The 63638-nt window shown below is 46.3% G+C and overlaps 1 protein-coding gene across 4 annotated transcripts; it reads left to right on the forward strand.

Annotated features, from left to right (window-relative positions):
- AK7 (adenylate kinase 7) lies at nucleotides 1159-58615 on the forward strand. Of its 4 annotated transcripts, none has more exons than XM_021099676.1 (18): nucleotides 1162-1340; nucleotides 7549-7737; nucleotides 11111-11219; nucleotides 16704-16798; nucleotides 20941-21051; nucleotides 24697-24777; nucleotides 27370-27458; nucleotides 29152-29242; nucleotides 30452-30529; nucleotides 32034-32183; nucleotides 34758-34886; nucleotides 37184-37316; nucleotides 41650-41778; nucleotides 42029-42094; nucleotides 48936-49133; nucleotides 52577-52797; nucleotides 56662-56820; nucleotides 58141-58615. In XM_021099676.1, exons 1-18 carry the CDS (start codon nucleotides 1236-1238, stop codon nucleotides 58177-58179), a joined length of 2172 nt encoding a protein of 723 aa, XP_020955335.1. In that variant the 5' UTR covers nucleotides 1162-1235; the 3' UTR covers nucleotides 58180-58615. The 4 variants fall into 4 exon arrangements, with proteins under 4 accessions (XP_020955336.1, XP_020955337.1, XP_020955335.1 ...); XM_021099675.1 differs by having other exon boundaries at nucleotides 1163-1340; nucleotides 42026-42094; XM_021099677.1 differs by lacking the exons at nucleotides 56662-56820; nucleotides 58141-58615 and adding an exon at nucleotides 53137-53340 and having other exon boundaries at nucleotides 1159-1340; nucleotides 42026-42094.

Below are 63638 nucleotides of genomic sequence, written 5' to 3' on the forward strand. Positions count from 1 at the left end.
CATGGCTGTGGCAAAGGCCAGCAGCTGTGGTTCTGATCTGACCCCTAGCCCAGGAACTTTGATATGCCATAGGTGGGGCCGTAAAAGAAAAAAAAAAAAAAGTTTAAAGCACAAAAATATTGGGAGTTCCCGTTGTGGTGCAGAGGAAGTGAATCCTACTAGTAACCATGAGGATGCTGGTTCAATCGCTGGCCTCGCTCAGTGGGTCAGGGATCCATCGTTGCGGTGAGATGTGGTGTAGGTCACAGACATGGCTCAGATCCTGAGTTGCTGTGGCTGTGGTGTAGGCCGGCAGCTGTAGCTCAGATTAGACCCGTAGCCTGGGAACTCCATGTGCCTCGGGTGTGGCCCTAAAAAGCCAAAAAAAAAAAAAAAAAAAAAAAAAAAAAAATTACAGTCCACCATGACCTTTGTGGTTTTTTGATAGGACTAATGGAATGGTGTCTCTTAATTTGTCCTTTTATTGCCGGCAACTGCACTTCTACCCTAATTTGCAAAGGGCAAGGTCTAAATTCTAGCCCTTTGTGGCTGTGGGTGATTCATCAGTTCAAATGCTAAACCAGTGGAGCCCAGTGGATCCAGCGGCAGCTGGCAGCACGGTGGGGACCACATCGAAAGCTCCACAGCTACAATTCTTCGCAGTAGAGGATTTTGCCCTGCCCTCCGGGTCAGACCATCCCCCACGGGCACGTTCATTCACTTCATTTTAGGGAAGGTCTAGACTCTGGACCTAGACTTTCATCAGATTGTTTGTTTTGTTTTGTTTTCAGCCAAACCACGGCATGAGGAAGTCCGGGAAGGCCGGGGCCAGGGATCGAAACCACGGCACAGTAGCGACCCGAACCCCTGCAGTGACAACTCCCGTATCCACGACCCATGGCACCACCACGGAAACTCCGGGTTCATCAATATTTTTAGTCTTCCCTGTCAAGTGGCCACTGGGACGTGTTTCCAGGGTTTTCGAATAAAAGAAAGGCAAGGGAATAGAGGGCGCGCCCTGCCAGAAGGCACCCGGCCAGCAGCTGGGCAGAGTGGGGCTGGCCCTGCAGGCGGGCGCTGAAAGCCCTCGGGCGCTGGAACCCTTCGGCCCCGCCCCCGGCCCGGGACTGTCTCGCCCAGAGCCCCAGGCCCCGCCCCCGCAGAGCCTGCTGGGCCCCGCGATATTAGGGCCCCGGCCCCACCTCCCTGGCAACCAAAGGGACTCTTTCTCCTTAGCAACCAGCGAGGCTCCCACCATGGCTGAAGAGGAGGCAGCTTCTGCCACGACGGAGAAAGCTATCCGGATCCAGAGGGTGTTTATAAACCTGCTGGACTCGTACAGCAGCAGAAACATCGGGAAGGTGAGCAGCAGCGGGTAGAACAGAAACTCAGCCCCCAGCTCCCAGGCTCCCAGCCTCAGGCCCTTGAACCCAGCGAGGGCTTGAGCCACTGGGCACTATCAGGGCCTCCGCTAAGGGTGGTCCTTCGTGCTGGGCTGAGCCAGTGCCCCTTGCTCATCAGTCTGCATCCAGGTTAAACAAGCGCCCCACCTGGAAACCCAGGCGTTTGGCAGTTGCGGGTCCAGCCCTGGCTCCCCCCTGTCAGTGAAGGGAAACCGAGGCTTGGAGGGAGAAAGGGGCTTGTCCAGAATCACCTAGTGAGTTAGGGGCAGGACCTGGACACGGGGCCCAGGTCTCCGACCTCCTAGCCTGCTTCTCTTTGCGCTCCGCCAACTTGTCTAAAGCAGGCAACTGACCGAGAAAGAAATCCAATGGCGAGTTCCCGCTAGGCACATGGGAATGGGCGGCGGCTCTGCAGCGCCAGGACGCAGATTCCATGCCTGGCATGGCACAGTGGGTTAAAGGACCCCACGTAGGTCGCAGCTGAGGCTGGGATCGGATCTGATCCCTGGCCTGGGCCACGGGTGGCCAAAAAAAAAAAAGTTCAATGATTATACCAGCCACGGGGCATTTTCCTTCACTCATCCCTTCAACATACGGTTTTAGCATTATGTGGCAAGAGACTATTTAGGACCCCAAGTCCCATTAAGCTTCCTCACCTTTCACTATTTTTTAAAAATATATATTTATTTATTTATTTTTGCTTTTCAGAGCCTCACCCAGGGCATATGGAGGTTCCCAGGCTAGGAGTCCAATCGGAGCTATAGCCACCCGCCTGCACCACAGCCACAGCAACGCCAGATCTGAGCCACATCTTCGACCTACACCAGATCCTTAACGCCAGATCTTTAACCCACTGAGTGAGGCCAGGGAGCAAACTGGATGTTCTCCTGGATGCTGGTCGGGTTTGTTAACCGCTGAGCCACGACGGGAACGCCACCTTTCACCATCTTTAGCCCTGGAAAATGAAGTTCAAAAACAAGTCCCTGGGGGCCCTTCATCTTTAAAGGTTCAGTAGCCAAAAGAAAGCCCTGATTCATGATTTTGTCATTTTCCTGAGTAGGACGCATTGACCTTACTTCTACCCACTGGATACAGAGAAGACGAAACTCACCTTGGGCAGACTTCTGTGAGGTTAACGTTCACACTTTCAGATGACAAATAAGATGAGGCCACCACGCATGTCATCTGTATTGTTTTCCTAGGGCTGTGGTAACAAATCACCGCAAACTGAGCAGCTGAAAGCCACAGAGTCTCCCCCAGTTAAGGAGGCCAAGAGTCTAAAATCAAGGTGTCGGTAGGATCGGTTCCTCCTGGAGGCTCTAGGAGAGAGTCTGGCCCAGGCTTCTCTCCTAGCTTCTGCTGGTTGCCGACAGCTCTAGGCATCCCTTGGCTGTAGACTCGTTACTCAGTCTCTGCCTCTATCATTACATGGTGTTCTCGCTCGGGGTCTCTCTGGCCAGATTTCCCTCTTCTAATAAGGACACGAGTCACTAGATTCAAGGCTACTTTAATCCAGTATGACCTCACTTTAACCAGATTACACTGCAGATACAGTCCCATTCCCAAGCTCACTATTCCACTCAGCACGCCGTTTAAAGTTGGTCAAGCCAAAAAAAATAGATTTAAATATATAACTTACATGTAAAAAGAGTATATCTATATGTAACATGTAATTACTTATGATAAACAATATATTGATAGTATAATATATTATATATACCTACTAGAAGGGACTAAAAATAAAGGATATATCGTCCACATTCCCAGGAAAGTGGGGAAAGAAGGGACAAGGACAGAACTCAATGGAGATCCCTGGTGGCCCAGCGGTTAAGGACCCAGCGTTTGTCACTGCTGTGGTGCAGATTCAATCCCCAGTCTGGGAACTTCTGGATGCTTCAAAATAAAACTTAATGCTGGAATTCTGTGCATTAACTGTGGTGCAACAGGCTTGGTGGGGCAGGTTTGATCCCCTGCCACGACAGTGAGTTAAAAGGATCTGGACTGGCGTAGGTCAAAACCGTGGCTCCTATCTGATCCCTGCCCAGGGACTCTGTGTGCTTCAGGGCAGCCAAAAAAGGAAAGGGGAAAAAAAAAAAAAAACAACCAACTATCAGCAATAACAAAAAGACAGGAAGGAGTAGCATGACTTTGTATCTTTCAACAAGATAGATACAAATATAATAAAGTTCCCCTTCTGGCGCAGTGGAAATGAATCTGACTAGTATCCATGAGGATGGATCCAGGGGTTTGATCCCTGGCCCCCCTCAGTATATTAAGAATCCGATGTTGCTGAGGCTGTGGTGTAGGCCAGCAGCTACAGCTTGGTTTAGCCCCTAGCCTGGGAACTTCCATATGCCGAGGGTGCAGCCCTAAAAACAAAAAAGTAAATAAAATTTTAAAAATTAAAATTAAAAAAATCTAATGAAGATAGATAGATAGATAGATAGATAGATAGATAGATAGATACAGAAAATGTCTCCAGGGAGTTCCCGTGGTGGCTTAGCATAACATCCCGACTAGTATCTAGGAGGACACAAGTTTGATCCCTGGCCTGGCTCAGTGGGTTAAGGATCCGATGTTGCCTGAGCTGTGGTGTAGGTCGCAGACATGACTCAGATCCCGCTTTGCTGTGGCTGTGGTGTAGGCTGGCAGCTGCAGCTCTCAGATTTGACCCCTAGCCTGGGAACCTCCATATGGTGCAGGTGTAGCCCTTAAAAAAAAGAAAGATGGGAAGGGGTAGTGAGAACTTATTTGTCTTTCAACAAGATACAAATATGTGAAGCTAGGTAGCTGGATAAATGATAGGTAATATATTAAAAATGTCTCTAAGAATACACAAGTCACTTAACTATTATCACCTCGGGGCACAGGATGCAGCTTATTTATTCATGAGCTTCCACTAAATGGCAGGCACTGTAAATAAGACCAAAAAGATTTTTGCCCTTGAGGAATCCTCCCTCTCTAGAAGAGGACAAACAATAAATAATTTTTAGAATAAACCAGATATAATTCAACACGTGGGAAGTACTCTGAAGGAAAGAGGATAAAAGATGCTGGCTGGTGGGTGCAAACAGTTGCTTTCACTAGAGTGGCTTGAAAGGGCTCCCTGGAAAGGGACATTTAATCTGAAATACACAGGGTGAGGGTCCAGCCCCAGGAGCTAGTTCCTAGAGGCACGGCAAACACAGATGTTCTGAGCTGGGAGTCTGGTTGCAGAGGAGAGAGTGGTCAGGGTGCAATGAACGTGGGGATGAAGAGTAAAGTCAGAAGGAAGTCAATTAATTAAACTGTGTGTTGGAGTTCCTGCTGTGGCACCCCAGGAATAGCGGCCTCTTGGGAGTGCTAGGACGCAGGTTTGATCCCCGGCCCGGCACAGTGGGTTAAGGATCTGGTATTGCTACAGCTGTGGCTTAGGTTGCAGCTATGGCTTGGCTGGGATCTGATCCCTGGCCCGAGGAACTCCATAGGCCTCGGGGCAGCCAAAAAAGAAAGAGGAAAAAAATCCGTGTGTCTTTAGAGACACACAGTCACAAAGGATCATTTTGATTTTATGGGAGAAAGGAACCATGAGAGTTAGAATGCAGCCCTACGCAGCAACTGAACAGTGCCTCATGCTTAGTCAGCATTCTACCATGTCTGTGACATAAATTAACAAAGCAGAGGCAAGCACAAAGGCCCACGTCTTTTTTTTTTTTTTTTTTTAAGAAGTATTTTTTTGGCAGTTCTCAGACTAGGGGACAAATCAGAGCTGCAACGGCCGGCCTACACCACAGCCACAGCAACACCAGATCCAAGCTGCATCTGTGACCTACACCACAGCTCATAGCAATGCCAGATCCTTAACCTACTGAGCAAGACCAAGGATCGAACCCAAATCCTCATGGACACTAGTCAGGTTCTTGACCCACTGGGCCACAACAGGAACTCCTGGTTTATGTTCTAAACCCAGTGATAACAACTGGAATACTTAAAGGAAGGGGGCATGATTGAGATTAGGAGGGAGGGAGGGAAGGGAATTTAATACCCCCTTTTGATCTTTATTTTTTTTTTGCAACATTATATTTTGAAAATACACCCTTTTTTTAGTTTGCAGAGGTGGTTTTTTTTGGGGGGGGGGAGTTGTTTGTTTGTTTAATTTTCAGCCCTACCTATGGCATTCAAAAGTTCTCGGGCCAGGGATCAAACCACACCACAGCAGCAACCTGAGCTGCTGCAGTGACAATGCCAGATCCTTAACCGCTGCACCACAAGGGAACTCCAGTCTGCAGATTTTTTTCAAAAGCTTATCAATAAGAGACATTTCTCATTATTCTTTAACAAACCAGGACCTCACTTTTCTCACATTCCAAGTAATTGCTGTTGTCTGCACTAAGCAACCTGGGAGTAGGAATAGAAAGCATATGAAAAATATGGAAACCATGTCTCTTGTCCTCAGGTCCAGCTGGGCAAGGCCACCCCAGTCCCATCTCCCCCAGGTCTCTGGGACAGAGTAGTGTGTCAAGGTGTGTCCCCAATGCAGCCTTGGGGATCATTTCAAAAGGTCCAACTTCACCCCTCCCTCCCCATACATCTTGGGCAAATTACTTACTGCTTCGCATCAATCGCCTCACCTGTGAAATGGGACGGTAAAACTGAATATGTACTTTGAGAGATAAATGAAAATATATATGGCATACTTGGGGAAAATAAATTCCAATAAGAGGTTGAACTGATACCTTGCCTACAAATTTGGATTGCTTTTTTTATTTTTATGTTTATTTTTAATTTTTTGTCAGTTTAGGGCGGCCCCTGTGGCATATGGAGGTTCCCAGGCTAGGGGTTGAATTGGAGCTGTAGCTGCCAGCCTACACCACAGCCACAGCAACACTGGATCCGAGCCTCGTCTTCGACCTACACTACAGCTCATGGCAATGCTGGATCCTTAACCCACTGATCAAGGCCAGAGATTGAACCCATGTCCTCATGGAAACTTGTTGGATTCATTTCTGCTGAGCCACGACGGGAACGCCTAACTTGGATTGTTTTTTATCAAAATTAATAAAGTGGGACTTTTTGTTTGGTTTTGTTATGTGTTAACTCCCAAGCTGTGATATCACCATGATTATTTCATACGTTTAATCTACAAATTACACGTTTAATATACAATTAAAATTATTTCCACTTATATATGCATATATTTACATATGTATGATATATATGAAGCTTATGAACATGCCATAAACCACTCACAAAGATAGCTTTTGTAAAATAAGGGAAGAAATGTAGCCTGCCTCATTCTATGTCATTATTCATAGCCACTGGCCACTACTGTGTGTGGCTATTGAACTTTTTTTTTTTTTTTGTCTTTTTAGAGCATCACATGCGGCTGGTGGATGTTCCCAGGCTAGAGGTTAAATCTGAGCTGCAGCTGCCGGCCTATACCACAGCCACAGCAATGCTGGATCTGAGCTGCATCTGTGACCTACACCACAGCTCAGGGCAACACTGGATCCTTCACCCACTGAGAGAGGCCAGGGATCGAACCCACTTCTTCATAGACACTAGTTGGGTTCGTTACTACTGAGCCAACGGGAACTCCTTCTTGAACATTTCAATGTAGCTCTTAGTCCCAGTGGAGATGTGCTGTAAATTTAAAACGCACGTCGACTTTCAAACACTTACTATATGGGAAAAAGAATATATAATATCAAAATAATGTTTATAACAATAACATGTTAAGCTGATAGTATTTTGGATATATTAAGTAAAACATTACCTAAAGTTCATGTATTTCTTCCTACTCTTGTTACTGTGGCCACTGACAAATTGAAGTTCCCTAAGTGGATCTTGTTCCATTTCTACGTTGCTGTTGGACAAAAGGCCGGTCATGAATTTTGCCCAGCTCTGCCTGTTGCCAGGGCAGGATAATACCCTTCACAAGCCTCTACCCTCTCTGAGCCCATATTCCTTGCCCATAAAATGGGAGATCATAAGAGTACCCACCTCCCTGTGCTGTTATGGGAATTAAACCCATTTCAACGAGATACGGGGTGTTAGCACTAGCTGTGATGAGTGGCACGGCTGGCAAGCCCTCGGTAAAGCTTAGGCTTTAGAATCATCTTGCGTTGATTGGCCTCATCCTCAGGGGTTCTGAGTAGTTGGGAAATTTCCGTTTGCTTTTTTGCAGTTTCTTTCTAACTGTGTCCTTGGAGCTTCCCTTGAAGACATCACCGAAGAGGAGGAAGAGGAAGACGAATATAAATCCACCATGCTGGACGCCTCCTTGGCCAAACTGAAGGAAGGCACGTTCCAGATCGTGGGCACGCTTTCCAAGCCGGAAAGCCCCCGGCCCGACTTCGCCATGGAGACCTACTGTGTGAGTGCCGGGCGTGCTGCCAAGAGGGACAGAGGCTAGAGCCACCTTTTGCTCTGATGCCCTGACCGTGTGTCATTACTCTTTGCTTCTCATCTACTCTCTCCTGCCCTGTGAGCAGGTGGGGGAGGTGAGAGGAGAAGGTTGGGACAGGTCTTCCTCTAGGATGGAGATGAATGCTCACTGTCTCCAAGTTAAAGGCTTGCCTGCAGCAAATAAATTAGAAATTCTTAGAGAGTTTGGATCTAATTTGCTAGGAATGAGAAGATGCCGGAAATTGGGCATTCTCCTGGGAGTTCCCATTGTGGCTCAGCGGAAACGAACCCTACCAGGATCCATGAGGATGCGGGTTCAATCCCTGGCCTCGCTCAGCAGGTTAGGGATCCAGTGTGGCCATGAACTGTGGCGGTGGTGTAGGCTGGCAGCTGCAACTCCAATTCGACCCCTAGCCTGGGAACTTCCCTATGCTGCAGGTGCAGCCTTAAAAAGAAAAAAAAAAAATTCTCTTGGAAATACTTAACCTGTGTGAAGGCCTGTACTGTCGTGTTTCTCCAGCACACAGAGTGCCTCCTTCCTGAGCGCCACCCTGAGCTCCTGTCAGGAGGTGCTGGAGGTCAGCCCCTAACCCTTGCAGGGCTGCCGCGTGGGGAGACATTCTTTATATTGGCTCCCCCGCCTCCCACAGCCCTTGGTCAGGGAATCCTCAAGTCGCCGCCCTCATCACTCTAGAGACGTGGCTCCTGTCCACTCTCCCCGCTCTTTGTGTGAGTTGAGATCTCCCTCCCCACTCACTGTTTATACCTGAATTTGGTGCAGTGAATGTGTATTGGACACTTTTTTTTTTTTTAGGGCCACACCGCGGCACGTAGAGTCTCCCAGGCTAGGGGTTGACTCAGAGCTGCAGCTGCAGGCCTACGCCACAGCCACAGCAACGCAGGATCCTTAGCCCACTGAGCAAGGCCAGGGATGGAACCACAATCTAGTTGTGGTTGGATGCTAGTTGGATTCATTTCTGCTGCACCACAAAGGGAACTCCTGTATTGGCCACTTTAAAGACCCACAGATAGGAGTTCCCATCATGGCTCAGTGGTTAACGAATCCAACAAGGAACCATGAGGTTTCAGGTTCCATCCCTGGCCTTGCTCAGTGGGTTTAGGATCCGGCATTGCCGTGAGCTGTGGTGTAGGTCACAGATGTGGGTCAGATCCCGCGTTGCTGTGGCTGTGGTGTAGGCCATTAGCTACAGCTCTAATTTGACTCCTGGCCTGGGAACTTCCATATGCTGCACGTGTGGACAGAAGAGTCAAAATAATAACAAGAATAAGAATAACAATCAAATAAAATATTCCCAACTGTCAACTCTGATCAAGTGCCTTACACCTCAAATGAGAACAGATTAATCACATCTTGAGGATTCTGAAGTAACCCACGTGAATCACTCATCAGCCCTTCCGAGTGATTCATGATCCATGGTTACTCAAATAAACTTGCCTCGAGATCGAGTTAGTTTTAAATGCCTCACGTTTTCTTCCAGTGCGTTCTGAGTCTTCTCCCCTGCTTTTTTTTTTTTCTTCGGTCTTTTAGGGCCACACCCATGGCACATGGAAGTTCCCAGGGTAGGGGTCCAATTGGAGCTGTAGCCGCCAGCCTGTGCCAGAGCCACAGCAATGCGGGGTCTGTGCTGTGTCTGCAACCTACACCACAGCTCCCGGCAATGCTGGATCCTTAACCCACTGAGGGAGGCCAGAGATCGAACCCACATCCTCATGGATGCTAGTTGGGTTCGTTAACCAGTGAGCCACAACGGGAACTCCTGAGTCTTCCCTCCTGAATGGGAGTTTAAACAGCATGCAGAAATAGTACCTAAGAACATGTTGCAACTGCTGTCATCACCTCTTCCCAGCTATTTTCATAGACTTCTTTGTTACTTGAAAACTACACACAGAAGAGAGCCAACATTTTCCTTTAAATAGAAACCCTCTGCAAATGTTTCCTGTGGAAACTTCCAGGCAGCTTACTAATTTGGGAATTGTTCCCATCTAAACATTAAGGTTACTTTGTTTGCTTCTTGCAGCAAGTGGCTGTCAACTTTCTTTTGGTCATTGCTATTGTAGTTTTGGAGTATAGCTGCTTTACCACGTTGTGTTAGTTTCAGGTGTATGGCAAAGTGATTCAGTTATACAAATACATATATTAATTTTTTTTCTTTTTTTTTCTTTTTTTTTTTTTTTTTGTCTTTTGCCTTTTCTAGGGCCACTCCTGCGGCATATGGAGGTTCCCAGGCTAGGGGTGTAATTGGAGCTGTAGATGCCGGCCTACGCCAGAGCCACAGCAACGTGGGATCCGAGCCAGGATCCGAGCCACATCTGCGACCTGCACCACAGCTCACGGCAATGCCGGATGCTTAACCCACTGAGCAAGGCCAGGGATCGAACCTGCAACCTCATGGTTCCTAGTAAGATTCGTTAATCACTGAGCCATGAGGGGAACTCCTATTAATTTTTTTTTCAGATTCTTTCCCTGTATAGGTAGAATATTTAGCAGTTTTCCCTGTGCTATGCACTAGAGCCTTGTTGGTTATCTGTTTTATACGTGGTATAATGTGAGAAGAAGAATGTATATCTGTATATGTATGACCGTGTCACTTTGCTATACAGCAGAAATTGACAGAGCATCTAGTAATCAACTATAATAAAAAATATTTTAGGAGTTCCCGTCGTGGCTCAGTGGTTAACAAACGCTACTAGCAACCATGAGGGTTCGGGTTTGATCCCTGGCTCACTCAGTGGGTTAAGGATCTGCCGTTGCTGTGAGCTGTGGTGTAGGTGACAGACATGGCTCAGATCCCAAGTTGCTGTGGCTGTGGTGTAGGCCGGCAGCTACAGCTCTGATTCGACCCCTAGCCTCGGAACCTCCATATGCCACAGGTGTGACCCTAAAAAGACAAAAGACAAAACAAAACAAAAAAAAAGTGACTCTGTTTCTGGGTTTGGGTTTCCTTTTTTTCTTTCTTTCTTTCCTTCTTTTTTTAATGGCTGTACCTATGGCATATGGAAGTTCCCGGACCAGTGACTGAATCCGAGCTGCGTCAGTGGCTTAGGTCACAGCTGCGGCAATGCTGGATCTTTAACCCACTGCACCAGGCCAGGGATTGAAACCGCACCTCTGTAGCAACTGGAGCCACTGCAGTCAGATTCTTAACTCATTGTGCCACAGTGGGAACTCCTGTTTCTGTTTTGTAAATAAGGTCATTTGTTTCATTTCAAAATTAGATTCCACATGTAAGTGAGATGTTATGATATTTGTCTTTCTCTGACTCTCTCCACTTAGTCCGATGGTCTCTAGGTCCATCCATGTGGTTGTCTTTCTCTTTCAGGCCATCTCTCGAGAAGACCTTCTCATGCACCTGCTGGAGTGTGATGTTATCATTTATAACATCACCGAGCACCCCCAGCAAGTGGAGGAAGCCGTCTGGGCTGTCTCTGGTCAGTGAGATGCACCCTCTGATCTCCAGGGACATGACTTTGTGCAGTTTACTGAAGAATCAGCTAAGGAACACGAGGCAAATGAGGACCAACTGATCTGATACTCACTTAAAACAAGAAGTGAAATCAGACCCATGGCTGTGCCTGTGGATCGTGTTAAATGATAAACTGAGGCATATTCAATTTTTGTTAAGAGTTTATGTGAGCAAAAACGGATTCGTATTAGAATGCAGCACGCAGAAATGGTACCTAAGATCACGAGCTTAGGTACGTGGCTGTGATGTAGGTCGACATCTCGGCTTGGATCCCAGATTTCCGTGGCGGTGGCGAAGGCTGGCAGCTGCAGCTCTGATTCGACCCCTAGCCTGGGAACTTCCATATACTGCATGTGTGGCCCTAAAAAGACAAAAAAAACCACCCCTGCACCACAGCAGTGACAACAGTGGATCCTTAAGCCACTAGGCCACCAGGGAACTCCCTTCATTTTTAAAATGCTTTGAAAAAGGTAATGAGGAGTTCCCTCTGTGGCACAATGGGTTAAGAATCTGACTGCAGCAGCTGGCTGCAGAGGAGACTCGGGCTCAATCTCGTTACTAGGTTGGAGCAAATCAGCTTCTTTGAATTGTCATTGTAGACTAGGAGGACATCCAAAAAGACACAGAACGCCTTACTTTTCAGTATTTTTTACACCTCAGCATCTTTGTTTCCAGCAGATTTGTTCAGGGGTCAGCAAGCTTTTTCTGTAAAAGGCCAGAGAGTAAATATTTTTGGCTTTTCAAGCCAACTCCTCTGCCTTTGTAGCAAGAATGTAGCCATAGACAATATGTAAATGAATGGGCTGGATTCCAATAAAACTTTATTTACAAAAACAGGGAAAATACATCGCCAGCCCCTGAATAAGACCAAGAGCAAAGCTCTATTTTGGCTGAAGTTCAAAGAAATGGAGAGAAGCCTGAGGAATGTCTGAGAAGTCACGATGGGCAAGTGCTCTCTGCGGGTGTGTGGGAGTCCTCCAGAGCTTAGAATGTTTGATTTCTCATTTATAACTCTGGGCCCAAGTTTCCTTCAGCAAGATAACAAATCAAAAACACGAGCCATGCGTCCTCTTTGGGAACAGAGATTTTTAAAGCCTAATTTCTGAATTTTGTCCCTTTGCAAGTATTTATAGATGATATATAATTGCACTCTCTAAGATAATTGCACCACCTAAAATAATCATCAGACCTAATGCTTATTGAATTCTCATTTTGTGTCAGGCTTGGGAAACTGATATTTTCTTTATAAGGTATACTCACAATCTTCTTTATATTTTTTATTTTTTTTAGTTTTCTGTTTTTTAGGACCACACCCACGGCATATGGAGGTTCCCAGGCTAGGGGTCTAATTGGAGCTACAGCTGCCGGCCTACACGACAGCTAATATTAGCATTTTGAATATTAGAAAGATAGACATAAAGTTTTTTAAAAGCAGTATTGTTTTTTTTTCGTTTTAAAAAGTTTTATTGAAGTACAGTTATTTACAATGGATAATTTCTGCTCACAGTGTGATATTTTGTTTATTTAGTTATTAATTGCTTTTTAGGGCCACACCCTTGGCATATGGAAGTTCCCAGGCTAGGGGTCAAATCAGAGCTACAGCTGCTGGCCTACACCACAGCCACAGCAAGGCCAGGTCCTAGCCACATCTGTGACCTACACCATAGCTCACGGCAACACTGGATCCTTAGCCTAGTGATGGAGGTCAGGGATCGAACCCATGTCCTCATGGATACTAGTGGAGTTCGTTACTGCTGAGCCGAAATGGAAACTCCCATTTTTGTCATAAATGTTTAACTTCTCAAGTATTTTAATACAAAAGAATTCTTCTACCTGCCTTTCACAGATATTGTCGAAGGTAGGCAACTGAAGAAATAAAGCAGTAGAAATGCAAGAAAACATTCACATAAATGGATAAAATGTTTTCTTTGTTTGCAGGTAATTTTGGGAGTTTTTTGGGGGTTTTTTTTTTGTTTGTTTTTTGGCTGCACCACTGGCATGCGGGAGTTCCTGAGCCAGAGATCAAAACTGAGCCATAGCAGTAACCAGAGCCACAGCAGTGACAATGCTGGCTCCTTAACCTGCTGAGCCACCAGGGAACTCCTAAGTAGATAATTTTAGACCCATTAAAATGATCATAAATAGAAAAGGATAACTCAGAAGACCTCTAAGTGTGCCAGGCATTCACAAAATAGGCCAGTCTGAAGCATAGCAGAGCAGGAAGGGTAAAAGAGCAAAGTTAAAGAGGTGACTCCTGTTAATAGAATAAAAATAGAAACTGAAGTTAACCTTTGAGGAGTTCCCATTGTGGCGAGGCGGAAACGAATCCAACTAGGAACTGTGAGGTTGCAGGTTCGAACCCTGGCCTCACTCAGTGGGTTAAGGATCTGGCATTGCCCTGAGTTGTGGTGCAGGTTGCAGACGCGGCTCGGCTCTGGCATTGCTGTAGCTCTGGCGTAGGCTGGCAGCAACAGCTCCAGTTCGACCCCACGCCTGGGAACTTCCATGTGCTGCGCAGGTGCAGCCCCAAAAAGACAAAAATAAATAAATAAAGTTAACCTTGGAATTGGGATTAATATGTGGACATAGTGTTCTTAGACTTAATTCAATAATACTTCATCATCTTAAGGCTGGAATCCATGAGTTTATTAGATTCAAGATGTCAGTATTTTATTGTTCTCCTTATTTAAGTAATCGGCTTATGAGACTAAAAATGCACCATGGTAACTGTGTCACTTATATCCTCTGACAATTTAATTAGATCTTATTAGTTTGTGTATTTTTCTGGAAAATTATAAAACAATGAGATCCTGCTGTATAGCACCAGGAGATAATTACCTGTGATGGAACATGATGGAGGATAATGTGAAAAAAGAATGTGTGTGTGTGTGTGTGTGTGTGTGTGTAACTGGGTCACTTTGCTGTACAGCAGAAATTGACAGAACATTGTAAATCAACTAGAATAAAAAATTTTTTAAATAAAAATATTTTGGTAGAATCACATGCCATAAAATATTCAAAGAGACTCAATGCTTAAATATGTCCAGAGGCTTCCTCGGAAACAATTAACCCTTTAGACACCAAACACTCACAGGTCCAGGCCACCAGTTTTTTTTTTTTTTTTTTTCTTTTTAGGACTGCACTTGTGGCATATGGAGGTTTCCAGACTAGGGGTCGAATTGGAGCTGTAGCTGCCAGCCTACACCACAGCCACAGCCACACAGGATCTGAGCCACGTTTGCAACCTCCGCCACAGCTCAGGGCAACGCCGGATCCTTAACCCACTGAGTGAGGCCAGGGATCGAACCTGCGTCCTCATGGATGCTAGTTGGGTTCATTAACCACTGAGCCACAACAGGAACTCCCACCACTCTTTTTAATTTGAGTCTCTACAGATTGTTCATGATCAAGTACCCACACCTTTTCAAAGCCCCCACATTCGGCCCACAGTCCCACAGCCTGGGCTGCGCTCCCCGAGATGGGGAGAGGGGGTGGATCGGCCTATTACTTCCTTTCATGAGGGCTTAAGCTGAATAGGACTGCTTTATGTGATCTCATAAGAGGCCCATGCCTGTAAAAAAGAATGAAATAATGCCAACTGCAGTGAAATGGAAGGACCTAGAGCTTATCATACTAAGTGACGTAAGCCAGACAGAGACAAATAACATAGGATATCACTTAAATGTGGAATGTGAAAAAATGATATGAATGAACCTATTTACAAAACAGAAATAAACCCACAGACACAGCAAAGAAACTTATGGTTACTGACGGCAGGGTGTGTGTGTTTCGGGGGGTATAAATTAGGAGGTTGGGATTAGCATGTACACACACTATGTATAAAATAGGTAAACAACACGACCTACTGCATAGCACAGAGAACTATATCCAATGTCTTATTATAACCTATAAAGGAAAAGAATCTGAGAAAGAATAGATTATATATGTGTGTGTGTGTGTATATATATATATATATATAATTGAATCACTTTGTTGTACACCTGAAGCTAGCACAACATCGTAAATTAAATATACTCCAATTTTTGGAGTTCCTGTTGTGGCTCAGTGGATTAAGAATCTAACTGGCATCCATTAGGACGCAGGTTTGATCCCTGGCCTCGCTCAGTGGGTTAAGGATCTGGCCTTACTGTGAGCTGTGGTGTAGGTCGCAGATTCGGCTTGGATCCTGCATTGCAGTAGCTGTGGTGTAGGCCGGCAGCTATTGCTCCCATTAGACCCCTGGCCTGGGAACTTCCATTGCCACAAGTGCAGCCCTAAAGGCCAAAACAGACAAATAAACCAAAACCAAAAAAAAAAAAAAAACCCAGAAACTATACTCTTTTTTTTTAATGGCAAAAAAAACAAAAAAGGATGGCCTTGCCCTCTGATTTGGGGCCTCCTGCTCCGCTCTCCCTACGGCTGGACATGGGCCACCGTGGGAGAGCACAGGCTGGGCAACGAGGCTGCTGGCTTAGACTCGGCCTCATCGCTTCTGTCCATGATTCTGGCCAAACTGGGCCTCCCTTCCCTTCCATGTAAAAGCAGAGATAGCAGTGGTAACTATCTACTGAGGCCAAGAATTCAATAAAGCCCGTGAGTTTTTCCCGTGCATGTCCGCTGTGGTCATCAGTATCATGAGCCTTCCAAAAAGCGAAGGCACAATGGTACAAGTCAGGTAACAGGAGGGGGATGAAGTTTTAGGCTGGGCTCCCAGGAGGTCTGGCAGCTGGCAGGAGAGATGGCCAGGCACGAAGATGGGGACAGGCAGCGAAGCATCACGATGCTAAGTTGCTCCTTGAGGGAGGAGTCACTTCAAGTCATTGCTAGTTAGATAGCGCTCCCATTGTGGCTCAGCAGGTTAAGAACCTGACTAGTATCCATGAGGATGCAGGTTGGATCCCTGGCTCACCCACTGGGTGAAGCGTTCGGCGTTGCCACAAGCTGCAGGTGTAGGTCACAAATGCGGCTCGAATCTGGTGTGGCTGTGGCTGTGGTCAAGGCCGTCAGCTGCAGTTCTGATTTGACTCGTAGCTCAGGAACTTCCACAGGCCGCAGGTCCAGCCCTGAAAGAAAAAAAAGTACACATGATTTTTTTTTTTTTTTTTTAGGTTTCTAAATTTTTTTTTAATTTATTTATTTTTGTGTTTTCTAGAGCTGCACCCACAGCATACGGAGGTTCCCAGATTAGGGGTCTAATTGGAGCTGTAGCCACCGGCCTACACCACAGCCACAGCAACGCAGGATCTGAGCCTCATCTGTGACCTACACCACAGCTCACTGCAACACCAGATCCTTAACCCACTGAACGAGGCCAGGGTTTGAACCCAAAACCTCATCATTCCTAGTTGGATTCGTTAACCACTGTACCACGTTGGGAATTCCGTACATGTGATTTTGAAACACATTTTGCGTAGATCCATGTAACTGCTCTCTTTTTTTGGCCTGACAGCCCTGAATGAAGAAACCAGCCATTTCGCAAAGCGGAAGCTGTTTATTTTAGTCTCCACAGTGATGACCTGGGCACGGTCCAAAGCCCTGGACCCGGTAAGTAGGGCGCTAGCTTTTATTTTCTGCCACATTTCACCCTTGAGTCCTTGGTTTTGGCTTTTGTCAACACCTGCAGCATGAGGACGTTCTTGGGCCAGGGATGGAAACTGGGCCACAGCAGTGACAACACCAAGTCCTTGACCTCTAAGCTGCCAGGGAACTCTTACCCTCAATTCCTTGTACTCTGCATGGGGAGAGAACTTTCTACAGGGGATGGCGTATTCTTACATTCCTGAACCCTACCCCGTAAAAAGCACTCAGCAGCAGCTCCAAGGCCACTCAATTCTCAGGGGCTGCATTGTTTTACATGCCGTTTAGAAAGAAAAAGAAAATGCTCTCTAATCAACTGTAACATGCTTATCACGGTCCATTTTAAATGTGTTGAAAGAATTCTCTTTCGAGCTTATTTAGACCTATATTTTTGTCATGTACATTCCTGGGCACACATGAAAAGGAAAATCACTGGTCATAATAGTCCCCAAATTTCTCCATACTCAAAGTCCAGTCTCTCTGATTCACACCGGCATTCTGTCTGTTTCCACACGATAACTCAGTATAAAAGCAGTCAAGTCATTTACCTCTGGGTCCTTTCCTTTCCTAAAACGCAAATGGTTACTATTTTGAAAGAAAATATGTTCTCAGCGTCGCCCTAGCATTGCTTATTTTCTCTCCTGTTGTCAGATTTACATTTGCGGCTCTGCCCCAGTGCCTCTGTGTCTGTGAACTACCTTTCATGTCAGTGCTGAATCACAGTACAATTTGTTTTTAATTGGAGTATAGTCGATTCGCAATGTTGCGTTAGTTTTGGCTGTACGGCTTACATATAACTTTGTCACACATATGCACAATGGAATACTACTCGGCCATAAAAAAGGGCAAACTAATGCCATTTGCAGCAACATGGATGCAATGAGAGATTCTCATACTAAGTGAAGTAAGTCAGAAAGAGACAAATACCATATGATATCACTTATATGTGAAATCTAAAATATGGCACAAAGGAACCTATCTACAGAACAGAAACAGATTCACAGACTTGAAGAACAGACTTGTGGCTGCCAAGGGTGAGTGGGAGGGAGTGGGATGGACGGGGAGTTTGGAGTTAGTAGATGCAAACTACTACATTTAGAATGGATAAGCAATGAGGTCCTACTGTACAGCACAGGCAACTACATCCAATCACTTGTGATAGAACATGACAGGCAATGATATGAGAAAAAGAATATATATATATATATATATGACTGAGCCACTTTGCTATACAGTAGAAATTGGCACAGTACTGTAAATCAACTATACTTTAATTAAAAAAAAAACTTTGTCACATCAGTCAAACGCAATAATCAATTGAAAAGAGGGTCCCAGGGTTCCCTGGTGGCCTATCGGTTAAGGATCTGGCATTGTCACTGGATTGGCTCAGGTTCAATCTGTGGTCCAGGGACATCCACATGCCATGAAGGCTGCCCCCCCCACGCCCCCCAAAAAGAAGGCCAACAGACTTTGCCAATGTCCTTAAAGAAAGGGAGGATCACCCTGCAGGGGCAGCTCTCCACCTCCTAAGAGGATGCGGCCTCTGGCAAAGCTCATTCACTGTAATGAGATGTTAATGAGGCAGGCGGTTTCCAGGAATGTCGACAGACATCAATACACAGCAGTGAAAGACCTGAGTGTGGAGTTCCCATTGGCTCACTGGGTTAAGAACCCGACCAGTATCCATGAGGACGCGGGTTCAATCCCTGGCCTCGCTCAGCGGAGGGTCTGGTGATGCTGCAAGCTGCAGCGTGGGTTGTGGATGCAGCTCAGATCTGGCGTTGCTGTGGCTGTGATGTAGGCAGGCAGGCGCAGCTTGGATTTGACCCCTAGCCTGGGAATCTCCATATGCCACAGGTGCGGCCCTAAAAAGACCAAAAAAAAAAAGATGAGCAACAAGGTCTTACTGTACAGCAGAGGGAACCAATCCCCTATAAATAGACCATTATGGAAAAGAAGAGTAAAAAAAAAGGGACATATATATATATATATATATATATATATGTATGAGACATATATACATGAGTCACTTGCTGTATAGCAGAAATTGGCAGAACATTGCAAATCAACTACAATAAAAAAATTAATACAGTGGGAGTTCCCACTGTTCCCTCAGCCTTTCTCCCGTGTCATCACCACCTTGTCGATCGCTCGCCCCCACTCCCGCCCATCAATCAGGTCATCAGTCAATTCTGCTAATTCCTCCCCAAATGTCTCCTAAATCCATCGTACTCTCTTTGTGTCTGTGGACTTCCAGGATGGCTTTGTAACGGGCAGCTCCTCCTCCCAATCCAAATCCAACCAACAGCTTAAGTCATCCTATTAAAATATAATGCAGGTTGTGCTCTAGTCCTGCTTAAAATGCTTAAAACCCCTCCACGCCCAATCTTCTAGAATGAAGTGGGTGTGCAATGGACATGGTGGTGGTACCCCGGCGAGGAACACTGAGGGAGAGCTCTTTTTTGGAGGGGAAGCTCGAGTTAGCTCACCTCCCCCCTCTGTCCATAGTAGACACTCAGTGAATACATGGCATATAGTTAGCTGAGCTCTGAACTATGCCCGCCGGCTCCCGTGTAGGTCGGGTTGCCAGGTGGCACAGAGGACACCCAGCTGCATTTGAATATCAGATAAACACAAGATTGTTTTTCTTTTTCCTTTTTTCGTGTTTTACTGTTTTTTGTTTTTTGGTTTTTTTTTTTTGTCTCTTTGCCATTTTCTTGGGCCACTCTCGTGGCATATGGAGGTTCCCAGGCCAGGGGTCGAATCGGAGCTGTAGCCACCGGCCTACACCACAACTCACGGCAACGCCGGATCCTTAACCCACTGAGCAAGGGCAGGGATCGAACCTGCAACCTCATGGTTCCTAGTCGGATTCATTAACCACTGCGCCACGACCGGAACTCCCCTGTATTTACTTTTTAAATTACTAACGTATAGTTAATTTACAGCATTGCGCCACCAACCCCAGTAACCTGGCCTTGCCTACTCGTCCTGTCTCAACCCTCAGCTCCAGTCATCCTTGTGTTTCGACTGCCTCTCTGATTCATCTCATGTAAGCCCCAGACTCAGATGTTTTGGACTGGTTATTTCAATCAGACTAGTGTGAAGTTCCCGTTGTGGCTCAGCAGGTTCAGAAACAGACTAGTATCCATGAGGACGTGGATTTGATTCCTGGCCTCACTCAGTAGATCAAGGATCCAGTGTTGTCTCGAGCTGTGGTGTAGGTCAAGGACACGATGTCGCTGTGGCTGTGGTGTAGACCTGCAGCCGCAGCTCTGATTTGGCCCCTAGCCTGGGAACCTCCGTATGCCATAGGGGTGGCCCTAAAATAAAATAAAATAAAATAAATAAAATAAATAAAATAAAATAAGATAAAATAAAATAAAATAAAATAAAATTGGACCGGGTGCTGTGATTGAAAGGCTCCTGATTGAACTATGTTTTAGAAATTCTCTCCAAGTAGGCCCTCTACCTCTGGGTGGACTTGGGGGACGCTCTATATCATGGATGAACAACTCAGTGGATGGTGGAGAAATACCTTTCATTCCTGACTCTTAGGGCCAACTGATATCATCTGATGGAGCCGTTAAAAGCCCAAGACAGAAACTTGCACACGGTGTGTTCTCATTAAAGTGGGACTGATGGGAGGGAAAGGGGCAGCGTGGAAAAGAGAAGAACTCACTCACACGCACAATTCCAATTAAAACATGAAGCACATTAAGAGATGGTTTGTTTTTTGGTTTTTTGTTGTTTGTTTGTTTTTTAGGGCTGCATCCGCAGCATATGGAGGTTCCCAGGCTAGGGGTCGCATTAGAGCTACAGCAGTCAGCCTACAGCACAGCCACAGCAACGCCAGATCCGAGCATCTGCAACCTACACCACAGCTCACGGCAACGCCGGATCCTTAATCCATGGAGTGAGGCCAGGGATCGAACTCGAATCCTCATGGATACTAGGCAGGTTCGTCACCACTGAGCCACCATGGGAACACCTAAACTGTAGTTTTTAGAATGCTTTACTTGAGCTTAAAGCAACAGTCGCCCCAGCATCTTTAGGCTTAGAGGTTTACGTGGCTCTAACACATGGAGTCTGGCTTTTTTCTCTCCTAGGATGATACTGAGATTCCATTTACTGAAGAGGATTATCGAAGAAGAAAGCACCACCCTAATTTTCTGGACCACATAAATGCTGAAAAAATGGTTCTCAAACTTGGGAAAAATGTAAGTCTCAGTAGTGGAGCGTTTAGGTCAGACAGCTCTTTTTGAGGCAGCTCGTGATGGAACGGTCAGGACTGTTTCACACACTTGCTGTGCATCTCAGCTTGCTCCCCATCTCTGCATTATTTTTTCTTTTTCTTTCTTTCTTTTTTTTTTTTTTTTTTTTTTTTTTTTTTTTTTTGTCTTTTGCCTTTTCTAGGGCCGCATGTGGAGGTTCCCAGGCTGGGGGCTAATCGGAGCTGTAGCCACTGGCCAACACCACAGCCACAGCAACACGGGATCCGAGCCTCATCTGCAACCTACACCACAGCTCACAGCAATGCCGGATCCTTAACCCACTGAGGGAGGTCAGGGATCAAACCCACAACCTCATGGTTCCTAGTCAGATTCGTTAACCACTGAGCCATGACGGGAACTCCGAGCATTATTTTTTCAATAAATGAAACCATTGGGGAGTTCCTTTTATGGTTCAGCGGCTAATGAACCCGACTAGGATCCATGAGATGTGAGTTCAATCCCTGGCCTCGCTCAGTGGGTGGTGTAGTCAGCTGTGGTGTAGGTCGCAGGTGTGGCTCAGATCCTGCATTGCTGTGGCTGTGGTGTAGGCTGGCAGCTACAGCTTCAATTCAACACCTAGCCTGGGAATCTCCATAGGCTGCAGGTGTGGCCTTAAAAAGAAAAAAAAAAAAAAAGGCCAAACAAACAAACAAAAAAGAAAACCATTGGATTTTTATTTCAGATCCAAGCAATGACAATTTCCCTTCACACCACTGATTCAGTAAACTACGTTACACCCACCTCTGCGTTTAGTTTCCATGGCCTCATACCCACCAACCTCCAAGCTTCAGGTTCACCCCAATAGGCACCCGCCCAGGTCCTGGCCCACGTTCTGGCCCAGCCGCCCTCAGAAGAAAGCCTTGGGTGGGGTCCCCGAAGGAGTCCGCAGGTCCAAAGCGTCCCTTGGTCCAGAAGAGGCAAGTAGCTTAGAGTGGGAATCCGGAAAAGGGAGCTGCCTTTTCCCTGCGTCTAGACTCTAAATTGTCATTTGTTTGTACAACTCTGAAAAGGGTGTGTTAACCACGTCATATAAATAAAGAGATAGTGGCTTCCAGAGGCCCAGTAGCTTGCGGAAGGTCGCACAGGTAGGGTTTACCGAGCACTTCTTGGCCCTGTCTGATCTTCTCCTACAACAACAGTCTCATGTACGCACACAGTTAGTCCCATTTCACAGATGCGGATGCTGTGGGAAAGAGGTGTCAGATGATGGAGCTAATTCAAACGTAGATCCATAGCAAACCAAAGCCTGTGGGTTTTTTCCTCCTGACCCACATGTCCATCCTTCAGTAGAGTGGATGTGGACACATCCGTGTCACCGATTAGTAAGACACACCTGAGGCTGAGGGTTAGAAGGGGCGGGGAAGAAGGAGCCGGAGGCTGGAGTAGTGAGATTGAAAGCAGGGTTTATTGACCAACAGAGCGGTCAGGAGCTCCGAGCAAGCGAGACTCAGGCTCCCCACGCAGGGGAATGCTAGGTTTTTTATAAACAGGGGTCATTTTGTTGAGCCATGTAATCTGCGGCCTTGGGGTGTCTTTGTTCTGGAGAACGCAGTCTGTTACACAGGCTGTTGGATAAGAAGGAGCCTGCAGGCTAGGTGATGCTGATTTTTGTGTCCTTTTAGGCCTGTTTCATTTCCCACCTAAGACTGAGTGGTTCGCGTTAACAAAAACAATAGTTTATTAGTCTTCTGTTGCAGCAAAATTTATCATTTTGATACCCAATATTATAAAATTGCAGAGTTCCCATCGTGGCTTAGTGGTTAATGAATCCGACTAGGAACCATGAAGTTGCAGGTTCTATCCCTGGCCTCACTCAGTGAGTTAAGGATCCGGCGTTGCCTGAGCTGTGGGGTAGGTTGCAAACATGGCTTGGATCCTGCGTTGCTGCGACTGTAGCATAGACTATCAGCGGCTACAGCTCCGATTGGACCCCTGGCCTGGGAACCTCCATATGGTGCGGGTGCAGCCCTAGAAAAGGCAAAAAATAAATAAATAAATAAAAATAAAATAAAATCGCTTTATTTCTCTTGTCTTTGGTTAAAATAGATGACAGGAATGTAGTAACAGATGAAAATTATTGAGGGCTTGCTTACCATGTGCCAGGCACTGTGCCAGATGTTTTACTTACACAACTTCATGTAATCCTCATAAATCTTATATATAATCCGCGCAATTCTGTGAATTAAGCGCTCTTATCATCCTCATTTAACTCATGTAGGGCTTATACTGAACCCCAAACCTTGTCTCTAGGTTCCTTCTATCCACTGCCTGGCCCCCAAAGCTGTGGTGATATGTAATCCTAGTTCTAGGACGACACCTAGTGGTCTCAGGGGATATTACAGGAGGAATCTTGCCCCCAATTCTGTCCAACCCACAAATTTTTTTACTTTGGCAATGCAAATACTGTGAGTATAAAATATTTGAAGGAAAAAACGTGGGATTAGGAATTCTAGTCTCTTTTCCACCCATTAACTTATGACCTTAGCCAAGTTATTTAGCATTTGGAGGTAGATAAGTGAAATAAACGGCTGGACCAGACAATCTAAATTTCTTGCAATTCCAAATCCTATCATATATTATTTTTTCTTAATTTTTATGTTTTTATTTGATAACTGTATTATTTTGTTAAACTTTGAACATTGCCCCAAATGTGAAATTCATGATTTATTGATCATTTATGTCCAATTCAGTGGTTGAGAAGGCATGATCGCACACACAAAAACAATTGATGTGAATGATAGTCTAAAATGGAGAATTGATATCATCTTTTTTATTTTATTATAGTTGATTTACAATGTTGTGTCAATGATGTGTATTTTCCTAACATCTTTTTATTATAAACACATTAACTATGTCCCATGCTTTAAATGACACAACCAACATTTTAAATCTTCTTCTTTTTTTTTGGCCATGCCAGTGGCATATGGAAGTTTCCAAGCCAGGATCGAACCCACACCAAAGCAGTGACCTGAGCCACTACAGCAACAATGCCAGATCCTTAACCTGCGGTGCCACAAGGGAACTCCTATCTCAAGCTTTTTCAATCACTTTTTTCTAAGCAATTAATAAGATAAAATTGATCTGGTTAACTTGGCCATCTCAATGACAATTTTTTTTTTTTTTTTGGTTTTTTTGTTTGTTTTTGTAGGGCCATACCCAAAGCATATGGACGTTCCCAGGCTAGTTCAACCCCTAGCTTATGCCACAGCTGCAGCAACTCGGGATCGGAGCTGCATCTGCAACCTACACCACAGCCCACAGCAATGCCAGATCCCCGATCCACTGAGCGAGGCCAGGAATCGAAGCCGCATCCTCATGGATACTAGTTGGATTCGTTTACACTGAGCCACAGCAGGAACTCCAGGAGATAGTCTTTCTGTCCTAAACAATACATTAGGAGCTCAAAAAAGGTGATGAGACTTACTAAAGTGCTCATTTAAAATAATCACTAAATATCTGATTCAATACGATACATAATAACAACACATTTTGGACTGGCCTGGGAACTTCCGCACGCCACAGGTGCATCCCCCAAAATAAAATAAAATGTTAGAAAATATATTTAGCATTTTCTTGTATTTTATCTAATAGGTCAAAAAATTTGCCACTTACGTAGTTGCTGCTGGACTTCAGTATGGAATGGAAGGAGGCATCTTACATGCTTTTTTTAAGGTAGGACTTTTTCGTGACTGTAAGGGTTTATTTTAAGAGTTTTACAGTAAGGTTATACAATTCAAAGTTTATATACTGGTGAGGCCCCTGTAATAGCAGAAAGTTAAGGAAAATATGGATGTCAAGCATAACGACCTATTTTTCTTGCCTCCTCTCAGAATAATAAAAGATAGATCTCTCTTTTTTTTTTTTTTTTTTTTTTTTGTCTTTTTTTGCCATTTCTTGGGCCGCTCCCACGGCATATGGAGGTTCCAGGCTAGGGGTCTAATCAGAGCTGTAGCCTCCAGCCTACGCCAGAGCCACAGCAACGCGGGATCTGAGTCACGTCTGCAACCTACACCTCAGCTCACAGCCATGACAGATCCTTAACCCACTGAGTGAGGCCAGGAATCGAACCCGCAACCTCATGGTTCCTAGTCGGATTCGCTAACCACTGAGCCATGACGGGAACTCCCAGACCTCTCTTTTTATCAGCCATGCCCTTGGCCTGCAAAAGTTCCTGGGCCAGGGATGGAACCCACACCACAGCAGTGACCAGAGCCACAGCAGTGACAGCACTGGATCCTTAACCTGCTGCACCAAGAGGGAACTTCCAGATCTCTCTTCATTCATGAGATAATCATTGAGTGAGACCTCTGTGCGACAGATACCATTGTAGATTCTGGGAACACAACATAATGAAGTCCCTGCCCTTGTGAAACTTTCCTTCTAGTGGGTGGAGAAGAAGAGTGATGGGTAATAAACAAGTAGCCACTTCCAACACTGAAATATAAGCCAAAACACAACAGAGCAGAGCAAAGTAGGAAGTGAGTCCCCGGGGAGGGTTGGGAGGTCAAGTCTTTAAAAATGGTTGAGGAAGGCCTTTCTGACGATGTGACATTTGAGCAGAAAGTGGAAGGCTGGGTAAGCTGCTTCTGGGGGGGAAGGCAGTGGGCACGGGCTGCAAAGAACTGAGGCAGCAGCAAGAAGACCAGTGTGGCTAAAGTACTGAGGATGGTGGGGGATGCCAAGGAGGTGATGGAGGAGCCAGGTGGGGCCCTGCCTCCTAGGCCAGGGTGAGAATTTGGGCTTATATTCTGAGGGGGTTGGGAGACCATTAGACTGTTTTGAGCATAGAAGTGGCCTAATTCGGGCGTTCCCGTCGTGGCTCAGTGGTTAGCAAATCCAACTAGGAACCATGAGGTTGCGGTTCCGTCCCTGGCCTTGCTCATTGGGTTAGGGATCCGGTGTTGCGGTGAGCTGTGGTGTGGGTTGCAGATGCAGCTCGGATCCCGAGTTGCTGGGGCTGTGCGTAGGCCGGCGGCTACAGCTCCGATTAGACCCCTAGCCTGGGAACCTCCATATGCCATGGGAGCGGCCCTAGAAAAGGCAAAGAGAAAAAAAAAAAGAAAAGAAAAGGAAAGAAAAGAAGTGGCCTAATTCGTCTTAAGTTTTTGTTGTTGTTCTTGGTCTTTTTAGGGCTGCACCCGCAGCATATGGAGGTTCCCAGGCTAGGGGTCTAATCGGAGCTGGAGCCACCGGCCTACACCACACTCACAGCCACACCAGATCCCAGCCACATCTGTGACCTACAGCACAGCTCACGGCAACGCCAGATCCTTAACCCACTGAGCGAGGACAGGGAACGCACCCAAGTCTTCATGGATGTTAGTCGGGTTTGTTAACTACTGAGCCACGATGGGAGTTCTGGGGTAATTTTAAATTTTAATACTCAGAGTTCCCCTTGTTGCTCAGCAGTAGGGAACTGGACTATTATCTTTGTAGACATGGGTTTAATCCCTGGACCTGCTCAGGGAGTCAGGAATCTGGCATTGCCGTGAGCTGTGGTGTAGGTCGCAGGTGCCCGCTTGGATCTGGCGTTGCTGCGGCTGTGGTGTAGGCCAGCAGTTGCAGCTCAGATTCAACCCCTAGCCTGGGAATTTCCATATGCCACAGGTGGTAGAAAAAGAAAAAAAAAAAAGCTTTTTTTCTTAAAACTTCTCCTAAAAAGAAAAAAATTTTTAATTTTCTTTTTATAAGAATTAAGGACATTACGCATATTAAAGTATTTTCTTTCTATGTAGATAATATGCAGGTGACGGCTAAAGATGGCTGATGAGATTACAGATCTTTGAAAAGTATTTCAGCCCTGAGGTTGCACTTTATTTCTCTTAAAGGATTTAATCAGCAATTAAATCTCATGGCAAGGAGTTCCCCGTCGTGGCGCAGTGGTTCACGAATCCGACTAGGAACCATGAGGTTGGGTTCGGTCCCTGCCCTTGCTCAGTGGGTTAACGATCTGGCGTTGCCGTGAGCTGTGGTGTAGGTCACAGATGCGGCTCGGATCCCGCGTTGCTGTGGCTCTGGTGTAGGCTGGTGGCTGCAGCTCCGATTCAACCCCTAGCCTGGGAACCTCCATATGCCACGGGAGCGGCCCACGAAATAGCAAAAAAAGACCAAAAAAAAAAAAATCTCATGGAATAATTTACAAAACATCTTGAGGTGATTACATCATCAGGCCGATCTGGCGGACGCCTCTGACTGTGGCTCTGTGGGCTGTAACAGTCCCGGACACATAACTGGGGAGATAAGCTTGTGCCTTCTTTCTTCTAGCTGGCTTGGCTGGGTGAGGTCCCCGCATTACCCGTGTTTGGAGACGGAACAAATATAATTCCAGCAATTCATGTTCTTGATCTAGCAGGGTACGTATTCTCCTGGAGATACGACTTCCCTAGAATTGACTGACTAATGTGTTTGTGCTAATTTATTGACGAACGTGACCAAGTGCTAAAACCTTCTCGTGTATTATTGTGGAAGTTTGGAGGTTCCCAGGCAAGGGGTCGAATCGGAGCTGTAGCTGCCGGCCTACACCACAGTCACAGCAATGCGGGTTCCAAGCCACATCTGTGACCTACACCACAGCTCACGGCAACATCAGATCCCCAACCCACTGAGCAAGTCCAGGGATCAATCCCGCAACCTCATGGTTCCTAGTCGGATTCGTTTCCACTGCGCCACGACGGGAACTCTGAGAATCTTACATTATTACCTTAATTAAATTGTTAATTATTAAGTTATTCCCATTACAGAAGAACTCAGGGGCCCTTTTAGTAACAATTTTTTTCCTGCAAATTTCTTGAAGACTGTCAAATATCCAACAAAGACAGAAGCTAAAAGAGGAAGTGTTTGAGAAATATAAAGCGAAGGGGAAATGATATTTAGACAGGTGCGTTTGTTTTCATTTGACGGAACAGAAATCTACAATGGAGGTAGAATCCACATCCTGTGATAATCTTCTGTTCACTATTGTTTCTCAGTTTTGTTTTTTTTTTTCTTTTTTGGCTGCCCTGTGCAATTGGGGTTCCCAGGCAAGGGATCAGATCCAGGCCACAGCTGCCACCTACACTGCAGCTATGGTAACACGGGATCCTTTAACCCACTGTGCCAGGAGAGGATCGAACCTTCATCCTGGCACTGCAGAGAGGCCAGCCGTCCCATTGCACCACAGCGGGACCTCCTCTGCCGTTTTTTTTGTCTGTACTCAAGTCCCTTCTCTGTCTCTCACTGGCTGTGTGAATTTGTAAAAGTTGCTTAACCACTCTGGGTCTGATTTCCTCATTTATAAGATGGGGATGAGGAGTTCTCACTGTGGTGCCAAGGGATTGACGGCATCTTGGGAGCGCTGGGACGCAGGTTCGATCCTTGGCCTCTCTCAGTGGGTTAAGGAGCTGGCATTGCTGTGGCTGTGTAGGATGATGGCTACAGCTCTGATTCGACCCCTAGCCTGGGAACTTCCTATGCCGAGGTTGCAGCCCCAAATAAATAAATATTTAATTAAATAATTTAAAAGATGGGGTTGGTACTTGCACTACCTGATAGGACCGTTGTGAGAATTCAACGGCGAACACCTGGAAAGCCCACGGCCCAGGTCTGATGGAGTTAAGCACTCGGAGCCCTTATTAATCCAGGGTAGGACATCTAAGTGGCTCCATCTATGTGACTTAAGGAGCCACGGCTTCTGTGAATCTGTGCCTCGCTTTGTGAAACACCCTCTCCAAAGCATTGTCGTGAGACTGAAATGAGCTGCTGGCTGCACTGACTTCAGCAATGCAGGTCCTGGGGAGGCTCAGCCAATCTTGGACTCTGGGCGAATCTGGAGCCAGATGGACCTGGCTTCCGATCCTGGCCCTGTGACCTTCCCAGCAGCTCTTCCGCCCAAGAAATGTCACTTAGCTTCCTCCTCTGTAGAGCGGGGATCGTCTCCCCTTCCCAGACCCTGTGGAAAGTGGAGCTGGATAAGTGTACATCACCAAAGCTCGTGCCCGGCCCTTGGGGGTGGCAGTCCGAGAATTCCCCTTGACCGCCTCTCCTTTGTTTACGCCCTCGGGTCTGCAGCGTGATACAGAACATAATCGACCATGTGCCGAAGCTGCATTACCTGGTTGCTGTGGACGATTCTGTTCATACCCTGGAGGACTTTGTCAAGGTATAGCCATGAAATCTTAGACCAGGTGGCATCTCTTAAAGCCTTTCACCCCTCCCTAGAGGATGCCTATGGAATCAGGAATATAGCAAGTCTGGGGACTCCTGAAATAGAATATCTTTAAAACCAAGCTCATAGCCTGCACCTGCCATGTGCGTGCTGGGAAATTCCAGCCCCTACAACGGTCTTGCTCCAGTATATGCTGGGAGGGGAGCAGCAAAGGCCACCAGAGGACTCGGACACACACAGACCACACACCAGGATACTGAACCCTGTGTGTGATCTGTGCCCCAAACTACTGTCCCTGTCAGGTCCACCCAACTTACTGATGGCTCCCAGGCGCTCTGGGTCTCTGAGGGCCCTCTCTCCAATCCAGGCTGCCCTGGCTAAAGCCACCTGTCACCCTGGGGCCCAGCTAGCCCAGCCCATGTGGCCTTCTCTGCCTTTCTCCTGGCCACTCACCTACTCATCTTTTTTATTAAAAAATTTTTTCTGGAGTTCCCTTGTGGTGCAGCGGGTTAAGGATCTGATATTGTCACTGTAGTGGCTGGGGTCACTGCTTTTGGCTCAGGTTCAATCCCTGGCCTGGGAACTTCCACATGCCTAGGGCATAGCCAAAAATAAATGTATAAATAAATATATAAATAATACATAAAGACATTAAAAAAGTAAGAATAAATTAAAAAAAAAAAAAACTTTTTTGGCTGCACCTGCGGCATACAGGTGTTCCCAGGCCAGGACTAGAACCTGCACCACAGCAGTGACCAGGCGGCTCCCCACTGAGCCACCAGGGAAGGCCACCCCCCTCCTCTTCTTTAAGATCCAGCTCCGCGATCTTCCCCTGTGCCCTCTCTGTCTCCATCCCACCTCCCGTGCAGGCCAGTCAAGTCGCCCCTTTCCTGCACTCCCAGCATCAAATGTTAGGCACAGTCACCTGCGTTCCCGTCTGACTCCCTTTTCAGGCTGGGAGCTCCTGGAGGAGGGATGGGGCTTGACTCCTCTGTGTCTCCAGGCCCGCCAAGCAGTGGGAAGCAGTGGGGACCGCTAAATACTTAGAACAAATAAACGAGGGAACACCCTCGTGCATGCCCCCTTTGCTTTGCAAATTGTGGGGCTGGGGGTGGGGGTAGGGCAAGGTGGTTGGGTATCTGAGAAAATGTATATTAAAATCATTCGGGTAAACCAAATAGCTTTTCTGTGTTCCTCTGACAGTGCATCAGTAGAAGTACTGGCCCTGGGAAAATCCAGAAAGTACCCAAAGAAAATGCTTTCCTAACCAAGGACTTAACAGTGAGTATACAAGCGATTCTGTTTTTCTCCTCTTTTCCTAACGCTGTTGGTTCTTGAGGAACTTGGAGGCAGAAGACCTGGCTTCCAAGTTCCTTCTGGCTCCTCCTGCACAACCCGATAGAATGGATATCATTTAGCACCTGGCTCTTCACTTCTATGGGCGTGTTTGCTTGGTTTTGTTTTCTTTCTTTTTTTTTCTGAAAACTCTCAGAGTTATGGTCAGAAATGGTATTTGAAAGCTGTCTAATGTGTAACAGGCAATACCAACACTGGGTGCCATTCTCTTTGGCCACTTTCTTTTCCTAAATTTAATTTTATTTTTAGTTTTTTGTCTTTTTAGGCCCGCACCTGCGGCCATGGAGGTTCTCAGGCTAGGGGTCCAATCGGAGCTGTAACTGCCAGCCTACGCCACAGCCACAGCCACTGGGGATCCTTAACCCACCCAAGGACTGATGGCCTCACGGATGCTGTCAGATTCGTTTCCACTGAGCCACTCCCTCTGGCCTCTTTCTAAAATTCAAGCAGGAGGCTGTACAGTTTCCATCACAACAACAGAAGCACAGTTTTAGATATTCAGTACATCATAATCTTTTTAGGAATAAATTGTAGCAAAACAGCACATTTGGGCCTGTTTCCGAAGACTTATATTGGTTGCCTCTAAAAGCAGAACTGGGGGTAGGGGTGGTCACAGAGAGCACTTCCCCTGCACTTTTTTTTTTTTTTTAATTGAAGAACAATTGGTTTACAATATTGTGTTTGTTTCAGGTGCACAGCAAAGTGATTCAGTTATACAGACATATATATCTATTTCTTTTCAGATTTTCCCCTTAGAGATTATTGCAAAATATTGAGTACAGTTCCCTGCACTCTCCAGTAGGTCCTTGTTGGTTTGCTATTTTTTTTTTTTTTTTCTTTTCACAGCCACACCTGAAACACATGGAAGTACCCAGGCTAGGGGCTGATTCGGAGTGGTGCTGCCTGCCTGTGCCACAGCCATGGCAATGCCAGATCCAAGCCGCACCTGCGACCTACCCTTAGCTTTTGACAATCCTTAACCCCAGTCCTCATGGAGACCATGCCATGTTCTTAACCTGTTGAGCCACAGTGGGAACTCCTTTTTTTTATTTCATGTATGGTAGTGTGTATATGTTTCCCCTAGATTTTTGTGCTCTTTTGGAGTTTGAACCATGTGATTGCACTCCTAAAAATTAGGTAGAATTAAAATTTGTTAAAAAAAAAAAAAAGAGGCCTTCACTTGGGCTTCCCCTGTCTCCCTCGTCTTTGAGCTGTTTGCATAACTGTAGGAACTGGGGTGCCGCCCGTCACGAGAGAACAGGTGTAGGCGGTTTGGGGTCACCTGGCCTCCCAGCAAGTGCTCTGGCAAAACCTTGACGTTCATGTTCGGTGAATGTGCACACATTTTTTTCTTTAATAACTTCAGGGATTTGGGTTTGTTATAACTGTCCAATGGGGGGAAAGTCTCTAATGTTCCTTTACCTCTTAGCAAGAGAATATCGACCACTTACTGCTCAATTTGAGAATGGAAGCACTCTTTGTGAAGGAGAATTTCAACATTCGCTGGTCCGCGCAAGCAGGCTTTGTGGAAAATATCAACAGTATCCTCAAAGAGTACAAGCAAAGCAGGCGATTGTTGGTAAGTATAACCACGTCCTCATGGAACTTCTGATTTAAGCAAAGTCAGTGAAACTGGGTGTATAATTATACCAATTGTAAGCACTCTCTTTGCCAAATGTCCAAATTTCTAAATTCAACTTCTTTCTCAAATTTGGCCAGGTTTAACAGTGTCTTTTTTTTTTTTTTTTTTTTTTTGTCTTTTTTAAGGCCACACCCAAGGCATGTGGAAGTTCCCAGGCTAGGGGTCCAATCAGAGCTACAGCTGCCAGCCTACACCACCGCCCCTGCAATGTGGGATCCAAACCTCATCTGCGACCTACATCACAGGTCACAGCAACACCGGATCCTTAACCCACCGATTGAGGCCAGGGATCGAACCCTCAGTCTCATGGATACTGGCCAGGTTCCTAACTGCTGAGCCATGATGGGAACTCCAACAATGTACTTCTATATTCGATGGAATATACTTTTTATCTCTTTTTTTTTTTTTTTGTCTTTGAAGGGCCGCACCCATGGCATATGGAGGTTCCCAGGCTAGGGGTCCACTTGGAGCTGCAGCTGCCAGCCTACACCACAGCTACAGCAACATGGGATCCGAACCTTGTCTGTGACCTACACCACAGCTCACAGCAACACCAGATCCTTAAGCCACTGAGGGAGGCCGAGGATCGAACCCGAGTCCTCATGGATGCTAGTCGGGTTCATTAACTGCTGAGCCATCACAGGAACTCCAACAGTTCTATATTCTGTAGAATATATTGCCCATTGAATAGTAACAATTTTAAAGTTGACGTGGGTGATTATTGTGCTTCACACAGATTGAATGTGCTCGTAAGTTCCAGACTGACTGTCACAGAGTTGTCTCGGTCAGGGAAACTGTCAGGTCCCTTGCTGGCCTGCCTGTCTCAGCTCTGGATGAATAGCTGGGGGAGGGTGGATAGGACGTAGAGAAGTCTCATTATTACTTTGATCTTTTCTTATTGGCCGGGGATTCGCTGGTCATTTTATTTTTTATTTCTTTTTGGCTGTGCCGATGGCAAGCGGAAGTTCCCCAGGCCAGGGAATGAATCCTCACCCCAGCAGTGCCCTGAGCCACGGCAGTGATAGCGCCAGATCCTTAACTGGCTGAGCCATCGGGGAACTGCCCGGTTCCAGTTCCTTTAGCAAAGGCCAGTCAGCCCTGTGCAAAGTCAGACACCTCGGGTCCCCTTGACCTGATACCACTCAACCATCCATTCATCTAACCCTCCCTGTTCTGATCGAAGCTCATCAAGCTCTTTTCTATACATGTCTGCCTTGAGGCGGTGAAGGTACCAGCCACGTGCTCACGTTCAGGGGCAACCATACTTCTCATGATCAATGAATAAACCGTGGTGCTGATGTCGTATCTGAATGAGGCGCGCCAACCCCAGGAGACAGACCCACTCTTGGTGTGTGGACGCAAACAAGGCATGCGAACCTGGTGTGCCGGACAGCTGGACCCAGGCCTTGGTAAAAGCTCCCCCTCAGCCCTGCCCTGTCCATTAAGACTCAGCTCCAGAGGTGCTCTCCCAACCCCCCTCCCCACTACTGCCTGCCATCCCCCGAGAGAGCCTGTCCCCAAGCCGAGGGGGTCATTCACGTCCACCACGCTTTATCCAGCACCGCTGCAGGGACCCTGCTTATTCCCTCACAGCCTTGCCTGACAAATGGTGCTAATATCGGCAATAACCGATTCCATGCCCCAAATGATGTCACCTTTAAGCATGTGGACACTGCCATGGAAACTCTTTTCGGTGTCATGATTTTTTTTTAATTTTTTTAATTACAAAAATTACAAAATTTGCCTTGCAAAATACCAGGCCTCATTTCACAACTGTTTGGACTATTTTGAAAGAGATGACTATTTTGTTACTGATATTTTTATTTCTGTTAGAAATAAATATTTGCTCACCAGTTAGGAATGTGACAAGCTTCTTTAACATTCAAGCATTTTTCAGAAGAAATGTTACTTAAAAAAAAAAAGGTGTATTTTTAAAAACTAGAATAAATGAGCTTTTTTTTTTTTTTTTTTTTTTTTTGAAGGGAGCCTATAGGAGTTCCCCTGCGGCTCAGTGGATGAAAGATCTGGTGTTGTCACTGCTGTGGCTGTGGTTACTGCTGTGACTCAAGTTCAGACCCTGGCCCAAGAACTTCCCCATGCTGAGGGTGTGGCCAAAATAAATTAATAAATAAAAGGGAATGTATAATTAAAGACTTAGTCCAGAAACAGTGCTCATGAGGCAATAAGCTAAGCAGCCTCTACAGTAGACCAGAAATTCTCCTACTTCTCCGCTGTCTCTACAGGGGGGCGCGCCATAAACGTGACACTGGTAGCATGTCAGGCTCAAGTGCTTGGTTTCCTAGTACTTTCAAGTGCCTCTGGCTGAGTGGCGGGTCTCCCCTGCCCAGGTCAGGGCACGTGAGATGCTCATCAAATGCCAGGAGTCTTGACAGAGGAGTGAAAGTCCGCCTGCAGGATCCAGAGGCTCAAGGCACACCCTCGAAATAGAGAACACGGTCTCGCTACGGACGGTTCAGAGCTCCCTGCCTGATGCTTCTTCTCCTCTTTTAGCCCATCAAAATTTGCATTCTCGGTCCTCCTGCCGTGGGAAAATCCAGCATTGCGGAGGCGTTGTCCAAATACTACAAACTGCATCACATTAAACTGAAGGATGTTGTTTCGGAAGCCATAGCAAAACTGGTAAACCCTTTTAACCACTTTATCACGAATTTTTATATTTTAAAAAGGCTTTTTCTTAGTCTTTTAATAAAGAAGTCACTAATTCTCCTTGGAATCCTACAAAGAGATTTGCTATTTTAATTGGATATTGTTGTTGGCCCCAGTTAAGAAAACCCAGAGTCCCGCAGGGCTTTCCTCAGTGAGGTAGAAGCATTTCCACGAGTTTCTTGTCCTTAAAGTCTAGTCTGTCTCCAACTGCAGCTCAAAACGTATCTTGCATTCTCTCTATTGATTGGAACATTTTTAAGGTTTTTTTTTCACTTTTTAAAAGTTTTATTGAAGTATAGTTGAATCACAATGTTGTGATAATCTTTTTTTAATTGAAGTATAGTTGATGTGCACTATTATATAACTTACACGTGTACAATAGAGTGATTCAAACTTTTTAAAGATTACACTCCATTTGTACTTATTATAAAGTACTGGCTATATTCCTTGTGTTGTACAGTATATCCCTATAGCTTATTTTATACCTGGTAGTTTGTACCTCTTAACCCCCTACCTCTCCTCCCTCCCCTCTCCCCACTGGTAACCACTGGTTTGTTCTCTGTATCTGTGAGTCTGCTTCTTGTTTGTTACAGCCACGAATTTGTTATATTTTTCTAGATTCCCCATATAAGTGATATCAAACTGTGTTTGTCTTTCTCTGTCTGACTTATTGCACTTGGCATAATGCCCTCCAAGTCCATCTATGTTATTGCAAACGGCAAACTTTCATTCTTTTTTATGGCTGAGTAGTACACACACACTCACATGCAAATACACCACAGCTTCTTTATCCTTTCATCGTTGATGGACATGTAGGTTGCTTCCATTTCTTGGCCACTATATTGTTTTATTTTTAAAAATCTTTTGTCTGTTTAGAGCCCCACCCGTGGTATATGGAGATTCCCAGGCTAGGGGTCGAATCAGAGCTACAGTTGCCAGCCTACACCACAGCCACAGCAACTCAGGACCCAAACCATGTCTGCTACCTAACGCCTGATCCGGATCCTTAACTGACTAAGCAAGGGCGGGGATCGAACCAAAGTCCTCATGGATGCTAGTCACGTTCATTAGCCACTGAGTCACCACAGGAACTCCATATCTTGTCTATTATAAATAGTGCTTCTATGAACATTGTCGTTCATGGATCTTTTCAAATTAGTGTTTTTGGGTTTTTTTGAATATATACGCAGGTGTTTTGTTTTTGTTTTTTGCTTTTTGTTTTTGTTTTTTAGGGCTGCACCTGCAGCATACGGAAACTCCCAGGCTATGGGTCAAATTGGACCTATAGCTCCGGCCTACATCACAGCCATGGCAACGCCAGATCTGAGCCGAGTCTACAATCTATACCACAACTCTCACCAATGCCAGATCCTTAACCCACTGAGCAAGGCCAAGCATCGAACCCACATCGTCATGGATACTAGTTGGACTCATTACCACTGTGCCACATCGGAACTCCTATACCCAGGTTTTTTAAATTCTTTCTGTATGTTTCTTAGAGTATTATCAGACTGTTAATCAAAAGCTTAAAAAAATAGGAGTTCCCGTTGTGGCTCAGTGGTTAACGAATCCGACTAGGAACCATGAGGTTGCAGGTTCAATCCCTGGCCTCTGTCAGTGGGTTAAGAATCCGGCGTTGCCGTGCCGTGAGCTGTGTTATAGGTTGAAGACGCGGCTCGGATCCCGAGTTGCTGTGGCTGTGGTGTAGGCCGGCGGAGTGGGGCGTTTGTTACAATCAGTGAACTTGTATTCACACATCATGGTGACCTGAAGTCCAAGGCTGACCTTAAGGTTCGCTGTTGGTGCTGTACACTCTGGGTTTGGACAAGTGTATAATGACCTGTGTCCACCATCGCAGCATCATACGGGCCAGTGTCACTGCCCTGAAAGGCTTCTGTGCCCTGCCTTCCCCCCAGTTACCTGGCAGGTTCTGAGGTTCATTTCCATCCGTGATTATCTTAAAAGTTTTGATTTCTATAAAATATGTGTCCTTTAAGCAATTTCCAACATGATACCTAGAAAAGTGTTGATTCTTAGGTAGTTCTGGTGTTAGCACAGAAATCGCTTATTCTCCCAAAATGGAGCAAGGAAACCCGCCAGGCTCTCCTCCGTCTTGGAAGATTCACGCAGCCCGACCACCTTCGCACACTTATCCCTGAGCCCCTCCCCTGTGTAGGTACCAGCCTTGTCCAGGATTGCTCACCTGGTGATTTATGAGCAGCCGGTCAATGCAAGGCATCACCCAATTTAAATATTCCTGTGGTGCGTAGGAGGCGATCGTCACACCTAAGGAGGTAGGAGAAGGAGGAGAAGAAGAAGGGGAAGAGGAGGAGGAGGAGGAGAACGTGGAGGATGCTCAGGAGCTCTTAGACGGCATCAAGGAAAGCATGGAACAGAACGCAGGTAACGCACATGGCGCACGGCTGTGCTGCTCTTGGAACAGTGGGGTTTCTCCTTGTTATAACAAATGACATAGGCAGGAGTTCCCTTCATGACTCAGTGGTTAACAAACCCAACTAGGAACCATGAAGACGAAGGTTCGATCCCTGGCCTTGCTCAGTAGGTTAAGGATCCAGCGTTGCCATGAGCTGTGATGTAGGTCACAGATGCGGCTTGGATCCCCCGATGCTGTGGCTGTGGTATAGGCTTGCGACTGCAGCTCCTATTTGACCCCTAGCCTGGGAACTTCCACTTGCTGTGGGTGTGGCCCTAAAAAGCAAAGCAACTCCTTCCTATTCATCTTTATCTGAAATTGGAACACCGACCTTTGTTTAAGCAAAACCAGACCTTTGGACCCATGGCACAGACCTACAGAGAAATTCCACAGCAGGAGGAGACAGAGAAAGAAAGAAAGAAAGAAAGAAAGAAAGAAAGAAAGAAAGAAAGAAAGAAAGAAAGAAAGAAAGAAAGAAAGAAGGAAGGAAGGAAGGAAGGAAGGAAGGAAGGAAGGAAAAAGAAAATGACAGGCGAGTTCCCATTGTGGCTCAGCAGGTTACAAACCCAACTAGTATCCATGAGGATGCGGGTTCAATCCCTGGCCTCACTCAGTGGGTTAAGGATCCAGCATAGCCTCAAGCTGCAGTGTAGGTCATAGATGCAGCTCAGATCTAGAGTTGGCATGGCTGTGACGGAGGCCGGCAGCTGCAATCTGGGAACTTCCATAGGTTGCACGTGCAGCCCTTAAAAAAAGGGGAGGGGAGAGAAGGAAAGAAAAAAGAAGGGCCTGTTCTTGGCAGGAGGCTCTGTTCTTCCCGCAGATGCGAGCGAGGCCAAGCTGAGTCAGCAGCTCTTGTCCAGAGGGGCGTCGGGAGGGAGGCCAATATCCCGCAGTCCAAAGGCCTGCCCACCTGTCACTTCCAGCCGGATTGGAATGGTTCGGTCCATCCCTTTTAACCTTAGGAAAGTACCTTTTCCTTCAAATTCGTCCACAACTCCTTCCTATTCATCTTTATCTGAAATTGGAACACCGACCTTTGTTTAAGCAAAACCAGACCTTTGGACCCACGGCACAGACCTACAGAGAAATTCCACAGCAGGAGGAGACAGAGATTAGCCCCCTGCTCCTACCCGTGACTCAGTGTGTTATCATGTGATTTTAGTGATTCCAGCCGGACAGGTCCCACCCTCCTGCAGTGAGGCACCTTTGTATTGTCCCCTCTCCATGATTCCACTCTCCTCAGCCCCTGACGTTGCAACCAAACGAGGGACTTGGTTAAGCACCAGCTCTCAATTCTTTGTGCTTACGTTATGTATTTCAAAAGCATTGTCGAATTGTTCAGTCTAGTTGGTGGGATTCCAGGTGATCATTGGGCTAGTTTTTCAAACTGTCTGTGAGCTTGAAACTAAAAAGTTGGGAGTGGGTGGGTGGGAAACACATGTGAGTATATCAACCTCATGGTGCCCACACTGGGCAGGGTTATTTTTAAAACCTTGGGGGAGTTCCCTTGTGGCATAGTGAGTTAAGGATCCGGCATTGTCACTGCAGCAGCTCAGGTTGCTGCCGTGGTGCAGGTTCGATCCCTGGCCCAGGAACGTCCATATGCCACAGGTGGAACCAAAAAAATAAATGCATAAAAAATAAAAAACTTGGTAGCAGATATTTTTTGGCAACACTCTCTTCCTGAAATAAAGCAAAGGATGTCTTGGAACGAACCGAAGCTTACTTGCTGAGTGTGTGGCCTTCCTTCCCAGCGAAGCTTTCAAAAATTGAAAACAGGCTGCTTGAATGAAACTCATCTTTGGATAGTAGTGGATCCCTTGACATTTTAAAAATGTGGCTTTATTTCTTTGCAGCGTTGTGAATCTTCCTGGGAGGTAATGTCAAATCATCTCGAGGAATTTCATTACGCTGAATAACACCTTTGATTATTTTTTTTTGTCTCTGCCATAATATTGAAATTTCTGGAAGACCCAATTATTTTCTGAATTAGTCACTGCCTAATGGATCTGTGTGACAATGAAAGCTAGAAGAAAGGAGAGGTGTTTTAATTAGATCATTTTATGGGCATTGATTGCATGATAAAAAAAGAGGCCCCGAACTATTTTATATTGTAGACCCACTGATAAAGTATAGTGCTACCCTAGAAAGAGCTTCGGAGATGAGTTTTCCAAATTCCCCAAACTTGTATTACTGTAATGCATATATGAAGCCATATAAGGGCAGGGCCGTGTTTTAGAAAAGATAGCTGTTCAAGGAGTTCCCATCATGGCACAGTGGTTAACAAATCTGACTAGGAACCATGAGGTTGCAGGTTCAATCCCTGGCCTTGCTCAGTGGGTTAAGGATCTGGCATGGCTGTGGCTGTGGTGTAGGCCGGCGGCTACAGCTCCGATTAGACCCCTAGCCTGGGAACCTCCATATGCCACGGGAGTGGCCCTAGAAAAGGCAAAAAGACAGACAAAAAAAAAAAAAAAAGGAGAGATGGCTGTGGAATGGTAGATGAATGTTGTGGAGGAGTTAACTTCATATTGTCTTCGAATCACTGTGCCAGTTTTAGAACAGACTCCTCCATCCTCAGCCTCCCCACGCACTGCAGGAGCCCCACGTTCACGGCTGGAGAAGGAACTGTTCAGTGGGGCCACGGTCTGAAATGCTGATTGGGATCAGAGGTGACAAGCTCCTTTCTGCAGAGAACAGTGCCTTTAAGGGTCAAGGTCAAGCCCCGATTTTTATTCAAATATTTTTTGAACACCTACTATTAATAAATCATGTGGCAGCAGTACGCATGAATATTATCTCGCTTAATTCTCACAACAGAAGCATTTTGTATTGTGTCTTAAGGTTATAGCAGCATATCAGAGTTCCCTCCATGGCTTAGTGGAAACAATCTGACTAGATCCATGAGGATGCAGGTTCCATCCCTGGCCTCATTCAGTGGGTTAAGGATCCAGCGTTGCCACAAGCTATGGTGTAGGTCGAAGACAGGGCTTGGATCCCGAGTTGCTGGGGCTGTGGTGTAAGCTGGCAGCTACAGCTCCAACTGGACCCCTGCCGGGAACCTCCATATGCCGCGAGAGCGGCCTTAAAAAAAAAAAAAAAAAAAAAAAAAAAGGAAGGAAACATAATATCAAAATAGAATTGAGGAAACCCTGCTGGCAAATAAGAACACTCTGGATTTCTCCACTCAGTCCTCATTCAACTTCTCTCCAAAGTTGTGATCACAGAAGAACATTCTGGAAGTGCAAACATTGGCATTCATTTCTGTTTTTTCTTGCAGACCAGCTCACTGGGTTTTCCTACTTTATAAGCCTTAGAATTCATGTATCATGTTCAAAATACAAAACCACTTTTTTTTTTTTTTTTTTTTAGTCTTTTGTCTTCTTAGGGCTGCCCCCTCAGCATGTGGAAATTCCCAGGCTAGGGTCATATTGGATCCGTAGCTTCCGTTCCGGCCTACACCACAGCCACAGCAACACGGGATCTGAGCCGCATCTGGGACCTAAACCACAGCTCACGACAATGCTGGATCCTTAACCCACTGAGCTAGGCCAGGGACTGAACCCGCATCGGCATGGATACCAGTCAGGTTCGTTAACCACTGAGCCATGCCAGGAACTCCCCAAACAACATGTTTTTCACCTTAGTGGAAAAATAAGAGACCTTCAATAATAACTTTGATTACGGAGTTCCCTTCGTGGTGCAGCGGAAACAAATCTGGCTAGGAACTATGAGGTTGGGGGTTCGATCCCAGGCCTCGCTCAGTGGCTTAAGGATCCAGCGTTGCCATGAGCTGTGGTGTAGGTCACAGACGCAGCTTGGATCTGGCGTTGCTGTGGCTGTGGCTATGGCTGTGGCGTAGGCCAGCGGCTATAGCTCCAATTTGACCCCTAGCCTGGGAACCTCCAGATGCCTCGGGTGCAGCCCTACAAAAGACAAAAAAAAAAGAAACTTTGACCACACAAGAGTTTCTGAGGAGTTTCCACTGTGCCTCAGGTAACAAACCTGACTAGTATCCATGAGGACTCAGGTTCGATCCCTGGCCTCGATCATGGGTTAAGGATCTGGCGTTGCCATGAGCTGTGGTGTAGGTTGAAGATGTGGCTCATCCTGTGTTGCTGTGACTGTGGTGTAGGCCAGCAACTGCAGCTCTGATTCAATCCCTAGCCTGGGAACTTCCATATGCTGCAGCTTTAAAAAGCAAAAAAAAAAAAAAAAGGAGTTTTTTGAGATGACTTCAGATGTAAGCCCTATGTAAACATAACTGCACAGTAAGTACTTTTTTTTTCTTTTTATTAGGCCAACTGGAAGATCAATACATAATTAGATTTATAAAAGAAAAGCTAAAATCCATGCCTTGCAGAAATCAAGGTTACATTTTGGATGGATTCCCAAAGACTTATGATCAAGCCAAAGAACTGTTCAATCGTAAGTTTGGGAGTTCCCTTTATTTTGAATGTTTACATTCAGAGAAGCTGCACCTTCATTGTTCAGAGTAATAATAGTCCCAGTTAAAATAAACAAAAAAAAAATTGGAGAGACTATATCTAAAATAGTTGCTTTCCTGTTTATGGCTCATTTTCACGAATGACTGCTAGTAAAAATATTTAAATTTTTTGAGCTATCCTTGTAACAATATCTAACAAACACAACAATGCATATTTTGTTTTACTAGAAGAAGATGAAGAGGAGGAGGAAGAAGTCAAAGGCAAAATGCTTCCCCATGATAAATTAATCATACCTGGTAAGTCTAAGATACTTTTCCAAAGTCATAATATTTGCAGGAATGCTATTTCATATCTCTTTTGTACCAAAGTAATCTTCTCAGTATTACAAAGTAGGCTTTCTTTTTTAGGAAAAAAAGTACAATGTTACACTTAAAATCAAACTTCCAAACTAAAGACGGCATTGGGGGGCAGATATCAGGGATATTGAAGTCCTGCAATGGGCAGAAATCCCTCTGAGAACGCTTATTTCTGCTGCTCCCTCCTGTTAACAGAGCAAAAATGAGCCAACTCTTTGGTGCCCTGACTTCCTCTTATTTTTTCTTATTTTCTTTTTTTCTTTTTTTTAGGGCCCCACCCTCGGCATGTGGAAGATCCTAATCTAGGTGCTAGCGCTGCCCGTCTACACCACTGCCACAGCAACACCAGATCCAATCCACGTCTGAGACCTACACCACAGCTCACGGCAACACTGGATCCTTAACCCACTGAGCAAGGCCAGAGACTGTACCTGCATCCTCATGGATACTAGTTGGGTTTGTTACTGCTGAGCCACAACAGGAACTCCTTTTTTCTGTATTTTAAATTGAGGTAGAGTTGATTCACAATATTATATAAGTTTCAGGTATATAATGCAGTGATTCACAATTTTTAAAGATTCTATTCCATCTGTGGTTATTATAAAATATTGGCTCTATTCCCTTTGCTGTACAAGTGCCCTGGCTTCTGATCAGTTGGTGAGACCACCAGGGGCTAGATCACCACCCCTCCTTCGTGGTCTGTTTTAGGTGCTAACCATGCCGTCTTTTCTGGAAGAAATTCAGAATCCAGAATTGAGACTGGGCAGGGAAAAGGTCTCAGTTTCCTAACTCCATTGCAAGGTTTTTTTGGTTTGGTTTGGTTTGGTTTTTCGGTGCAGCATGCAGTAGCTTGATGTGGGATCTCAGCTCCCAGGCCGGGGATTGAACTCAGGCTGCAGTAGTTCAAGCACTGAATCCTAACCACTAGACCGCCAGGGAACTCCCTCCATGGAAATTCTATTATGTATTTACCCTGAGCTTTCACAACCTACCCTTGAAAGAAACATATAAACAATCTATTTCATGAAAAAGGCTTTGCTGTGTCCCTGGCAGGCATTTCTGGACTCTGCCTGAACTTTAAAAGTGTTTTTCTTTTCTTTTCTTTATCAGTTTTCAGGAGGCTGAATCAAGTCTTGGTCATAAGATAAATACAGGAACAGCTATTTGCAGCAACTTAGCCCACGTTTCACTCAGAAAGGCCAGCTCCCTGTGTCAAAGTCTCTCAGGGAGTTGGTTCAGAGCTATAATCCTCTCCTCCTCATGGTCCAGCTACAGCTCGTGATGAAGCTTCTGGAGGCAGAGACCACCAGACAGCAGTCATCCTCAGTAAAGGGCATTTGCTGCTTGCCCTTGGGCTCTGAAACCTGTGGCGGGAACATGAAAGGCCAAAGGGATGGGTTTCTCAGATTTCCCATGGATTTATGTATTTGCCTCAGAAAAAGTTAAAAAGTAAAGTCAATTAGTCTAAATAACCAAGTCGGTCCAGCTTATGAGTTGATCAAATCTGGGCCATATTCACTCACGGCAGCCCCATCGTGAAATCCTCCTGTTCTCCCTAAGGCAGCTGGATAGAATTCAGCTCAGCTCCCCATCTGTCCTGCATCAGACACCACAGGAGACAGGAGCTCACTGAGCCTTTCCGTGAGCCCCAAGGCAGGAATTATCTCCATGGCTCCCTGATCCAGACCCTGAACCCAGAGACGGATCCAAGTCCACTTTGTCGGGAAATGGGAGGGCTTGGATTCAAACTCAGGTCTTCTCCCTCCACCGCCCCCCAAAATGGAATTGACACAGCCCTCCCCTAAGATTAAGGACACGGGAAATGCAGAGGTAAAATGATGCACGAGGCTTATCCTGGTGCCCTGGGCTGCCCTCTCTTTGTTGGACGGGACCCACACCTGTCTAAGAGCTAGTCTCTTTGGAATGCTTAATCTGTTCTTTTCAGTTACCCTCTTTCTAGAACATGTCATTATTTTCTATCTTCCAGAAGGAAATCAGATCATTGTCCTGTATGTACTGTGGGACTTTAAGTTATGGAAGTGACTGAGCCACAACTGTGAGGCTAATGCTATTGAAAGAAGAATGTACTACATTTCTCCAGAGAAGGGGGTGTGGCCACCATGCAGGGCCACGTGGGGAAGCATCAGGCTTGGTCACAGGGCAGGGAAAGCCTAGGACCTAATCTTTCTTGGGGTCTCCGTGGGAAGGGCAAGGCAGGGCAGAAGAAACAGATTTTTTAGAGAACTGGCTAGTTTGAGTAATTGCAGTGGGCTGTGGTCACTAGTTGCCTGATCCCGGCCCTGGGTTGAGCTAAGGCAGGAGAAATACTGGCTTGGTGTGAGTTATATAGAGAGGTTGGCTGGCTCAGCAGTTAATGATCCTGACTAGGATCCATGAGGACTCGAGTTTGATCCCTGGCCTCACTCAGTGGTAAAGGAACCGGTGTTGCCGTGAGCTGCGGTGTAGATCGCAAATGCCACTCGGATCCCAAGTTGCTGTGGCTGTGGCTGGCAGCTGCAGCTCCAATTAGACCCCTAGCCTGGGAACCTTCATATGCCTCGGATGCAGCCCTACAAAGAAAAAAAAAAAAAGAGGTTGGTTGGCTTGCATATGTGAGGTGTACATTCCCTCCAAATTAATTTCTCACCATCTTTAAGAATTAGGAAGCCCTAGGAGGGGCAGCTTCTCCCTGGGTTATAAGCATCCCCTAAGACATCAAAACACCATAAGCTACAGAAAATAATAAGCATGATTAATATAAGCATCAGGGCTTGATTTGAATGATGCAAAGTTTAAATGTACAGTAATTCAGTCCGAGGTAGTAGTACCTCTTATTGATAAGTCATTGCATTTTATCACTGCTATTAGCCTGTATCCAGTTGGATTCTTTTCATACCTGCTAGGTGAAGAAGGCAAATTTAAAGTTTACCTACCTGACCAATATGGAAAAATCTGTTAAGACATAGATTTTTCCCATGACTCCAGATAGCGAAATACCAAGCAGAAACCTGTTACTTATTTTCCATACTCAGCCAATACAGGGACAGTGGACGTGCTGAATAATTATCCTACGATACTGCAAAATCCTGAGGTTCTCTCTACATAAAGAGAAAGGACTTAAAAAAATCATCTAAAAAAATCATCTAGTGGATATCACTCATATCTGGAATCTAATAAACAGCAGAAATGAACCTTTCCACAGAAAAGAAAAGCATGGACTTGGAGAATAGACTTGTGGTTACCAAGGGGGGAGGGAGAGGGAGTGGGGTGGATGGGGAGCTTGGGGTTCATAGATGCAAACTATTGCCTTTGGAATGGATTAGTGATGAGATCCTGCTGTGTAGCACTGGAAACTATGTCTAGTCACTTATGATGGAGCCTGATAATGTGAGACAATAGAATGTGTATATGTATGTGTGACTGGGTCACCATGCTGTACAGTAGGGAAAAAAAATTGTACTGGGGAAATAACAATTTAAAAAAAAAGAAAGAAAAAAAGTGATCTAGTGGAAAACATAGGTCCTCCTATTAAAACTCTTTGAAAATTGGAACCCAGGAGTTCTCTTGTGATGCAGTGGGTTACAGATCCAGCTTGTCACTGCAGTGGATCTGGACACTGCTGTGGTGCAGGTTCAGTCCCTGGCCTAGGAACTTCCATATGCCTTGGGCACAGTCAAAAAGAAAAAAATAAGTGAATTAAAAAAAGAAAGTTGGACAGAGTTCCTGTCGTGGCTCAGTGGTTAACAAATCCAACTAGGAACCATGAGGTTGTGGGTTCGATCCCTGGCCTTGCTCAGTGGGTTAAGGATCCGGCATTGCCGTGAGCTGTGGTGTAGGTCAAAGACACGGCTCGGATCCCATGTTGCTGTGGCTCTGGCGTAGGCCACTGGCTACAGCTCCGATTGGACCCCTAGCCTGGGAACCTCCATATGCTGCAGGTGCGGCCCAAGAAAATGGCAAAAAGACGAAAAAAAAAAGAAAGTTGGAATCCAAGGTATCACTTACTATTTGTAACATTTTGTTAACTGGGCTCTTCTACCCCCCAATCACTGGGGAAAAAAAACACAGAGTATTATATGTTAAAATTCTTGGATTATGAACAGAATTATTGTTTTTGTTGTCATTGTTTTATGGCTGCACCCGTGGCATATGAAAGCTCCCAAGCCAGGGATTGAATTCAAGCCACAGCCCCACAGCTGTGACCTAGGCTACAGCTGCACAACACTGGATCCTTTAACCCACTGTGCCAGGCCGGGGATTAAACCAACACCTCTGCAGCAACCTGAGCTGCTGCTGTTGGATTCTTTTTTTTTTTTTCTTTGTCTTTTGTCCTTTTAGGCCCTCACCTGTGGCATATGGAGGTTCCCAGGCTAGGGGTCTCATCGGAGCTGTAGCCACCAGTCTACACCACTGCCACAGCAAAGCCAGATCCAAGCTGCTCTGTGACCTACACCACAGCTCATGGCAACGCCGGATCCTTAACCCACTGAGCAAGGCCAGGGATTCAACCTGAAACCTCATGGTTCCAAGTTGGGTTCATTTCCACTGCACCACGATGGGAACGCCTGCTGTTGGATTCTTAACCCACCGTGCCATGAAGAATTATTAAGTTTTGGTCTAGCTGTCTGATAACCTAGAGCTGAAATAGATTCAGTTTCCAGTGAATTTACAGACGTAATTTTGATTTAACCATATCAGCATTTGGGCGTCCAGATGTCTCCTATTCAAAACATAGCTACTCATGAAAATCAAACGGTGAAAGGTGAACATTTGAACTAAAGTAAAATAGATCAAAAAAGTGGTAGCATCAGACTATGATTACGAATTTTTTTTTTTTCAGCCATGCCCACGGCATGTGGAAGCTCCCAGACCAGGGATCAAACCTGAGCCACAACAGGGACAATGCCAGATCCTTAACCAGCGGCACCACCAGGGAACTCCATGAATTTATGGAATGTATTCCACAAGCTCTGTCCTCAGCTTTTGATGATGTTCTCGCATGTTCCACACGCCCCTGGTCTGCGCCCGGCCTGGACTCTGTCCGGCACCCTTTTTTCATCCCCTCAAGAAAGCTGACTAGAATGCAGTTAAGTGAGAATGGCATTATTATGTGCAAACCAACACAATTTTAGAATGAAAATGAACCCGCCCCCAACCTTTGCCAGGCTCTTACAGGCAGCAGGTTGTTTTACACATTCTCAGATGTTCTCAAGCGGACGGGCCTCTGGGCCTCTGGTCCTCTGGCCTCTGGCCCTGTCGAGTACCTTGCCTCGAAAGTTTATTTCACAGATCTATACTTCAATCATTCATTCAGTCTGTCCACATATCCACGGAATCTATACCAGGAGCTGGAGAAACGTCTCCTTTTATAGTTTAAAAGAGAATTGCAGAGTTCCCTGGTGGCTCAGCTGGTTAAGGATCTGGTGTTGTCCCTGCTGTGGCTCTGGTTACTGCTGGGCTGTGGGTTGGATCCCTGACGGGGAGCTTCTGCATGCCACAAGTTTGGCCAAAAAAAAAAAAAAAAATTAAAAATAGAGAAAACCGCAGAGTTCCCATTGTGGCGTAGTGGTAACGAACCCGACTGGTAGCCATGAGGACGCAGGTTTGATATCTGGCCTCGCTCGCTGCCATGAGTGAGGCGTAGGTTGTAACAAGGCTCTGGTGTCGCTGTGGCTGTGGTGTAGGCTGGCAGCTCCAATCCGACCCCTAGCCCAGGAACGTCCATATGCCGCAGGTGCGGCCGTAAAAAGCAAAAAAATGAAGAGAGAAAGAAGAAAATCGCAGGAGGGTGAGATGGCCACCATTCCGTGTATCAATTACTGGATAGGCCCCGGCCGCGTTCGACCGAACAGACTTTTCGTTGCCCATGGCATGAAGTGAGGCAGGAACATGATCCACGGAAAATTAAACTCCCAGGGGAGTCTTTGTCTTATTAATTTAGCAAATCTGCCATTAAAGCATTCTGCTCATAGTGGTGCGTCTCTTTGGGAGCCTGCGCTGGAAAACTGACACGGTGAGGATTCACCGGGCGACTGACAGCAGGTATCACAGGGCTATTCGAGGTCTGTATTTATAACTTCTGCTGCTTTTACTGAAAGAAGTAGGGAAGGGTGTTCCCTGGAGGCTCAGTGGGGTAAGGATCCGGCATTGTCACTACTGTTACTGGAGTCACTACCGTAGCACAGGTTTGATCCCTGGCCCAGGAACCTCTACATACGATGAGTATGGCCAAAAAAAGAAAAAAAAAAAAAAGTAGAAATGAAAGGAAAGAATGTGGAAAGGAAGAGAGGGAGGAAGGGAAACAAAAATAATAGATCTTGGAGTTCCCGTCATGGTGCAGCAGAAACAATCCGACTAGGAACCATGAGGTTGCGGGTTTGATCCCTGGCCTCGCTCAGTGGGTTAAGGATCCAGTGTTGCTGTGGCTGTGGTGTTGGCTGGCAGCTGTAGCTCCAATTAGACCCCTAGCCTGGGAACTTCCACTGTGGCCCTAAAAAAAAAAAAAAAAAGACAAAAGACCACTAAATAAATAAATAAATAAAAAATAATAGATCTCACGAACTACCCACTGATTGGGCCTCCTAGGGTGGCCGTTGGAAACCAGGCTGATTGGCATACCTATGCCTGCATGAGAGGCAGCAAGGCCAATGTCAGGCCCTTTGTGGCAACAGGAGGTCCCAGATGGTAACCAGGCTTTTGGTTGAGCAGTGAACTGTCCACCAGCACCTGCTTGTAAGCTCCACGTCACCACGTGAGCTCACGAGCTTATCCTTCTCTCCAGAATTCGTCTGTTCGCTGGATGCCTCGGATGATTTCCTGAAGGAGCGGGTGATCAACCTCCCGGAGAGCATCGTGGCGGGGACACACTACAGCCAGGACCGCTTCCTCCGAGCTCTGAGCAACTATCGGCACATCAACACCGAAGACGAGACTGTCTTGAACTACTTCGATGAACTTGAAATCCACCCAACACACATAGGTACCAAGTAACCCCAGGGATAGCGTGAACGCGGAGCACTGCCGCCCCGTATCAGGACCCCCAGCCAACCCGGGGCACCCTGGTCATAGGGCTGGGGGAGGACAGGGGGCTAGAACTGTGTGCCGGGGCCGAGAAGTCAGTCTAAGACAGGGAGTGGCCTTCCTGAGGATTTGGTGGTGTGGCAGGTGTTACTGTTATATGAAAACATCTGGATATGTTCTCGATGCCAAATTGGCATTTTGCAAAGGGCACTTCAGAGATAGGGGTGTCACCTGCCAGTGGCTTTGGGCCATTTCCCCAGCTTCCTCGGGGGCCGCGTTCCATCCCCACAGCATTTGAGGGCACTAGTGCTCTTCGCAGAGGCCCTCTTGGCTTTCAGACTGGCCAGCTCACCCCTTAGCTGCTCAGAAATTGAATAGCTCTTCAGAGCGTTCTTCCTGCTTCTGTAAACCCTTAACGCAGAGCTTAGCGCCCAGCAAGTGCTTGGTGAATATGGTCTCTCGTTGGCCTCGCAGCCACCGTCATTGCTCCTGGCTCCAGATCGCAGCTGGTTCTCCTCTCCTTGGCCGGCAGAACCTCCGAATTTCCTTTCTAGCTTTCTGGATCTGGACACCTGGTCTTCCTTTGGGTTTGGTTAGAAACCCCTCTCTTGGTGGAAGCTGAGTGGGCCAGGCTGACCTTCTGGGCCTCCCAAGGCCTCGTTTCAACACCAAGAAGCAGCTGGACAGCATCAGGATCCTGAAATACTGGGAGGCTTAGAGCTACGGGAAACTATCAGCGTGAGCCCAGAGAGCTGATTCCAGGGCTGGCTCGGCCTTCCGTCTTCTCATTTGTGAAATGGGAAAATAGTTCCTGGCTCAGAGTTCTCTTACAGCGCAGCTGGTAAAGGATCCAGAGTTGTCACTGCAGTGGCCCAGGTAGCTGCTGTGGCTTAGGAGGTTCAATCCCTGGCCTGGGAACTTCCACATGCGGTGGATATGGCCAAAAAGACCAAAAAAAGAAAAGTTCCTGGTGTGTAGAGCTGTTAACGAGTGGTGAAGATAAGAGGTATGAGAAGTTTATAACTGAAAGAGTTATGAAGCGTTCATAACTGAAAATTCATTTTGCTTTTAGTACTAATACGAAGACACCAAATGATGTGGTGTCATCCTGTGGTGCCTCAGTGGGTTAAGAACCCACCATAGTGTCTGTGAGGATGTAGGTTCAACCCCTGGCCTCTGTCAGTGGGTTAAGGATCCAGCGTCGCCGCAAACCATGGGGTTGGCCATGTATGCGGCTTGGAGCTGGTGTTGCTGTGGCTGTGGTGGAGGCCAGCAGCTGTAGCTCTGATTTGACCCCTAGCCTGGGAATTTCCATATGCTGTAAAAGGGGGGAAAAATGACACAACTTATAAATCTGCAAATCCTCTGCTTTGCACCCTCCGAAGTGATTGGGTTGTGGCCTCATTTGGACAGGCCTGTGTTTATGGCACATGTCCTGTATGTCAAAGCTAGGCATTCCACACCTCCTGATATGGCAAGTAATTTACCCTATTTCATCAGAGAGCTAGAAAAGAATGGTACGCAAATTTCACAAAAGAGTGATTGTCATCTCTTCAGGAAAGCCCCCAAAATTATTTCCGGAAAGATCAGGAAAGCCCCAGGGAGAAAGACAGAAACGTTGGGGTGGAATGAAGGAGCGACCACTGGGCTCCCGTCACATCCTGCACCCTTCACATCTGGCCTCATGTCCACACTGACCGTCGGGAGATGAGGGAAAAGCAGAGGGGAGAAACGCAGCACACGGGTGGCCCCGGGGGAGGGTGTCGAGGTCAGGAACACAGCCCGGCCTCAGGAGGGTCTGGAAGGAGGCCCTGGAAGGAGGCCCTGGAAGGATGCGGCCGTCTGCATGCCTTCTCTGGACTCCACTTCTCTCTCAGCATCTCTTTTCTCTCTCCCTCTTTGGACCAGGACTGCCCTCTCTCTCCGTTTGTCCCAGAGCCCCGGAGTTTCCGGGTTCCCCTGGGAGCCAAGCCCAGAGCCGGACGTGGGGAAGGTCCTGGCTGGAGCAGGTGCTTCCCCCCCACCCCCCACCGCTAATCGGCACTTCCTCCACCCCAAGGTCAGGGCAGAAGTCAGTCCTCCTGGAGACAGCGGTGTTCTTTGCCCTTGAGAACTTGCTCCGGAAGCCACGAGCATTTTCAGGAATGTGTCCGAGCACTTTCTAGGCATCGAGCTTGTCAGTTCTCTCCTCAAGGAGCCAGGGAGAGAAGAGTTAAATGTCAGAGCGCAGGCAACCAGGAAGTGGCCCCCAGGAGGTTTCTCTTTCAGTTTCGTTTTGCTCTTTTTTTTTTTTTTTTTTTTGTCTTTTTGCTATTTCTTGGGCCGCTCCCGCGGCATATGGAGGTTCCCAGGCTAGGGCTACCCAGAGCCACAGCAACGCGGGATCCGAGCCGCATCTGCGACCTACACCACAGCTCACGGCTGAGCAAGAGCAGGGATCAAACCTGCAACCTCATGGTTCCCACCCAGTCAGATTCGTTAACCACTGCGCCACCACGGAAACTCCTGTTTTGCTCTTTTTAAGGGCTTGCCTCTGCCCACCCACCGACACACCGGCCCTGCTTTTCCTCTCTTTCCGTGTTAGAATCCAGCGGTGCCTCCAGTCTAGGTCAAGGTTATACAGAGTTAGTGTGGGAGTGGGGGAGGAAAGACAGCAGTGGCTGTGCTGGGGGCCTAGGGGAGCAGTGACCCCCAGGGAAGGGTGTCCACTGCTCACCCGTCTATGCAGACTCCCCCAAGCAAACCCCAGAGGCTGGTGCAGAGTTTACTCTTTAGCGCTTCACAGGGGAACTTCCTGTCACCAACAAGTCCCCTCCTGACTCCCTCTTCTTCTTCCTTTGGTTTTGATATTAACATTAGTCGCATATTCTGAGGTTTGGGCTTTTTCCTATTCAAGCAGGCTAACTGAAACAGTTCATTTTTTCTTTTTTACGAATTGAAAATCTATCCCAGGATCATTGATTCTGAGAAAGAGAAGGCAAGAGAAACCTGGGGGTCACCCAGCCTGGCCTCCAAGTGCAGGACTTGTCTCTGTGGAAACCCCCGAGGGAAGGGCCCCGGTCTCTGCTGGAATGCTTCCAGGGTGGAGAACGCCCTCCTTCTGAGGGGGTCCACACCCCCACCATCCGCTCAATCAGGGGTGACTGTCGCAGCTCCAGGTCCAGAGCCCTCATTTTGCCCCCTGCGATTCCCAGATGCCGGCCCGACATTTGCCAATGAGGCCAGAAACTCTAAACTGTGCTGGTAACGAGAAAGGGAAGCCCCCATCTGGTAATTCATGCCTTGCCAGCACAAGGTACCCGGGATCGGGAATTTTCCTGAGCGTGGTCTCAGACTAGGCTGCAGCCAGGACCAGACGCTAAGAGTCTGTGTTGATCCCTGTCTCTCTTCTGGTATTTAAAGATGTAGGGAGACTCGAAGACGCTCAAAACAGACTTGCTATCAAACGGCTCATCAAAGAGATTGGGGAGCCCCGCAATTACGGCCTAACAGACGAAGAAAAGGCCGAAGAGGAGCGGAAGGCTGCGGAGGAGCAGCTGGCCAGGGAGGCCTTGGAGGAAGCAGAGCGAGAGCAGCAGGAGGCGGTGGAGACAGCCGAGAGGACGGCTCGCTGGGAGGAGTGGGTGAGAGGGAGTGTGTGTGGCTCTAACCTGGTCAGCCTCACTCCACCCTTCTTCTCCAAATCACTGACTCTTACTTTTTTTCTCTCTCTCTTTTTAGGGGGGCACACCTTCACTTAGGGAAGTTCCTGGGCTAGGGGTCACATCAGAGCTGCAGCTACCAGCCTACACCACAGCGATGGCAGCTGTGTCTGTGACCTAGGCCGCAGGTTGCTGCAACGCCGCATCCTTAACCCCCTGAGAGAGGCTGGGGATCAAACCCCAATGCCGGGCTCTTGGCCAGCTGAGCCACTCTGGGAAATCCAAATCACTGACTCTTACCTATTCCGCCTCCTCAAACAGGACTCGCATCCCCTGCAGGGCTCCACTTCTTCTGACCAGGGTGCCAGAATTACGTGCTACCTTCTGGCTGGTCTCCCCAGCGCTGCCCTGCCCACCTCCAATCTGTTCCCCTGCTGCCGCCAGATATCCTTCTAAAATACAGATCCTCATAAAAAATTTTATAAAATCTAAAAATCAAAATAAATAAATAAAATGCAGATCCTCCATGGCCATTCTCTGTTTAAACTCCTCACGTGTCACTGGCTCGCCATGCGGTACACTAGAAAAAAAAAATTGTATTGGGGAAATAACAATTAAAAAAAATAACAATAAAAAAACCTCCTCACAGGTGGCCTATCACCGTTAGACAAGAGTCCAAACTCCCTATTGCGGCCCCCGAAGTCCTCCGTGACCTGCCTGTTTCTAATATTTCCCGGAGCATCCACGCATCCCGCCACCTGTTGCAACGAACTTCCTCACTTGCTCGGTCTCTGCTAAGTTATCTTCCCCATGAGGGCTTTCAACCCTTGCCCATCTGCACAGCAAGTCATACCCTTCCATGATTTAAAATTTCCCTGCTTGCCCTTATAGTATCTACCGTACCGTATCTTTTTAATCTTTATCTCGTTTATTGTCTTTTACCTGCATAGAATTTAAATTACACGAGGACGGATATTTTGGTCTGTGTTGTGCACCACCATATTCGCAAAGCTGAAATAGTGCTTGGCATGTAACAGACACTCGACAAACATTTGTGAAGGGAGGGAAGGAAGGAGGGAGGGGAGGGAGGAAAGAATCTCTTAGGCAAAGATCTTTGGGTGCCGGATTATCTCCTTAGGGTAAATTCCTAAGGTTTGCCAGTCAGGGTTTAATTTGGGGTCCATATTTATTTATTTCATTATTATTATTATTTGCCTGTTAGGGCCACACCTGCAGCACATGGAAGTTCCCAGGCTAGGAGTCGAATCTGAGCTGTAGCTGCCAGCCTACACCACAGCCACAGCAATGTGGGATCTGAGCCTAGTCTGTGACCTACACCACAGCTCACAGCAACGGCAGATCCTTAACCCACTGGGCGAGGTCAGGGATCGAACCAGCATCCTCATGGTACTAGTCAGATTCATTTGCTCTGCTCTACAACAGCAAGTCCTGGGTACGTATTTCTCAACTACCCTTCAGCAGGGGCAAAGTCCACATGAGGTCTACCAGTGCCTTTTCCTACACTTCCTCCAAACCTGCTTTCTCACCTGTGCTCACACCTGCCAAGCTGATAAACAAAAAACAATGTCCACGTCTCTGATCTCAAACTTAAGAACTTATTAGTTAGGCAGGTAGATTTCTTCTTAATGATACACAGTTTCTCCCTGCTGATGTTTGGGTTCTTGTGTATCTTTTACTTCTGATTTTGTAAAAGCAACCCCTGAGTGGGGGGAGGTGGGGGAGGGATGGACTGGGAGGCTGGGCTTAGCTGATGCAAACTGTTATTTATAGAATGGATAAACAACAGGTCCTCCTCTAAGGACAGGGAACTAAATTCAAAATCCTGAGATAGGGAGTTCCTGACGTGGTGCAGTGGAAACGAATCAGACTAGTATCTGTGAGGATATGGGTTGAGTACCTTGGCCTTGCTCAGTGGATTAAGGGTCTGGCATTGCTGTGAGCTGCAGTGTAGGTCACAGACGGGGCTTGGATCCAGCGTGGCTGTGGCTGTGGTGCAGGCCAGCAGCTGTAGATCCAATTTGACCCCTAGCCTGGGAACTTCCATATGCTGCAGGTGTGGCCCTGAAAAGCAACATAAGGAAATAAATAAAAAAATAATAACATCCTGAGATTAACCAATGGAAAAGAATATTTAAAAAATAACGTATCTATATGTGTGTGTGTATATATATATATATGCAGATGTGCATATTTATGTATAACTGAAACACTGTGCTGTATAGCAGAAATTAACACAACAGTGTAAATCAAGGAAGGCGGGAGAATAGCAGTGCTCATAGAAAGCTAGAAGTCGTGCCAGTTGACGATCGACTAGACATGGTGCGGGTCGGCCTGCTGGGGACGATCCGGTGCGTGAGCTGGGTGGTGCAGACGGGCCGGTGTTGCTGTGGCTCGGCGGGCCAGGGCTAAGCTTGATCCCCTAGCTGGCTCCATACGCACGGAGCAGCCAAAAAACAACAACAACAACAAAAAAAAAAAAAAAAAAAAAAAAAAAAGAAGGTACTGTCTGACGGGCGGGTGCTAGTCCTTGCTCAGCACAGGCCTTGCTCCCCCAGGACTAATGATCCCAGCTCTTCTTCGAGAGATCGCCGTCTCAGCCTAGCGGATTAGATAGGACTTAAGCCCATCGATTCTGCCCACCTCCTGGCCATGGACGCCAGTGTGGCCAAAAATTTTAAAAATTAAAAAGCTCGGATATTACAGGCGTGCACACTCTTTTCTAGGCACTGTCTACTACACTTCAATTGAAAACCACCACCACCACCTCATAAGGTAGTTGAAAGAAGCAGGGATGGCCTGGGGGACAGCAGTCGCCCGAGGTGTGCTTCTGAATGCAGATCCCTCTCTTTGTAGGTATACGGCCGTGACGTAGCTCCTCTCTGTGTCCCATTTTCTCCATCTGTAAAATGAGGATGATGGTGGCACCCGCTTCACAGCGTCACTGTAGTGATTAAAGAAATAATATATGTACAAATATGTGGACAGTGCCTAGAAAAGAGTGTGCACGCCTGTAATATCCGAGCTTTTTAATTTTTAAAATTTTTTGGCCACACTGGTGTCCATGGCCAGGAGGTGGGCAGAATCGATGGGCTTAAATCCTATCTAATCTGCTAGGCTGAGACGGGCGATCTCTCGAAGAAGAGCTGGGATCATTAGTCCTGGGGGAGCAAGGCCTGTGCTGAGCAAGGACTAGCACCCGCCCGTCAGACCAGTACCTTCTAGGCTTCCTATGAGCACTGCTGCAGCCCTTTCTCCCTCCCTTCCTTCCTTCTTTCTTCCCTCCCTCCTTCCTTCCTTCCTTCCTTTCTTCTTTCACTTTGCTACATCTGGGCAGCTACAAATTATTTTGGTTTAAGAAGTGAGGTAGGGGAGTTCCCGTCGTGGCTCATCAGAAACGAATCTGACTAGTAACCACGAAGACACAGGTTCGATCCCTGGACTTGCTCAGTGGGTTAAGGATCTGGCCATGAGCTGGCATGTAGGCCACAGACACCATTCAGATCTGGTGTGGCTGTGGCATAGGCCGGTGGCGACAGCTCCGATTCGATCCCTAGCCTGGGAACTTCCATATGCTGTGGTGTGGCCCTAAAAAGACCAAAAAAATATAAAAAATGCAAGTAAGGTAGGGATCCATTTTCTAAATGACGGGGCAGTTATCATACCACCATTTACGTTTTTCTCTGCTGATTGGAAATGCCATCTTTTTCATACGTGATGAGCATTTGCAGCAGTACCTACTTCTAGTGTACTCTGGACTGAATTGTATGGAAGTGTTCACTGCCTTTTCTGTCTATTTACCCCACCCCCCCAATGTTCTATTCGTAGAATAAAAGACTAGAAGAAGTGAAAAGAGAAGAAAGAGAATTATTGGAGGCTCAGTCTATTCCCTTGAGAAACTATTTAATGACCTACGTTATGCCGACGCTTATGCAGGGTCTCAACGAGTGTTGTAAGGTTAGACCCGATGATCCTGTTGATTTTCTGGTAAGAGAATTAAGTTGTTATTGTTGTTGTTTGTATTTTATTTCCTTTTTATTTTTTAGTTTTTGGTCTTTTTAGGGCCGCACCTGAAGCATATGGAATTTCTCAGGCTAGGGGTCAAATTGCAACTGTAACCGCTGGCAAACGCCACAGCCACAGCAAAGCCAGACCTAAGCCGCATCTGTGACCTACATTACAGCTCATGGCTATGCTGGATCCCTAACCCACTGGACGAGGCTAGGGATCAAACCTGTGTCCTCATGGATACTAGTCGGATTCGTTTCCACTGCGCCACAGTGGGAACTCCTTGTTGTTTTTAAATGTCAATTTGAAAATAAGATTTGCCTGAATCTAAATGGAAAGCCCATTGAGATAGAGAAATTTTGTGGCTGGTTATTTGGGAAATAGTTTCTTACACCTTCACAGTTTATAATAAGATTTTTATTTATTTATTTATTTTAATCTTTTTGCTATTTCTTGGGCCGCTCCTACGGCATATGGAGGTTCCCAGGCTAGGGGTCTAATCGGAGCTGTAGCCACCAGCCTGCACCTGAGCCACAGCAACGTGGAATCTGAGCCGCGTTTGCAACCTACACCACAGCTCACAGCAACGCCGGATCCTTAACCCACTGAGCAAGGGCAGGGACCGAACCCGCAACCTCATGGTTCCTAGTTGGATTCGTTAACCACTGAGCCACGGCGGGAACTCCTATAATAAGATTTTTATTAATTATTATCAAGTAAACATGAATAATACAAATATATGTCTAATAAATATCTTGTAGTATCTTCTAAACTGTTCATTTTTAAATTTTTTTCACTTTTTCATTTTTTTGAAGTTTTATTGAAGTGGAGTCGATTTACAGTGTTGTGATCATTTCTGCTGAACAACAAAGTGGTTCAGTTACACATCCATCCTTCTTCAGATTCTTTTCCCACACAGATGATCACAGAATATCAGGTAGCGTTCCCTGTGCTATACAGCAGGTCCCCATTGGCCAGTCATTCCGTATTCCTCGATATATATATATTTTTTTTGCCATTTCTTGGGCCACTCCCGAGGCATATGGAGGTTCCCAGGCTAGGGGTCGAATAGGAGCTGTAGCTGCCGGCCTACGCCAGAGCCACAGCAACACGGGATCCAAGCCACGTCTGCAACCTACACCACAGCTATTGGCAACGCCAGATCCTTAACCCACTGAGCAAGGACAGGGACTGAACCCATAACCTCATGGTTCCTAGTCAGATTCGTTAACCACTGAGCCACGATGGGAACTCCCGTATACCTCAATATTGACTTGTCTTTCTTTCTTTCAATTGTAGGCAGAGTATCTTTTCAAGAACAATCCTGAAACTCAGTGAAACTTTAAAGATTGCATGCCATGTACTTTTACAGAGGTGGAGATGAGTTTAACATTGTAATCTGAAAAATTGCTTTAAAAATGTTTTTTGTAGTTTTGGGGAAATTCTTTCTTTCTTCCTGCAAAGAAATATTTTATTAAGTAGAATCATCATAAAAAGCTCTATGGCAATGAGCTACTGCATCACTAAAAGCATATTTTGAGAGGTAAATTGTTAAGGTATCTGTGCATAGCTTATGGGGTAAATACTGATTTAATATTTCATTCTTAGTCTAAGTATTCTGCACACTAATACTTAGAGTAACTTAATTTATAGCATGAGGGAAATCAGACTATGTATTATTCTAACATGTATGCTAATGAATTTATGTGGTTTGTTATGGCCCATTTGTGCTGGAAATGGAAATAAATTAGAACTGTTTATGCTTTATGAGTCATAGTAAGTCTGACATGATTGGTTTCTACCAGGATGCCTTTTGAGTTCAAGACTAGCATCCCAACCTATGAGTCAGAGAGAATTATAAACCTTTTGGTAGAAAAGTTCACATAATAGGATGAATACTTTTTAATATCTGTTATAATTAGAAAGTTACTGAATATTTTTAACAAACTGACTTTACAGTATAGGAATAAATAATCAATCCCTATGGGCCTTTTCCAGTTCTGAAAATCCCATAATTTCCAGAATCACATTGAACGAGAAGTCAGTTTAGTTTTTGGCATATATATTTCATTTCTTTAAGTAATGTAATCTGAATATAACCGCACTATTTTTCTTTTTTTTTTTTTAGTGGCCATACCTGCAGCTAATGGCCTGGTATTGAGTCCAAGCTGCAACTCTGACCTATGCCACAACGGCTACAATGCCGGATCCTTTTAACCCACTGTGCTGGGGATTGAACCTGAGCCACCACAGTGACAATGCTGAATCCTTAATCCACCGTGCCACAGTGGGAACTCCTTGCACTACTTTTTTGTGTGGCAAAATACCCACAACATAAATTACTATTGCAACCATGCTAAAGTGTACAATCCAGTGGCACTAAGTACATTCGTGATACTGTCCACTCATCACCACTCTGGCTCCAGAGCTCCCCCAGCCCCAGTAGGAACCCGGTACCCGTGAAGCAGTCAGTCCCTCATTACCTCCTTCCCCCCAAGCTCCTAGTCTCTATGGATTTGTCTATTCTGGGTATTTTATAGAAATGGAATTATACACTCTATAGCCTTTTGTGTCTGGCTTCTTTAACTTAGCATGTTTTCAAGGTTCATTCCTATTGTAGCATTATTGGAGTTCTCTGGTGGCTTAGTGGTTAAGGATATGGCATGGTCACTGCTGTGGCTCAGATTGCTGCTATGTCCAAGGTTTGATCCTCAGCCTGGAGAACTACCATAGGCCATGGGTGCCAGCAAAAAAGAAAAACACAAAAGAAAGAGACTTGAGTGACCGGTTCATAAAAGAGGATATCCAAATGATCAACCAGTATGTTGAAAAGGGCGGGAAAGTCATTAATCATCAGAGAAATGCAAATGAAAACTACAATAAGATTCCATTATGAGGGAGTTCCCGTCGTGGCTCTGTGGTTAACGAGTCTGACTAGGAACCATGAGGTTGCAGGTTCGATCCCTGGCCTTGCTCAGTGGGTTAAGGATCTGGCGTTGCCATGAGCTGTGGTGTAAGTTGCAGATGTGGCTCGGATCCCACGTTGCTGTGGCTCTGGTGTAAGGCGGTGGCTGCAGGTCTGATTCGACCCCTGGCCTGGGAACCTCCATGTGCCGCAGGAGCAGCCCAAGGAAATGGCAAAAAAAAAAAAAAAAAAAAAAAAAGATTCCATTATGATGCTAGCCTTTGGCTGAAATCACATTCATTGATGATACCAAGTGTTGATAAGGATGTGGATCAAATGGAAGGCACGTAGAGAATAGAATACTGATGGGTACTCTCCCTTTGAAAACCACTTGGGGGTACTTTCTAAAGGCAAATATGGATATACACATGATCCAGCAATTCCGCTCCTGGGAATATACCCAAGAAAGATGAATGCTTATATCTGCAAAAAGACACATACGCAAATACTCAGAGTGGAGTTCCCATTGTGGCACAGTGGAAGCAAATTCGACCAGTAACCATGAGGTTTCGGGTTTGATCCCTGGCCTCGCTCAGTGGGTTAAGGATCCGGTGTTGCCATGAGCTGTGGTGTAGGTCGCAGACGTGACTCAGATCTGACATTGCTGTGGCTGTGGTGTAGGCTGGCAGCTACAGCTCTGATTCGACCCCTAGCCTGGGAACTTCCATAAGCCGCAGGTGCAGCCCTAAAAAGTCAAAAAAAGAAAAGAAAAAAAAAAGAATACTCAGAGCAACTTTTCTCACAAAAGCCTCAAACTAGAAGCAACCTAAATAATCATGGAACAGGAGAAAGGTATACTGTGGTATCTACAATAGGAGAAAGATATATTGTCGTAGCGGAGAGCATCGCATAGCAACGAAGAAGAGTGAACTGGTACCTTTGCCAGTGTGGAGGCGCCAAGGAAGAAAGGAGCTCAGCATGTTCAAGGAAAAGAAGAGATGCCATTAGAGTTGGAATTAAAACAGCCAGGAAAGAGGAAGAGTTCGAGATACGGTTGGAGAGAGAATCAAAGGCCAGGTCATTCAGGGCCTTGTAAGCAACTGTTTGGTTTTACCCTAAGAGCAAAGAGAAGTCATTAAACTCAGTATGTGTGTATGTATGTATTTTGCTTTTCAGGCCCATACCTGCGGCATATGGAGGTTCCCAGGCTAGGGGTAGAATCGGAGCTATAGCCACTGGCCTACACCACAGCCACAGCAATGCCAGACCCGACCTATACCACAGCTCACGGCCACGCTGAATCCTTAACCCACTGAGCGAGGCCAGGGATCGAACCCACAATCTCATGGTTCCAGTTGGATTTGTTTCCGCTCTGCCACAATGGGAACGCCTGTTTATTTATTTATTTCTTGCCGAGCTAAGCCAGGGATCGAGCTTGCACCACAGCAGCCACCCAAGCAGATGCAGTGACAATGCCAGATCCTTAATCTGCTGTGCCACAGAGAACTGCACTATATTATTTTCACTTTGCTTTCTTTTTGCTCTTTAGGGCCACACACACAGCAAATGGGGATTCCCAGGCTAGGGGTCAAATCGGAACTACAGCTGCCGGCCTACACCACAGCCACAGAAACTCGGGATCTGAGCTGCATCTCTGACCTACCCCACAGATCAGGGCAATGCCGGATCCTTGACCCATTGAGCAAGGCCAGGGTCTAACCGAGTCCTCATGGATACTAATCAGATTTGTTTTTGCTGAGCCAAGATGGAAACTCCCACCCTCGTTCTTTCTCAGCAGTTGGTGGAGGGCAGGTGCTGGGGTAGCTCAAGGCTGCTGCGATAAGGCATCTCAGCAGCAGCTGGAAGGAGTGGGCCGGGGCTCCAAGGACAGTGCATGGCTGACACAATGCAGATGTTGTCTCAACTAATACACTGGTAATTGGCTTTCTCTCATCTCCACTTCCCTGCTCATACTCTATCCTTAAATTGTATCCTTAAACATTGGGGATTTGTTGACAGCTCATTACTCAATTGTGAAATAGGAGTTGGGTTAGACTGTATTGGCCAGGTTTATGTAAGGCCCTTCTAGAACTGAAACAGGATTCCAAGACATGATTGGGGTTTTTTTTTTGTTTTTCTTTTTTTTCTGTCTTTTGTCTTTTTAGGGCCGCACCTGAAGCATATGGAGGTTCCCAGGCCAGGGACTGAATCGGGAACTACAGTCGCAGGCCTACGCCACAGCCACAGCAACATGGGATCCGAGCCGCATCTGCAGCCTACACCACAGCTCATGGCAATCCTGGATCCTTAACCCACTGAGTGAGGCCAGGGATCAAACCCAGTTGGGTTCCTTAACCACTGAGCCATGACAGGAGCTCCTAAAACACGATTGTTGCTCTCAGAATTTGTTTATTATTTTCTCTTTTGTTATTTGTTTATTTTTTGGCTGCCCTGAGGCATATGGAGTTCCCAAGACCAGGGATCAGATCTGAGCTGCAGTCTCAACCTAACCTGCAGCTGTAGCAACATGGGCTCTTAACCCACTGTGCTGGGTAGGGGATCAAACCTGCATTCCAGGGCTCCCAAGAAGCCACAGAGTTGGGCCACAGCAGGAACTCCGCTTTCAGAACTTATAACCTCTGTCTCCAGCCCTGACTTCTCTCCTTACCTCCTGGAGTATGTTTCCAATAGCCTGATTGACTTTTTTTTTTTTAATGAAAAATGCATTAATTCATTAATTTAGTAGAACTTTAGTTCTAGTCTGTTCTGAGAACTAAGTACACAGGACAAGCAAGAATATTTGAACAGTCTAATCAAAGAGACAAATATGAACACTGATAAAGTATAATACAGCGTTCTTTGGTCTCAGTGTTAAGAAAATTGTCTGAGTTCCCGCTGTGGCAAAGTGGGTTAATGATCTGTCTTTTCTCTGGCGGTGTTGGCTTGATTCCTGGGTTGGTGCAGTGGGTTAAAAGATCCTTAATTGCTGTAGCTGTGGCATCATCAAAGGTTGCAGTTCTGGCTCAGATTTGATCCCTGACCCAGAAAGTTCCATACGCCATGGGGGCAGCTATAAAAGGGAAAAAAGAGGAGTTCCTGTCGTGGTGCAGTGGTTAATGAATCGACTAGGAACCATGAGATTGTGGGTTCGATCCCTGGCCTTGCTCATTGGGTTAAGGATCCAGCGTTGCCGTGAGCTGTGGTGTAGGTCACAGACGTGGCTTGGATCCCGTGTTGCTGTGGCTCTGGTGTAAGGCAGTGGCTACAGCTCTGATTAGACCCCTAGTCAGGAACCTCCATATGCCACAGGAGCGGCCCTAGAAAAGGCAAGAAGACAAAAATAAATTAATTAATTTAAAAAAAAAGGGAAAAAAGAAAAGATTCCTATCGCATCTTCTTGGGGAAATTAAGACCATCCTGAAGATAAAACTCAAGGCTGAATAGGAGGAGTTCCCGTCGTGGCTCAGTGGTTAACCAACCCGACTGGCATCCGTGAGGACGTGGGTTCCATCCCTGGCTTCACTTGGTGGGCTAAGGATCCTGCGTTGCTGTGGCTGTGGTGTAGGCTGGCAGCTGCAGCTCTGGTTTGATCCCTAGCCTGGGAACCTCCATATGCCTCAGGTGAGGCCCTAAAAAGACCAAACAAGAAAAAAAAAATCTCTCAGAAAGGCTTCAGGTCTCAGGTCAAAGGTTCGCTCCTCTGAGAGTCCTAGTCTGACCACCCTATCTAAAGTTGAACTGTCTCCTGATTTATGTTATTCATGGTACTTATTACAATTTATAATTCCCTTATCTGTTCATGTGCTTTTTCAAAAATGTATTTTATTGTAGTTGATTTACATTATTAGTTTCTGGTGTATAGCAAAGCGATTCAGTTTTATATATAATATAT

The sequence above is a fragment of the Sus scrofa genome, chromosome 7 (genome assembly GCF_000003025.6).
Source record: "Sus scrofa isolate TJ Tabasco breed Duroc chromosome 7, Sscrofa11.1, whole genome shotgun sequence".
Classification (NCBI taxonomy): domain Eukaryota; kingdom Metazoa; phylum Chordata; class Mammalia; order Artiodactyla; family Suidae; genus Sus; species Sus scrofa.

Excerpts from the sequence above, each read along its gene's own strand:
- AK7 (XM_021099675.1), top strand. The coding sequence starts at position 1,236 with ATGGCTGAAGAGGAGGCAGCTTCTGCCACGACGGAGAAAGCTATCCGG. Across the intron at positions 30,530-32,033 it reads TCCTAACCAAGGACTTAACA|CAAGAGAATATCGACCACTT; the intron begins GTGAGTATACAA and ends TTTACCTCTTAG. Across the intron at positions 56,821-58,140 it reads ATGATCCTGTTGATTTTCTG|GCAGAGTATCTTTTCAAGAA; the intron begins GTAAGAGAATTA and ends TTTCAATTGTAG.